This window comes from Canis lupus, chromosome 21, assembly GCF_011100685.1.
Source record: "Canis lupus familiaris isolate Mischka breed German Shepherd chromosome 21, alternate assembly UU_Cfam_GSD_1.0, whole genome shotgun sequence".
Classification (NCBI taxonomy): Eukaryota; Metazoa; Chordata; class Mammalia; order Carnivora; family Canidae; genus Canis; species Canis lupus.
The window spans coordinates 30,541,382-30,594,133 of record NC_049242.1 but is presented as its reverse complement, the minus strand read 5'-3'; the positions used below and the strand labels follow the sequence as shown (position 1 = coordinate 30,594,133).

At 37.8% G+C, this 52,752-nt stretch overlaps 1 protein-coding gene and 1 pseudogene across 1 annotated transcript; one reads left to right on the top strand and one right to left on the bottom strand.

Annotated features, from left to right (window-relative positions):
* Positions 1-3,974: 3,974 nt before the first annotated feature.
* On the bottom strand, positions 3,975-4,898 carry OR2D37 (olfactory receptor family 2 subfamily D member 37). The gene has a single exon (NM_001389097.1). It carries the CDS (start codon positions 4,896-4,898, stop codon positions 3,975-3,977), a length of 924 nt encoding a protein of 307 aa, NP_001376026.1.
* Positions 4,899-23,760: 18,862 nt separating this feature from the next.
* On the top strand, positions 23,761-51,721 carry LOC100688016 (annotated as a pseudogene).
* The last annotated feature ends 1,031 nt before the right edge of the window (positions 51,722-52,752 follow it).

The following is a 52,752-nucleotide window of genomic DNA, read 5'->3' as shown; positions in this document are numbered from 1 at the left end:
GGCAGATAGTATGCATTTGAGACAATTTGTAGCAAGGAAAACATAATTATAAACAATGAGATCCCTCAGAAGTTGAACCTGAGCAAAGATGTGAGTGAAAAAGAGTTTATTTACGAAGTGATTTCAAGAAAAATTAGTAGGATGGTGAAGTGGAACAGAAAAGCAAAAGAGCAAATAAAGTTTCTGTCATCAAGTTACTGTGGGCAACAGGATCTTAATTCTCCTTGGGAACTCTGAGAATGAGAGTATAACAAGTGTCTCAGAGGCATATCACTCCTAAGGTGTGAGGGATCTGGGTGATTTGTACACCAACTCTCATCAATCATCAATTAAGGCCTGTTTGCTGCAGGGAACATTAATTCCCTGGGCCATTCCGGCCCTCTATGCATGAATTGACATACCAGCCAAAGAAAGTCCCAATGCAAAAGATGCAGATAATGGCTCTTGGAAGTCAAGCTGCTCTGAAATGATAAGGGTCAAAGGATATGTAGAGGGCATTGCCCTAATTGCTATATCATAAGACAATAATATTTAAGATAAATGAGTATTCAGAGGTATAGTCTTAAGTTTACTAGAATGTAAAAATGATGAAGAGATTTTAAAAATGAGATACCACCTCACACCAGTGAGAATGGGGAAAATTAACAAGGCAGGAAACAACAAATGTTGGAGAGGATGTGGAGAAAGGGGAACCCTCTTGCACTGTTGGTCGGAATGTCAACTGGTGCAGCCACTCTGGAAAACTGTGTGGAGGTTCCTCAAAGAGTTAAAAATAGATCTGCCCTACAACCCAGCAATTGCACTGCTGGGGATTTACCCCAAAGATACAGATGCAGTGAAACACTGGGACACCTGCATCCTGATGTTTATAGCAGCAATGTCCACAATAGCCAAACTGTGGAAGGAGACTCGGTGTCCATCGAAAGATGAATGGATAAAGAAGATGTGGTCTATGTATACAATGGAATATTACTCAGCCATTAGAAACGACAAATACCCAACATTTGCTTTGACGTGGATGGAACTGGAGGGTATTATGCTGAGTGAAATAAGCCAATCAGAGAAGGACAAACATTATATGGTCTCATTCATTTGGGGAATATAAAAAATAGTGAAAGGGAATAAAGGGGAAAGGAGAGAAAATGAGTGGGAAATATCAGAGAGGGAGACAGAACATGAGAGACTCCTAACTCTGGGAAATGAACAAGCGGTGGTGGAAAGGGAGGTGGGTGGGGGGTGGGGGTGACTGGGTGATGGGCACTGAGGGGGAACTTGATGGGATGAGCACTGGGTGTTATGCTGTATGTTGGCAAATTGAACTCCAATAAAAAAAAGAAAAATAAAAAATGGTTGAATGATGAGTCTAATGGAGAATAAGTAAATATAACATGGTATATTATTGTTTTTAAATTGTACTACTTGACTGAATTTCCTGGAACTTCAGGTAGATACTGCATCTACACTAATGCAATGGAATAGAAATATTATTTGAAATAAAAAATAAGACCATATTTGCCATGTACGTCCAAATTCTAAACATTAGGGAGGACTTACTTACATGGAGGTGATCAGTAAATGATTTATAGTCATTAAATCTTAAGCCTTTCTAGGGTATGAAAGAGAGTTAGTTGGAAACTGGTGGAGAAGAATATCCTGAAGATATTTTTCAGGGTAGTCGTTTACTCTTCCATCCATGAGAAAATAAGGTGCTTCCCCTCACCTTAAGGGACAAGAACTTCAAAAGTACTACTGGAGAACTTCATGTGTCTCATTTGGAATTTGATGAATGTTAGAACAAGTACTTTCTTCACAAATTAAAAAATCTAAAGGTCAATTACGGATTGGCATAGTTTCCCTAGTTGAAGAGAAGAGACAGCATTCCATGCTCCCAGAACTTAACAAAATAGGATTAAGCATGACTCCACTTAGCCATATATGAATCCTATAGGAGAGAATTAGCTAAGACTCTTGATAAAGGTGACTCAGGCCAATAGAACTTCCTGGTAGGTTTAGGTGACCTCCCAACGGCAGGGAGTTGGGGGGCAGGTAAACTGGTAAGGAGGAGTCCTATGTGACCAGCTAAAAGAGATAGGGCTTTTAAAGAGGTGATTAAGTTAAATTTGCTCATGGTGGGCCCTAGTCTAATCTGAGTGGCATCTTTATTAGAAAAGGAAATTTAGACACACAAAGAGACTTTTGGGGTACATGCACATGGAAGAAAGGCCCTGTGAGGACACAGAGAGAAGGCAGCCATATGCAAACCAAGTAGAGAGGACTCAAGAGAAACCAAACTTATTAATATCTTGATCTTGGCCTTATGCCTTTTACTTTCTCTTTTCTCTCTTTCCCTTCTTTACATCTACCCCCCATTTGCCAATCTCACCCCAATTAAGTGATTAATTTTTCCTATCCAAAAATATTTCGGTGGTTGTTCATACCAATCACTTTCAGTACCAAATCGTATAATAATGTTTTGGAGTTCTTATTCCTATCAACAAACCCAAAAGTTTCTATAATTGATTTAAATATTATGCTATTGTCCTCCAAGCTTCTTGGGCTGACAGCCTTCTATAGGTCCATATCCACTAAGAAGAAGATTTGTAGCAATTTTATTCAGATTCCTTTCACTAGGGGTTGGTGAAATACATAAGGAAAAAGAAACACCATTCAAAGCAATGAGATGTTAAAGTTCCTCATGTACATGAAGCAATATAAATTTGTATAATCTTATCACCACTGCATGCCCTCTTGAGAAAGAAAGAGAGAGAGAGAGAGAGAGAGAATTCTGAGAGGATAAAATTGAAATGTTGGCCAGTCTTATTCCTGGAGGAGGAAATACATGTGATTTATTTGTTTTTTAATACCTCTTGAATTATTCCATACATAATCCGAAAAGGAAACATTTAATTTTATTTTCTGAGGTTGAATTTATCTATCCTCTCCACTTCCTCTAAAACAAAGAATGATAAATTTGAAAGCACTCTCAAACTGATTGGTATGAGAGATTGCAGACAGCTACAGAGATGAGGAGGGTATGGAAAACAATTAATTGACATATGAAATTGGCCTAAGATAAAGTAGTACTTAGCAAAGGGCGGAGAAGCAACCAGATTCAATACTATTGGTAAAGAATTCTACATGGTCAAGCTTACTTGTCACAGACAACAGACACTTATCCACACAGACAATTGTACATACTTGCCTACTCTTTCACACCTGCACATGCTATGCATAAAATCATCCACCAAAAAATGGAGGACAGAGAAAAGAGAAAGAAGAAATGAATGCTTTAGAAAGAGTAATGATGCAGTACAGTTAAATTCATTGGAGCAAGGACTTGAGAGTTACAGAAACACTATAGTGTTCCATCACTTAATTAGAAATAAGGCAACTGGAGGTAGTCCATCTATGGGTAGAATTCCACAGATCCCATAAGATACCTTATGTCTGATTTGAATGCTGGCCTTTTAACAGTTACCGTTGATTGAGTCAGGATGTGGAAACAGAACCTCAGCAAGCCCATAGGTGACAACTTGGACTTCCCAGCTCATTTAGTGGGTAAAGGATGCTAGAAATAGGTTCAGGGAGATCAATCAGTTTTTTTTTTCTTGGTCCAACATTTTAAGGGTGAGTGTACTCTGCTAGGAAAATATTTCCCCCAGGGACTAAATGGCAGAAAGAGACCATTGGACAATGAAAGAGTGCAACCTCCCCTTAGGACAGAGCATGGCTGTCTCTTGTCCCAGAGGTAATGAAACCTTTTAAGGAAGGCACAAAGTTTTACTCATATTGTGATGTTCTGGAGACAGTGCTTGCACAGAATAGGCATTTAATGAATATTTGTGGAGAAGAAAATCAACTGAGGCATATAAAGTGAGAGCAAGAAAGGATAAAGATAGTAGAGATATTGTTGTCAATCACAATCTTCCAAGTACTTAAGGAAAATGTCAAAAATCACTGTCTCTGAAGGTAGACTATCTTCTAAACAGGTTCCTGAGAGCCCCCTTCACATCCTTGTTCCTCAAGCTGTAAATGATGGGGTTCAACATGGAAGTCATAACTGAATAGAACACAGAGATGACCTGATCCTTTTCATTCATTGTCTTGGAATTCGGTCTCATATAGGCAAATATCCCAGACCCATAGTAGAGAACCACAACAGTGAGATGGGAGCCACAAGTAGAGAAGACCTTGAGCCTCCCTTCTACAGACTGCATCTGAATCACTGTGGAGATAATATGCCAGTAGGAGACAAGGATGAGGGAGAGAGGTGCTAAGAGGATAATGACACCCATTGAAAAGAGGGCCATCTCAGCCTTGTAGGTGTCTGCTGAAGCCAGCTTCAGGAGTGCAGGAGGTTCACAAAAATAATGACTAATTACATTCTGTCCCTGGTAAGGGAGACACAGTGTAAATGCACTGTCCACTGAACATACAAATGCCCCACTGACCCAAGACACTATAGCAAACTGGACACAAACTTTTTGGGTCATGACAGTGGAATAATGCAGGGGCTTGCAGACAGCCACATAGCGGTCATAAGACATCACTGCCAGAAGTGCACACTCTGTACACCCTGCAAGAAGGAAGACAATGATCTGTAGTGAGCATCCAGCAAAGGAAATGCTTTTCCTTTTTACAAGGAAGTGGACCAACATCTGAGGCACAATGCTTGTAGAGAAACAGAGGTCAGCAAAGGACAAGTTTTTGAGGAAGAAGTACATGGGAGTGTGAAGTCGAGAGTCAGTCTGAATAAGGATTATTATGAGCAGGTTTCCAAACATAGAGAGGAGGTAAATGATCAGGAAAACACAGAACAGCAAGATCTGGATCTTTGGATCCTGTGAAAGACCCAGCAAGATAAATTCAGCCACAGTAGTTTGGTTTCCTTCTCCCATTGATGTTTATTCCTGTTTACCTGTTATCAGAAAGAAAACACATGCATTCTGAATGTTCAATTTTCACAAACTTTATAAACGAGTGCAATAATAAACAGTGCACCTTGTTAGACTAACAGCTCTCAGATGCTTCCCAGTAGGTGTGCCAGTTAGTATTAAGGTGCATATCGTTATTACATAGTTTTTAAGCGCACTTTTTCCTTGCTTGATCCATTCAGTAAGGCTGAGTATCATACTCGATATGGCTTCTCAACCAATTTGATGTCAATGTATTTACATATTGCTAAATTACTATTAAGTTTTCAAAGGAATTGTCTTTGGTTCAATTTAATTTTTTTCTTCTCAATAAATATTTTCTATTTACCTGGATTAGCAGTCTGAGAATGAAGTGAGCTTGTTTAATCAATAAAAAACACTTTTGCTTTTGTAATTCAAAATCAAAACATAGAGATCAATGACAAATTTGTTTATAATAGAGTAGGAGGTTCAAATATGGCTAGAGGATCAACAGATAAGTTGTACCTACTAGTTCTTGGTTTTTTCAATAGTATTTTTAAAGAGGCTTCTTAAGTATCAATCCAAACAGGATAAACAAAGAGAATAAAAATTTATATCCATGGATCATAATCCTGTCCCTGGTACAAATATGTCACATGACAAAGAGGAAAAGGTACATGAAAAAATTTGACATTCATAAATGTAACATAACATTGAGTGTCCAGTGCCCTGTTCAACATCAACAACAACAACAACAACAAAAAGCCAGTACTAAGCAGGAGCTTGAACTTCTGAACTGGATATTAGTGAATTTTACAGCTCCATAACACCCAATCTCAGCTTATCTCTGACCTCCATGTCAGCTGAAGTGGACAATTCTGACTTGCTTGGCACTGCTGACATTCTACTTTAAGGACCTCCTGCCTGTCTTTTGGCATTCTCCCCAAGATGTTGGAAGTATGACCAAGTCAATGCCCAGGGGCAATCTTTCACCAGAGGGCAATGGAAACTAATGAATAAAGGCACCAAATATTTCTGGGAGGCACTCTGTATGCTTCTTACACGTTGAGCTCTAGGGAGTTAAGTCCCCATTGTCTATACCATGTTTGTTACTATTGATTATTACTATTACTATTACTATTACTATTACTATTATATCCCCTAAGCAGCTTTTTCAGAATTGTTTTCTTAATCATCAATCCTCATGAAATTTTAACAGCACAGGTATATTGTGCATCTATTTATATACTGCAACTCTCTAGAGGGCTGCAAACCATTGGTATATTTAAGATTTCTCTCTTCTAAGAACTTTGGCATCTGTTTTGTCCCCATAGAGAATGCCTGGCCTAGAGTAACAACTTCATCAATCCAACTTCATTGGTGTTTAATTGTATCTTGTCTTACTGCTTCCTTACACCACTTCTGGAATCACTTGTCAAATAAGCTATCTGCGCCAAAGTTCTTTTCTTAGGCTGTGCTTTCAGGAACCTATACTAAGAAAAGTCTCCTGAGATGGAGACTTGATAAAGGCAAAATGAAGAAGGCTGCCTTCTTCAACCAGGGAGTCTCAGCTGTGCCTGATGATAATGACTAACACTTACTGAGTGCTTACTACATGTCTGGCACAGTTCTAAATGCTTTATCTGTGTTAGCTTATTTAATCGTCATAATATTCCTATGAGGAAATATTTTCTTTTTTTTAATTTTTTTTGTATTGGAGTTCAATTTGCCAACATACACCATAACATCCAGTGTTCATCCTGTCAAGCGCTCCCTCAGTGCCCATCACCCAGTCACCCCAATCCCTGCCCACCTCCCCTTCCACTACCCCTTGCTCATTTCCCAGAGCTAGGTGTCTCTCATGTTTTGTCACCCTCACTGATGTTTTCACTCATTTTCTCTCCTTTGAGGAAGTATTTTCAATCTCTATTTTACAGCTGGGGGAATTAAGGGTAGACATGCTCAGTAACTACTAGTCACTCAGATATCAATTGTCAGAATTGGAATCTAAAGCCCTAGAGTTTTGTTCTAGCATCTGAGCTTTTACATCTTCAATCTTATTTCAGTCATAATTCCAGCTATAGCACTGAAAAATCCGATCATGTAGATGAACTTGGCACAGAGAAATCTTGGCACAGAGAAATCTTGGTGCAATGCTCAAGAGACAAAGGAAATTATCCTCAATTCCAAACATGTTCATAAATGGCATGGTCCTAAAATAAGCTGAAGTGAAGGTTTTCACACCACTTTTAGTTAGAAAATAAACTGAAAAGAACTAAGCCTTGTAGTAAGGCCCCAGCTACACTTTTTAAGTTTAAGGAGGATATTTGTAATAAAAGAGAGTATTCAAAATTCAAGTAGAACAACCAACCAGATTTAAGGGGCATGTAGCAGATCTGCTAGCAGGGCAAACATGGTACAAAAGTCAATTTGATTCTGGTGCTACTGCTGACTATATGTTGCCCTAAATTTATCATTAGCACTCAGATTACTAGATTATATGTATAATGTAGAATATTTAGTAAGAGATAAAGGAACCTAGGTATCATGTATAAGATCTTGTACATTGGGTAGCAGAGCATACTATGACTACTACTACTACCACCACCATTAATGTAATCATAATAATAACAACACAGACTAAAAAGCTTACATACATGCCACTTAACATGCTTCAGGCACCCTTATAAGCATTTAATATTTATTAACTTACTTACCCCTCAGAAGAGACTTAAAGAGGTAGACTACTACTAGTCCCATTTTATAAATATGGGTTCTAAGGTTAAGTGAATATATATAAAAAACTTTCAAGGCTACAGAGCTAGTAAATTATTGAATCACGATTCAGTCCCAGGTAATCTAATTCTAGAACCCAAATCTGATATTGTCCTTCTGAATAGGAGTACAGATTCTATTTTTAGAGAGACAGTCTGGAACCAGACTCTGTCTGAGTCCACAGAACAAGGCATAAATGGAATGCACCACTGAATTAAGATTTGGGAAAATGTAAGGCAGAGGCTAATCGTATTACACAGAAAAGAAACAAATATGCTACCTTTCCGTAGTGTGGAATCAAGTGGACAGGAGGCTAAGCAGCATGAGTGCAAATATCTGCAATATCTTAGAATTCCTGAAAGTTGGTTTGCTGCTCTTCTTCTTTATATATTATTCTTTACGGATCTGATTTAAGTCCTTTGGCTCAACTATCACTTATATCTAGACTGCCTCAAAGGTTATCTGACAACTGACCACTATTTCTAAGCTTGAATTCTACATTTTCAATTTTCTTCTGGATATTTTTTCAAGTTTTTATATAAATCCTAGTTAGTTAACATATATGGTAAAATTGGTTTCAGGTATAGAATTTAGTGATTCGTCACTTATATATAACACATACTGCACATCACAAGTGCCTTCCTTAATGCCCATCGTCCATTTAGCCCATTCCCTGCCCACCTGTCTCCATCGACCCTCAGTTTGTTCTCTATATTTAAGAGTGTTTTATGATTTACTTCTCTCTCTCTTTTTATTTCCCCTTCTCCTATGTTCCTCTGTTTTGTTTCTTAAATTCCACATATGAGTCATATGTTATTTGTCTTTCTCAAACCGACTTATTTCACTTAACATAGTCTAGCTCCATGCACATCACTGCAATATTTGCAATAGAATGTTTTGCTTCTGCCTCAAAATCAACATATTTGGAATTTAATTTTACTCCATAAATAATTATTAACTTAAGGGACCCCATTCCTGGAAATACCACTGCCATTTTTACCTACGCATCATGACCAAAAAAATATAAAATCAGCTTTGACTTCTTTTATCCTCTTGTTCCCTCAAGTTGATCAATCATCAAGTTCATCTTTTTAGTCATCTCTCAAATCTCTAACTTTTCATTGCCATTGTCATTCTGGCTAGTCTAGTATGTCATTCAATTCTGCTTGTATCACTTCAATACCCTTCTAACTTGTTTTCACACCCTAGAATCAAATACATCTTGTACTCCACTGATGACTCCTCCAAAGTAAATGGTTTCCTATATCCAATTAAATAAACTCCAAATACTCTAGATGAATATTTATTTAAAGCCTACCTTATGTTTGTCCCAATATCCTTCCTGTTTTCCTTAGAAGTGTCTTTGCTTCAATGATATCAAATTGCTAATTAATTACTGATATTAGATTCTAAGAGCTTGGTAAAGTAGAAAAAAACATAACAAGAACAGCTCATATATCTGTTAATAGAGAGTGGTTTAAAAATTATAAGAGAATATATGTACTCATTTAGAAAAAATGTTGAATTTCTAGAGGCAAAAAACAATTTTTTAAAGATTTTATTTATTTATTTATGAGAGACACAGAGAGAAGGCAGAGACATAGGCAGAGGGAAAAAGCAGACTCCTCACAGGGAGCCCAATGTGGGACTCGATCCTAGAACCCCAGGATCTCGCCCTGAGCTGAAGGCAGATGCTCAACCACTAAGCCACCCAGGCATCCCACAAAAAAACAATATTTAAAAAGTTCTGAGTTACCAATTTTTTTAAAAGCAATAATATAAAGAGACTGAAAACCATAGGAAATACTATACTGGCTTTTAAATATTCATAATTGATAAGGCTCTGGCACATATAGTTTTACAGATGTATTCTATATAAACATCAAGGAATAGATAACTATTTTATTATTTATTTATTTGAGAGAAAAAAAGAGCACAAACTGGGGAGGGGAAGGGCAGAGGGAGAGGAGAAGCAGATTCCCTGCTGAGCAGTGAGTCCACCACATGGGGCTGGATCCCAGGACCCTGAGGTCAAGACCTGAGTGGAAGGCAGACATTTAACTAAGTCACCCAGGTGCTTATAGATAATTCTTAATATTTAAATTATATAGGGGATAAAAAAAATAGGATGTTGACAGTTTCAAGTAACAAAATCCATCTCAAACTTTTTGAAATCTATTGCTTTTGTAACTGATAAGGGCTAGATTCAGAATATTATTTATCCAGTGGTTTAATATGACAAGAAGCCTGAGTTTTCTTTCTTTCATTTTTTTTAATTTTTTTTTTATTTATTTATGATAGTCACAGAGAGAGAGAGAGAGGCAGAGACACAGGCAGAGGGAGAAGCAGGCTCCATGCACCAGGAGCCCGATGTGAATTCTGTTATTCTAAGTGTCACCCTTATCTTGAGAAAGACTCCACTTATGATCTTTTTTTCTTTTTTAAATTTTTATTTATTTATGATAGTCACAGAGAGAGAGAGAGAGAGAGAGAGAGGCAGAAACACAGGCAGAGAGAGAGAAGCAGGCTCCATGCACCGGGAGCCCGACCTGGGATCCGATCCCGGGTCTCCAGGATCGCGCCCTGGGCCAAACCGCTGCGCCACCCAGGGTTCCCCACTTATGATCTTAAGATGATTACAAAAAGCTTCCAGTGTTACTGCCTTGCTCAAATTAAAAAAAAAAAAAAAAAAGGAAAGTCAAAACATATTTAACCAAGACTGCTGCCAAAAGTTGATATTCAGCCAGATTAGGACTTTTCATTTTAGGGAGGCCTGGGTGGCTCTGTGGTTAAGCATCTGCCTCCAGCTCAGGTAGTGATCCTGGAGTCCCGGGATTGAGTCCCACATTGGGCTTTCTGCATGAAGCCTGCTTCTCCCTCTGCCTGTGTCTCAGCAGCCCCCCTCTGTGTCTGTGTCTCTCATGAATGAATAAATAAATAAATAAATAAATAAATAAATAAATAAATAAATATATTTTTTAAAAAAAAAAAGGACCTCTCATTTTAGCAGTGGAGGTGAGGTAAGGAGAAATTAATTCAGTCTAGGTCAAGTTCTGGCAACTAGCATAGAGTTATGTGTACCAACTACCAGATTCTCTTTAATGTTTTCTTCCCTTTTATCTTTGTATATGCTTTAAAGAAAATAAACTATCTCATAAAGTAGTTACCTTAAAGGTGTGTAGGGATGAGAAAAGACAAGGAATGACTTTCAAGGATGCTGATAATTTTCTTTCTTAAGATGGATGCTGATCACATGGCTATGCTTATGATATGAAAATTCACTGGGCCATACACATATAAGTTGTGTACTTCTCTGCAGATCTGTTATGCTTTAATATATAAGTTTATTTTTAAAAATAACATTTGGGAAGTATAATTATGTTGTCTTAGAAAAGAGCACTCTTTTAAGATAATTGAACCACAATATATTACCTAAATGAATTAACTGTGGTTTAAGATTTTATATTATTTCTTTAAAATTTCTGGATTCAAAATCTTAAAAAGAATAGAAAGAGGAAGAGGAGAATGAAGAGAAGAAGAAGAAAAAGAGAAGGAGAAAGTGGAGGAGAAGGAGAAGAAGAAAGAGGAGGGGGGAGGAAGGGAAGAAGAAAAGAACAGAGGAGGAGAGAAAAGATCTTCATGAAAATTATAAAATGTTACCAACACAATTCAACATAGTGTATTTTTCTAACATTTCCCATAATTTAGTAGCCTCAGTAAATAGACTTAGAATATAATCCCCAGATACATGAGGCAAAGTAGTTATACTAATAGCTAAACTTAAAAAAAAAATCCTAACTTAGCAATAAGAGTGAGTTCTTTCTTTCCTCCACCCCATCTACTTGACTCAGTTAATTCTATATTTTACTGCTACTTTCAAAACCCCACTTTTGATATCAAATTATTATTAGAATGTGTTATTTGTAAGTAAAAATAAACCCAGCATGCTTACAAAAAAGAGTTTCTACAAAATACTTATAAAAACAATGACAATGTATAGATTTTATTTACCTAAAATCACGTGAGGTTCTATCCAGACACTCAAGATGTTTCTTTACAGCTTTCCACATAGTCCTTATCATTGTCACACCCATCCTCAGTTATGAGGGCTACATGCTCTCTTAAAAAAAAAAAAGATTTTACTTATTTATATGAGAGACAGAGACAGAGACAGAGATAGTGACAGAGAGCACCAGCAATGAGAAGAGGGAGATGCAGTCTCCTCACTGAGGAAGAAGCTGGATGCAGGGCTCTATCCCAGGACCCTGGGATCATGACCTGAGCTGAAGGCAGATAATTAACCAACTGAGCCACCAAGGTGCCCTGGATACATGCTTTCTCGCCCACATCTAAAAATAAAAATAAAGTTTCTTTGCAATAGGCATTCCCACCAAAGGTACTAAGATAAAATCTAATATAGCATAGAATCATATTCTCTACAAAAATATGGATCCACAAAACATCGGCAAATTCTGAGCATAGGAAAAATGATATTAAAAACATAACTATCAAATATCTAATTCAGCTCTATATTTTCTATTTTATTTTATAATACATGTCAAATTCAAATGCAAAAGTCTGGTAAAGAGAACATATACAGTGACAAAAATTTCACCTTCAATTATGGATGCAAAAATTGCAAATATAATAACAAATGACAAATAGAAGTATATTAATGAGAAATATATGATACCTATGTAGTTTTACCAAGGAACATAGGTATTTTTGAACTTTAAGGGATAAGAGGCAAATAATAACATCAATTGAGGAATATAAAAACACAAATATAGATTTCCAATTCTTTTTTATTATAAATTTATTTTGATTGGTGTTCAATTTGTCAACATAGAATAACACCCAGTGCTCATCCCGTCAAGTGCCCACCTCAGTGCCTGTCACCCAGTCAACCCCACCCCCTGCCCACCTCCCCTTCCACCACCCCTAGTTGGTTTTCCAATTCTAATAATTGTTGGATACCTATTTTAGACCAACATTTCCACTGAAAACAATTATAAATCCATGAGACAAAAATCTTGGGCAAGAAGAAGCACAGTATGGTGGAGCTGACAGTCAGCATTATTTTTTCCCATGAAGCATTTGTGGATTCTAAAGAAGTAGCTAAGAGTCTGATAAACTCAACAGAAACTGGGGCCTGAAGAGCTGAAAAGTTGAGGAAAATTTTTCAGCAGTCTTAAAATAGTGGGGGTGAGGGAAGTAAAAATCAGAGCTTAAGGCTTACCAAATGTGAACCAATAAATACTCCCACATTTTACTTGGGATACATGAAGAGCTATACCTTTAGAATGGAGAGTGAAATGGAAATAAATGAACCATCTAATTTAATCAACGCAATCTGATTTGCATAAGACGTCTTCTCTTTTCCTAGATCCCTGACAAAAGCAAAATAAACTGTCTCTTGGAGAAAGTAACATATTCAGAATCTCAAATTAGCTTTTTAAATTCCATGCACAATGTGCTAGACTAAGCAAAATAAAATATGAAAACTGGAACTACTTCTTAAAAGAAAAGATGAAGATAAAGGGAGAGGGAGAAGTGAAGAAGAAAGGAAGAAAGTGAAGGATACGGAGAGAATGAGGGAGATAAATAACATGAGCCAACATGGGAAATCCAAATATTTGTGTTATCAGATATAATCTTTCAAATACTGTCAGTTAAAAAAATATTTATATTAGATAAGAGGTTAAATAATTTAATCAGAGAATTAAAAACATTTTGAAAAAATAAAGAATTTTTAAATCTAAAAAATAAAATTACTAAAATGAGAAGACAAAAGATGGTTTAACAGCATATTAGATGTGGACAAGATAGGACCAGTGAACAGGAAGGTGAACAGAAGAAAATATCCAGATCGAAGGATAGAAAGACAAAAGATAAGAAATAAAAATGAGACATGTGGAATATGTGGGAAAAAAGTCCACCAAGTATAAGTGAAGTCTCAGAGGGAGAGAAAAGAGAAAATAGGTTGAAAGGAATATTTAAGAGGTAATAGTTGAGAATTTTTCAAAATTGATTAAAAAACATCAAGTTATATGTTTAAGAAATGTGACAATGTGAAGCTAAATGATGGCTGTGTAAATTTCAATCTCATATCTTTTGATGGAAATAAATAAAAACAATAAAAATAATTAAACTATATAAAAATCACAAACTTATAACTAGAAGACAGACAATGCCTAAGCTTTAAATTACCTGAATTAGGGAGGAAAAAATCCCACTAGATCCCAGAAAACTATTTCTCATATTCCTAATATAAATATTTTCAGAAAGCTATAACAGTTCAATGAAAATTGAGTGGAAAAAAGAAAAGAGATGCTAATAGAAAAATCAAGACTGATCTATAATCCTCACGTGAAAGAGAAAGTCCTTTTTCAATAGAAACACCCCCCCACACACACACACACACACACACACACACACAAACCTGAAAGATCAGAGCACTTACCACAGGAAAGAGTTTAAAAATGCGTGTGATTCAAAGTAACAGTCTTGGAAAGGCATGATTTCTAGGAGAGAAGCAACCTTGGGAATCAGGAAAAGGATAAAGAAGTAAAAGCAGAAAATTTAGGGTATCTGTAAGACAAAAGAGGACTAAAAATCAAATGGCATACAATCTCTCTCCACTTCACCCAAACAAAAACAAAACCATCCATTACAGAAATTTTACTTAATTATCCTTGCATATTTTTTAAAAGGAAACCATCCCAAATCTATAAAGACTGAATTTATAGAAAATAATTACAAATACTGTTATTGTTGAAAAATATTAATGAGTGAAAACAATACCACATTAAGAAAATAATACATCATTACAAAGTGGGTTGTATTTCATGAATGCAAGGATGGTTCTATATCAAGAATCGCATTAAAATCATAAGTCATATTAATGGATAAGAGTACATAATAAATAACTATGTTGGTATTTCAATTCAGTTGAGAAAGGAAAGATTATTAAATAAATATCTGTATTTTACTGTTCTTTCATAAAAATAAAATTTACATCACTACCTCATAATATAGATAAAATATATTACAGATGGAGTAATTGTCAAAAAAAACAAAGACAAAATATAAAACTTTAAGAGTAAATAAAAGAATTCTGTTTTGGTCTTGGAATAAGAAGAAACTATGACACCAAATCCACTAGCCATAAAGAAAATAGGTATTATTCATTGCTCTATTCATTCAACAAATAATCATCAAGTCATATTCTAGAATCAAATTCCTCAGGAAATCCACATTACTTTAATTTTTTTAACTTTCTATTTAAATTCCAATTAGTTAATATACAGTGTAATATTAGTTTCAGGTGTAAATTTACCATTTCAAAACTTCCATACAACACCTGGTGCTCATCACAAGTGCACTCCTTAATCCCTATCACCTATTTAATCCACCCCCATCCATATCCCCTTTAGGAACCATCAGTTTGTTCCCTGTAGTTGAGTCTGTTTCTTAGTTTGCCTCTCTCTCTCTTTCTTTTCTTTCCCTATACTCATTTGTTTTGTTTCTTACATGCCACATGTGAGTGAGATCATCTGGTATTTGTCTTTCTCTGACTGACTTCTATAGCCCCATCCATGTTGTTGCAAATGGCAATATTTAACTCTTTTTGATAGCTGAGTAATATCCCATGGTGTGTGTGTGTGTGTGTGTGTGTGTGTATAATCTTCTTATATATATCTTCTTTACCCATTCATCTGTCGATGGACACTTGGGCTGTTTTATAGTCTGGCTGTTGTAGATAATGCTGCTATAAATATTTGAGTACATGTATCCCTTTGAATTATTATTTTTGTATTCTTTGGGTAAATACCTAGTAATGGCACTGCTAGGTCATAGGGTAGTTCTATTTTTAACTTTTGAGGAACTTGCATTCTGTTTTCCAGAGTAGCTGCACCAGTTTGGATTCTCACCAACAGTGCAGGAGGGTTCTCCTTTCCCCACATCCTCACCAACATCTGTTGTTTCTTGTGTTGTTGATTTTAGTCATTCTGACTGGTGTGAGCTAATATCTCATTGTAGTGTTGATTTGTATTTCCCTGATGATGAGTGATGTTGGGCATCTTTTCATGTGTCTGTTGGACATCTGTATGCCTCTACCGGAAAAATGTCTATTCATGTCTTCTGCCCACTTTTCAACTGGATTATTTGGATGTTAAGTTTCATAAGTTCTTTATAGATTTTTGGATACTAACCCTTTATCAGATATGTAATTTGCAAATATCTTCTCCTATTACATAGGTTGCCTTTTAGTTTTGTTGATTGTTTTCCTTGCTGTGTAGAAGCTTTTTATTTTTATGAAGTCACACTAGTTTATTTTTGCTTTTGCTTCTCTTGTCTCAGGAGACATATCTACTAAGACGTTGCTATGGCTGATGTCAAAAAGTTTACTGATGGTGTTCTCCTCTAAGTTTCTCATGGTTTCAGTTCTTAATTTAGGTCATCAATTCATTTCAAATGTATTTTTTGTATGGTGAAAGAAAATGGTCCAGTTTTCATTCTTCTGCATGTTGCCGTCCACTTTTTCCAACATTTGTAGAGAGACTGTCTTTTTCCCCATTGGATATTCTTTTCTGCTTTGTTGAAGATTAAATGACCACATAGTTGAAGAATAAGTCCACTTTACTTTTATTTTTTCATTTTTTTAGTTTAAATTCAATTAGACAACATATAGTACATCCTTAGTTTCTGATGTAGTCTTCAATAAGTCCACATTACTTTTAAAGAATTAATAGCAAAAGCAGGAAGCTTATTTGTTGTCATTCAGAGATATCAATACAAGTTGGCATTCTTTTGTTATATTTATCTTTTTTCCTCCATTTATTTTACTTCAAATATATTATCCTCTATATTAAAATATATGCATGTGCATGTGCGCATGCACGCACACACACACACAGACTTTCTTTAGTGCTGCTACCCTTTCTAGCCACTGACTACATTTTTTTCATTACATGTCAAATGTTCCAATCACTCTGTCTTCTTTCATTATCAAATATATTCATGCTGAAATTTTTCATCCATTTTTCCCTTTTTACCACTTTACCATTTTTACCATGACTCTACTGAAACTGCCTTTTCTAAATCTTCCTAACTTGCTACTCATCAAATATGACACTTTTCTTGACTACATTCTAATTAGTTGGTAAGTTAGTTGGTTAGGATTACTGGCAGTTTGACACTCCTCAAAACTCTTTTCTGTTTGGTTTTTTATTTGGTTCTACTCTTTTTTTTTTTAATTTAAATTCAGTTAACCAAAATACAGTACATACTTAGTTTCATATGTAGTATTCAATAATTTATCAGTTATGTATAACATCCAGTGCTCATCACATTATGTGCCCAACTTAGTGCCCATCACCAAATTACCCCAACCCTCACCCACCTCCCCTCCAGCAACCTTTAGTTTGTTTCCTGTAGTTAAGAGTCTTTCATGGTTTTCCTCCCTCTCTGGTGATTTCTCATTCAGTTTTCCCTCCCTTCCCCTATGATATTCTGCACAGTTTCTTATATTCCACAAATGAGTGAAACCTTATGATAATTGTCTTTCTCCAATTGAACTATTTCACTCAGCATAATACCCTCCAGTTCTATCCACATTGATGCAAATGATAAGTATTTGTCCTTTCTGATGACTAAGTAATATTCCATTTATATTTGTATATATATACATATCTCACATCTTTATCCATTCCTCTGTCAATAGCCATTTTGGCTCTATCCACAATTTGGCTATGGTGGACATTGCTGCCATGAACATTGGGGTGCAGGTGCCCCTTTTGGATCACTACATTTGTCTCTTTGGGGTAAATACCTAATAGTGCAATTGCTGGATTACAGGGTAGCTCTATTTATAACTGCTTGAGGAAACTCCATACTGTTCTCCAGAGTGGCTGCACTAGCTTGCATTCCCACCAAGTGTAAGAGGGTTCCCCTTTCTCCACATCCTTGTCAACATTTCTTGTTTCCTGTCATGTTAATTTTAGCCATTCTGATTGCTGTGAGGTGGTATCTCACTGTAATTTTGATTTGTAGTTCCCTGATGCCAAGTAATGGGGAGCATTTTTTCATGTGTCTTTTGGTCGTGTGTGTCTACTTTGGAGAAATGTCTGTTCGTGTCTTCTGCCCTTTTCTTAACTAGAATATTTGTTTTTGGGTGTTGAGTTTGATCACTTCTTTATACATCTTGGATACTAGCCCTTTATCTGATATGTCATTTGCAAATATCTTCTTCCCATTCTGTAGGTTGAATTTTGGTTTTGTAGACTGTTTCCTTTGCTTTGCAATAGCTTTTAATCTTGATGAAGTCCCAATAGTTTATTTTTGCTTTTGTTTCCCTTGCCTTTGAAAATGTGTCTAGCAAGAAGTTGCAGCAGCTGAGGTCAGAGAGGTTGCTACTTATGTTCTCCTTTAGGATTTTGATGGATTCTCATCTCATGTTTAGGTCCTTCATCCATTTTGAGTTTATCTTTGTGTACAGTTTAAAGGTCCAGTTTCATTCTTCTGCATATCGCTGTCTAATTTTCCCAGCACCATTTGTTAAAGAGACTGTCTTTTTTCCATTGATAGTCTTTCCTGCTTTGCCGAAGATTAGTTGGCCACAGAGTTGAGGGTTCATTTCTAGGTTCTCTATTCTGTTTCATTTATCTATTTGTTTTTTGTGTCAGTACCATATTATCTTCATGATTACAGGTTTGTAATAGAGCATGAAGTCTGGAATTGTGATGCCACCAGCTTTGGTTTTCTTTTTCAGCGTTCCTCTGGCTATTCAGGGTCTTTTCTGGTTCCATACAAATTTTAGGATTATTTATTCCAGCTCTGTGAAAAATGCAAGTTGGAAGAAATGGATGCATTCCTGGAAACATATAAACTACTAAAGCTGAAACAGGAAGAAATAGAAAACCTGAACGGACTGTCAACCAGCAAGGAAATTGAAGCAGTCATCAAAAACCTCCCAAAAAAAACAAGAGTCCATGGCCAGATGGCTTCCCAGGGAGTTCTACCAAACATTTTAAGAAGAAATAATATCTATTATTCTGAAGCTATTTCTTTTTTAAGATTTATTTATTTATTTATTCATGAGAGACACAGAGAGAGTCAGAGACAGGCAGAGGGAGAAGCAGGCTTCCTGCAGAGAGCCCTATGTAAGACTCAATTCCAAGGTCCAGGATGACACCCTGAGCTGAAGGCAGATGCTCAATCACTGAGCCACTCAGGCCCTGAAGCTGTTTCAAAAACTAGAAATGGAAAGGAAATTTCCAAACTTGTTCTATGGGGCCAGCATTATCTTGATCCCCAAACCCGACAAAGACAAAGACCCGATCAAAAAGGAGAATTATAAACGAATATCCCTGATGAATATGGATCCCAAAGTTCTCATCAGGATACTAGCCAATAGTATCCAGCAGTACATTAAAAGAATTATGTACCAAAACCAAGTGGGATCTAATCCTGGGCTGCAAGGGTGGTTCAACATTCACAAATCATTCAGTGTGATTTGCATATAGCATTAATAAAAGAAAGAACAAGAACCATATGATCCTCCAGATTGATGCAGAGAAAGCATTTGACAAAATACAGCATCCTTTCCTTTTTTTTACAGCATCCTTTCTTGATTAAAACTCTCCACAGTATAGGGATAGAGGGAACATACCTCAATACCATAAAAGTCATCTACAAAAAGCCACAGTGAATATCATTCTCAATGGGAAAGAACTGACAGATTTTTCCCCTAAGTCAGGAATACAACAGGGATGTCCACTCTCACCATTGCTGTTCAACATAGCACTAGAAGTCCTAGCCTCAGCAACCAGACAACAAAAAGAAATAAAAGATATTCAAATTAACAAAGAAGTCAAACTCTAACTCTTCACTGAGACATACTTTATGTGGAAAGCCCAAAGGACTCCACCCCAAAATTGCTAGAACTCATATAGGAATTCAGAAATGTAGCAGGATATAAAATCAATGCATAGAAATCAGTTGCATTTCTATACACTAACAAGAAGACAGGAGAAAGAGAAATTAAGGAATCGATCCCATTTACAATTGCACCACAAACCATAAGATACCTAGGAATCAACCTAACCAAAGAGGAAAAGGATCTGTACTCTAAAAACTACAGAACACTTATGAAAGAATTTGAGGAAGACAAAAAGAAATGGAAAAACATTCCATACTTATGGATTGGAAGAATAAATATGGTGAAGAATCTCTATGCTATCCAGAGCAATCTCCACATTCAATGAAATTCCTATCAAAATACCATCGACATTCTGACAGAGCCAGAACAAATAATCCTAAAATTTGTATGGAAACAATTTGGTTCTTTCAAATCTAACTTCCTGAACTTGAAGTCATTTAATATTTGATTTTGCCTCATATATATTCCAGCCACTAAGATTAACTAGAGAATAATTACAACAAATACAAAAGTTTCTTCTGCAAACACTGGCCTCCTCTCTTTATTTTTTCCTTGTGTCTTTCCGATATCCCTTCTCTAGCTGAGGAAACATTATTCTTTTCTAGTCCCTACCCTAACCCAACCCAGTTCCATCTCATCACTCTCAGGATTTTGTCTTTCTGATCATACCAGAGAAATTAAAAGCCTCAACATAAATAAGTTCAACCACGCACCTCTCCAAACACACATGCCTACAAACCTGAAGTAATCCATCCTTTCTTCATAGGGAAGAATTGTCTTAAAAAAAAAAAAAAAAGAGTTGTCTTCACTATTATAAGGGTATTCCCTTGTGCTCAACTCCACATACTACTTCTCTGGTTATTTCTCTAACAATTATAACTTCTTTTTCCCCTTTATCTTTCCTATCTGCTACATTGCTTTTCCTGCTAATAAAGAATAAATATATTTGTCATATTCCCCTTCACTCTAAGCATCTCCATATAATGTGTTTTTCATCTTTTCAATGAATCTACTCTGTACCATTCAAAGGGAGCTTTTTTTTTTTTTTGAAGAATATTTTCCTACCTGTTAGGATAGGAATTCTTTTTTTTTTAAGATTTTATTTATTTATTCATAGAGACAGAGAGAGAGAGGCAGAGACACAGGCAGAGGGAGAAGCAGGCTCCATGCAGAGAGCCTGACGTGGGACTCGATCCAAGGTCTCCAGGATCACGCCCTGGGCTGCAGGCGGCGCTAAACCACTGCGCCAACAGGGCTGCCCTCAAAGGGCGCTTTCGATGACCAAACATATTAATTGAGCTTTTGTTTAGCTTACTTGACCCCTCAGTCATAATTAAAACTATAGATGCTCTTTTTCTCTCTTTTTTTTAATTATTTTTATTTTTTATTTTTTTATAGATTCTCTTAAAGATGTTTTCTCCCTTGCCTTCTCTTACTCCTTCCCCGCCCCCCCACATCTCTTCCTTTATCTTCTTTTTCCTTCTGCTCATCATTTAATTGACATTTTCCTCTTTTCACTTTCTGAGTCTCCACATTCTCTCTGAATGACCTTATCTCTTCTGACTTCAACTATCTTTCAATTGTTGATGAATTCTAAATCTCTGTAAGCAACTGAGGCTTTTTTTTTCAAAGTTCTGATTCACATATCAAACATCTTAGTGGACCTCGCTGACAATGCCCTTATGTATATAATAGAAATGATGGTAATGATGATGATGATGATGATGATGATAGCATAAGTTTTGAGGACAGACATCTTGTTTTGAATCTGAGCTCTATGAATTAATATATAGATCATCTTGAGTAAGAAATTAAATGTATAAGCCTTAGTTTCCACATCTATCAGATGAGGATATAAGTATCCAGTTTATCCATTTGCTGTGAGAATTAAATGTAAATAATTTCTATAAACACAGTAATTATTTTCTACATGATACATTTTAGTTATCTATAATAATAACAAATATGTATAACTTAATGCACACATATGGACCACTCTACACACATTTTATCTTTTTTTTTACGTTTTATCATTTAAATTTCAATTCAGCACAACCAAAATTGAAACTATTATACTCCTCTGTTTTTTCCATAATTTATTTTCCTCATAATACACCCTTTCTTTCTTATGCTGACACAAATACTAAGACAACTAAGTTTGGAAAGGGGAGCTACTTTCTCTTCCTTCCTTTCCTTTCTACCTATTGGACAGTTTATATAGTCATGAGATTGTATCTCAGATCTCAAATCTCTCTTCTCCTCTCCATTCTCAGTTATCACCAACCTATTTTCTGACCCTATACTTTCTATTTCTTATACCTCTATGATCTCTCTGCCTGCTATATGGTTCTTTCAAAAAATAGAATAATAGAATAATCCTTAGGAAATGATAATTGTATCATTTCCAACTCCCATTAAACCAATTCAATGACTATTCATTGTTTATAAACTGAAGTCCAAACACATGAACAAATTCTACAGCAACTCTGCCTGACTGCAAATGTCCGCAAGGCCATCTTTCCCCACTTCCTAACTCTTAACTCATGCTCCTTCCATACCCTAAGGTACATGAACCTGTGCCTTTGGCCTTTGTCATTTCCTCTGTGGAAGTTCACTTCTGCTTTATCAGCTAGATAAACTCCTAGTCACCCTTAGTACTTTACTCAATGTCACTTCTTCACCTGAGTTTTCAAGAAGTCCACTAAGCTGAGTTGTTATTTTCCATCTCTCTGATTATCTAGGTTTTACACCTACTACTATTAACACATATTTTCTATCATATAAGTATATTTATTTTCAATACTGTTTTTTTCTATTTTATGAATTCTTAAAAGACAAAGATCATCAGTGATTTTTATCCCCATCTCTTTGACACAGGTAAGTTTTTCATTCTTTAAAAAAAATTTTATTTATTTATTCATGAGAGACAGGCAGAGAGAAGCAGAGACATAGGCAGAGGGAGAAGCAGGCTCCCTATGGGGAGTCTGATGCAGGACTTGATCCCAGGACCCCAGGATCACAACCTGAGCCAAAGGCAGACACTCAACCACTAGGTCACCCAGGTGCCCCAAGTTTTTCCATAAATACCTATTTAACAAATCAATAAGTGTATATCCTATGCACATTTTATCACACAAATTTATATATTTTTAAGTTATATTCCCAAACACAAACACTTATACAATCAGGAATAGCAAAGCATGAGTTAATAATAAAAATGATATCTATTAGCATGGATACCCACAGATGACCAGCAGGAAAAATAAGGCATGTTCACCTGGGCTTGGGAGTAGGTAAAATTGCAGAAATAATGGGCTCTTTACCTCCCTACCTTAAGCTCCAGAAGAAGCAAAGATAATAAATTGGCCAAATACTAAAAATAATAAATAAATAAATAAACCAAATACTTTACCTTCTGCTTGAGATAAGAGACAAGGATGAATACTGTGACAGAGATGAAAAAGCAAGGTATTGGGTGTTACAGTAACAGAAATCCTCAAAAGCTGTCATATTCATCTCAATTTCTAGATTTAGAAATTTTCAAAATCAAAATACCAGGTTTCCATGTAGCCTTCTGCCTGTAGCAATGGGAAAAGTTCAAGGTGATGAGAACAGAGTCAGCAAAAGGCAGAGAAATGTCTGCCAGGGTCCAGCTGTTAGAAACTGAAGTCAATGCGAAGGCTATTACCCTAGAGATTTTAGGGTAAAAATTCTAATTTTATCTCTGTGTACAGAATCTGATCCCTGCAGACATTTTGGAGCAGAATTTCTGTACCACATTCTTGCAAGGAGAGTTAAAGATAAATGCCTCTCCCACCACACACACCAAAAAAAGGAAAGATGGTATTGAATAGGAAAGACCAATTAATTCTTCACAACATTGTGAAAGTTCCTGAAGAGATGTAGTCCCGTGGACAATTTCCTATTCTTACCTGCTGGGCTGAGATAAACATAAAACAGCAAAGTCACTGGTAAAGGGGTCAAGGGCTGAGTATAGTATGGTGAAATCTGCAGCCTGAAGATCCAAATCCTACTTGGCAGTTTTCAATGAATTTTTATTCCTAGAAACTCAAAATATTTCTCTATCCTAAACCTTGCCAACCATTTGTCAAAAACACAAACCTAAAGTCTCTAAGGGCCTGAACAATGGATTTTCCTAAGAGAAAGTTATTAATAATGAAAGTCCTGAGAGTTGAGGTAAGCAATGCATTCCCAAGAGTCTGACTTCATAAAATTCTCTGAAGCTTTTTGTATTATACTTCTAGACACAGATTACAATCTCTGGGTCTCCCTTGATTCAACCTCTATTAAAAAGAGATAATTTTAAATAGGTTTATGGAATCCAATGTACATTTGTTATACAAGCTGGCAATTCAATTTCCAGGTTCCTAGGAGAAATGAAAAATTTTATCTGTAAAATATTTATAATTGTTCTTATCAGCTTTACTCAAACTAGTCAAAAACTTTGAAAAAAAATCAAGTGTGTATCAACAGATAAATGTACAAAAAAAAACTGTGGTGTAGCCTATGGTCCATCCGTTTAATAGAATACTACTCAAGATATTTTCAAATGAACTGCTGATAAATGGCACCATTATGGTTGAATCCCAAAAACACTGTGCTGAACAAAAGAACTAGACAAAAAAAAAAGAGTTCATACTGTATGATTCCATTTTTATGAAATTCTAGAGCCAGGAGTTACTTGGGGATTGGTGTGGTAGTTTTATCAATTAGGACAGTAATTATCTGGGGACCAGTGTATAGGAATTGACAGAAAAGGGACACAAAAAGTTTTCTGATGCAAAAGAAATATTGTATGTCTTGACTGTAGATCTAGTTACATAAGGGCAGGTGTTTGTCAAAAATAATTTAACTAAAAAAAACAAAAAAATAATTTAACTGTGTTTCTTAAATTGATGTGTTTTATTATATTGAAGTTATAAATCCATAAATGTAAATTTACACAGGCACTGTGGAAAACAGTATAAAGGTTCTTCAAAAGCTTACAAACACAATTACCATATAATCCAATAATTCCACTACTGGGTATTGACCCAAAGAAAATGAGAACACTAACTTGAAAAGATACATGCACCCCTATGTTTATTTCAGCATTATTTACAATAGCCAAGATATGGAAGCAACTGAAGTGTCTATCAGTAGAAAAATGGATAATAAAGATATATATATATATATATATATATATATATATATATATACACACACACACACACAATGAGATGTTACTTAGCCTTTTTATTTTCTTCTTGTTGTAATTCCATAATTTCCGATATCTAAATTTCTCTTTGTAGGGTGGGGAGTGAAGTTTTGTATGCAGGAGGATTTACTTTTTAATTATAATTTTTATTTTAAAAATAATTAAAACACATTACAAAGATGAAAAAAAGAACAATAATCCCCAAACAAATAATTATGTGTATTTTTTTAAGAAAAAGATGAGGGGATCCCTGGGTGGCGCAGCGGTTTGGCGCCTGCCTTTGGCCCAGGGCGCGATCCTGGAGACCCAGGATCGAATCCCACGTCGGGCTCCCGGTGCATGGAGCCTGCTTCTCCCTCTGCCTGTGTCTCTGCCTCTCTCTCTCTCTATCTGTGTGTGACTATCATAAATAAATAAAAATTTAAAAAAAAAAAAAGAAAAAGATGAGATTGTGCCATTTGTGACAACACGGAAGGACCTAGAAGCTATTATGCTAAGTGAAATAAGCATAATTTCTGTTAGAGAAAGAAAAATGATATTAATCATATGTAGAATCTAAAAAACAAACAAAAAACAAAAACACACAAAAAATCAAATAAAAAGTAGAATCAGACCTATAAATACAAATAACAAACTGATGGTTGCATAAGGCAGGGGGTAGGAGGATGAACAAAATGGACGGAAGAGAGTGGGAAACACATGTTTTTTCAGTTTTGGAATTAATATGTCATAGGAATAAAAGACATAGGAAATATATAGTCAATGATATTGTAGCATAGTATGGTGACAGATGGTAATTGCACTTGTGATGAGCATATCATAACATACAAAGAAGCTGAATAACTGAAACTGAAACTAATGTAACATTGTCAATTATACTCAAATTAAAAAACTTGCTGTATATCTATAAATTTTATTTTTAAAAAATCTAATCTGTATGCCAAAGATAGGGAGAATTCAGAAATGAGTTATGAAAATAGCAAATCATATGAAATTCATTCAGTGAATCATTCATAACAAAGTTATTGAACCAAATGTGCTGAGGTCAGAGGGTACAGATTTCCATAATATGTTATAAATATGAGCATTTTTAGAAATATAAACCATTAGCATATTATAGAACCTTTACAAGTATTTATAATGTAATGGTAAGCAACCTTAAAAATATTCGCACAACACAGAGACATTGGTAACTTAGGTGCAAAGTACAAAAAACAAAAATCCAAATTTGATGACTTTTGCTTTGTTGATAAGTGGATGCCACTAAAATGGGATAAGAGATTTTTAAGTAGTTGTAATAATAAATAAATAGCTGTAACATTGGTTTTTGCCCTTCACCTTCTTACACGGAAACATTCTATACCCTTCTATGCTCTGATAGTCTAGGAGGCTGGTCACTAAGGAATATATCACGGGGTCCCTTTGCTAGCTAGCTACTAATTGGATATAGACAGTGGGAAGTACTAGCAGAGGACAAGATAGCAGGAGAAACAGAGGTTGAGTATTTCTTCCCTACTTGCTTTCTGTTTTGGGCTCAGTTTCCTGAGAATATCATGTCCCAACTCCTGTAGAAAGCTCCTCCACCAGCCTGAATCTCTCTCTAGAACATAATAGTAATGATTTCCTCCTTTCTCCCTTCAAGTTAAGGGTAGAGATGGCTTCCAGCTGTTGCATCTCTGGGTATCTCAATTTCCCTTGGTAGTTCCCTTAATTCTGTCCTTACCTCTACAAACAATCATTTCATTAAAAGTTTCTTGAAGCATCTAAGTTTCCTGCTAGGTTATTGACTTATACAATTATGTTTTGGCACTAAGGAAAAATGAAACTTGTCCTCTAAATAAAGTCATAGTAAAAAAAGAAATAATTTTTGAAAATGGATGCTTAAAAATGTTTCTATGTGATTTTGTAGCTAAAATCACACAAAGGATGATCTCTAATCATCATGGAAGTAAACTAGAAATCAATATCAGAAAATGTCTGAAAAATCTTCATTTATTTTCAAAGTAAATAACATAATTCTAAATAACCCACATATCCACAGGGAAATATAAGGCATTGAAGTGAAATAAAAATAAAAACACAATATATGAAATTTTCTGGGATGCTACCAAAGCAGTATTTAGGTATAAATTTATAACACCAAATGCCACTACTAGAAAAGAGGTAAATCTCAAATCAGTAATCTCAGCTCCCAATTTGAAAAAAAAAGAAAAACTAGAAAAGGAACAAATTATTTACAAATAAAAGTAAGAAAAGAAATAATGAAGATGAATTACATCTTCCAAACATCTATCCAAAAAGATCAAAGAAAAGCAAATGACATGAATTACAAATATCAGGAAGGAGAGAGGTAATATCACTTCAGATTCTACAGATATAAATTCTAATAAATCTTATGGAAAACATCTCAATAAACTCAACAATTAAGATTATTTGAACAAACTCATTGAAAGACCCAAACTACCACATAAAATGGATAGCTTAAATAGCTCTATACTGCTGGTTTTGAATATGGAAGAAAGGACCAAAGAATGTATGTGGCCTCTGAAAGCTAGAAAAGGCAAGGAAACATATTCTCCTCTGGAGCCTACAGAAGGAACCAATCATTCTGATATGTTGATTTTTTTTTCCAGAAAAGAAAATGATTTAATCAAATATAGTTTTATACATGAACATTAAGGTTGTATGCCATCCCCAATTCCTTTCCTTGAAAATTCTGTTTATCCTAGAGTGTGAAAAAGGTCAGGTTTTTCAGAAGCTGAGTGTCATTGCTATTGCTCAGGTGCCAGAGGAGTAGAATTTTGAGATGGACATTGTTAAGTAATGATCATCTCAATAATGTGCATGGAAGTTTGCCCTTGGCTAGGACACAGTAAATAAAGTCCTTCATAGAAATTCATTATCCTTCCTTTTTATTTATTTTTTATTTTTTTACTTTTTTTGTGCCCCCCTCAGTGCCCGTCACCCAGTTACCCCTACCGCCCACCTCCCCTTCCACCATCCCTTGTTCGTTTCCCAGAGTTAGGAGTCTCTCATGTTCTGTCTCCCTCCCTGATATTTCCCACCCATTTTTTCTCCTTTTCCCTTTATTCCCTTTCACTAATTTTTATATTCCCCAAATGAATGAGACCATATAATGTTTGTCCTTCTCCGATTGACTTATTTCACTCAGCATAATACCCTCCAGTTCCATCCACGTCGAAGCAAATGGTGGGTATTTGTCGTTTCTAATGGCTGAGTAATATTCCATTGTATACATAAACCACATCTTCTTTATCCATTCATCTTTCAATAGCCAAACTGTGGAAGGAGCCTCAGTGTCTATCCTTCCTTTTTAAATTTTTAAAATTTAGTTTCAATTAAATAACATATAATGTAATATTAGTTTCAGAGATAGAGGTCAGTGATATCCAGTGCTCATTACATCATGTGCCCTCCTTAATGTTCATCACCAAGTTACTCCATCCCCTGCAACCCCCTCTCTTTCAGCAACCCTCAGTTTCTTTCCTATGATTAAGAGTCTCTTATGGTTTATCTCCCTCCCTGATTTGTCTTGTTTTATTTTTTTCCTCTCCTCCTCTGTGATCCTGTTTTGTTTCTTAAATTCCACATATGAGTGAGATCATATGATAATTGTCTTTCTCGGACTGACTTATTTCGCTTAGCATAATGCCATCTAGTTTCATCCATATTGTTGCAAATTGCAAGATTTCATTTTTTGATGGCTGAGTGTGTGTGTGTGTGTATCCATTCATCTGTTGATAGACATTCATCTGTTGATGGATATCTGAGCTCTTTCCATAGTTTGGCTATTGTGGACATTGCTGCTATAAATATTGTAATGCAGATGCCCCTTCAGATCACATTTGTGTTTTGGGGATAAATACCTAGTAGTGCAATTGCTGGGTCATAGTGTAGCTCTGTTTTCAACTTTTTTAAGAACCTCCATACTGTTTTCCAGAAAACATCAGTTTGCATTCCCACCAACAATGTAAAAGGGTTCTGCTTTCTCCACATCCTTGACAACATCTATTGTTTCCTGAGTTTTAATCTTAGCCATTCTGACTGGTGTGAGGTGGTGTCTCATTGTGGTTTTGATTTGTATTTCCCTGATGCTGAATGATATTGAGCATCTTTTCATGTGTCTGTTGGCCATTTGTATGTCTTCTTTGGAGAAATGTATGTTCATGTCTTCTACCCATTTCTTGACTGGATTGTTTGTGTTTTGGGTGTTGAGTTTGATAATTTCTTTATAGATCTTAGATACTAGCCCTTTACATGATAGGACATTTGCAAATATCTTCTCCCATTTCAAGGTTGACTTTTGGTTTTGTTTACTGTTTCCTTTGCTGTGCAAAATTTTATCTTGATGAAATCCCAGTAGTTCATTTTTGCCTTTGTTTCCCTTGCATTTGAAGATGTGTCTAGCAAGAAGTTGCTGTGGCCCAGGTCATAGAGGTTGCTGCCTGTGTTCTCCTGTAAGATTTTGATGGATTCCTGTCTCACATTTAGGTCTTTTATCCATTTTGAGTCTTTTTTTGTGTATGGTGTAAGGAAATGGTCTAGTTTCATTCTCCTGCTTGTGGCTGTCCAATTTTCCCAGCACCATTTGTTGAAGTGACAAAAATGTCTTTTTTTTAAGATTTTGTTTGTTTATTCATGAGACAGAGAGAGAGAGAGAGAGGCAGAGACACAGGCAGGGAGAAGCAGGCTCCATGCAGGGAGCCTGATGTGGGACTCGATCCCAGGTCTCCAGGATGGTGCCCTGGGCTGAAGATGGCGCTAAACCGCTGAGCCACCCATGCTGCCCAAAAATGTCTTTTTTCTATTGAATATTCTTTCCTGTTTTGTTGAATATACATATTGACTTTTCTTTATAAATTTATTTTTTATTGGTGTTCAATTTGCCAACATATAGAATAACACCCAGTGCTCATCCCATCAAGTGCCCCCCTCAGTGCCCATCACCCAGTTACCCCCACCCCCCACCCACCTCCCCTTCCACCACCCCTAGTTCGTTTCTTAGAGTTAGGAGTCTCTCATGTTCTGTCTCCCTTTCTGATATTTCCCACTCATTTTTTCTCCTTTCCCCTTTATTCCCTTTCACTATTTTTTACATTCCACAAATGAATGAGACCATATGTTTGTCCTTCTCCGATTGACTTATTTCACTCAGCATAATACCGTCCAGATTTCTTATCTACAAAACGGAGAGGTGGGCTAGACAATTCCTAAGATAATTTTCCATGAAAGAGAGAATTTCCTAAAGATTGTGTAAAGACTCATCTACCAACTTACTGGAGCCTGGATAGATTTTTGGCTGTCAATGTCACTGGAACTGGGCAAAACTGGCTAGCTACTGTTCTCATTATGTTCCACTATGTATTCTACTTGTATCTTTATTCTAAAATACATAGGCCAATCAGGTCTGTGCCCATGTCTTCCACCACACACTTTAGGAATGGGATTTTGTCTTATTAGTCTTTGAATTCCAACATACAGTGCCTGGCATTTGCCAGATGCTTTAAAATAACTTATTTATATGTTGAATGAATGAATGAATTAATGGATGATAATAACTTCTGTATCCTCTGAGCTCCTATGCCGCACTATAAAATAATCACATAAGCTTAATCACATTTGTGCTATGGCTGTGTCTGCCATTTTTCATAAATCTCTTAAGGAGATTTCTCTTTTATTCACCATCATCTGCCACAGTACCATAGAATATATTCAATAAATGCTTATTTAAAAAACAAAAGTGATTATTCCTCCTTGGAATATTTTGCCCAGTTCCAGTGACAGAACTCACCCAGAGTTCCCTGGCACCTGGGAAGCTAGAATAGTGGTAGGACACATGGGAGTAAAAGAAGAATCTATTTGTTACCAGTATGAAAGCACTGTATTTCAATATTTAATAGCTGATAAGGACATCCCACAGCTTAACAGCTGAATATTAGCTCCACATAAATAGGGCACTGAGCCCACTAATCCTATCTCTTAACATATTTTCCCTGAGTTACTACATTTTTTATGGTTTTGGCTGGAACCCATATGCTGATGATTTCTTAATCTAAATCTTCAGCCCACAGAGGTTTCTGGAACTCAGGACTGTGTAACCACCTTAATAGTAGGCACTTCCACCAAGATGCTGATGTATTAGTTAAGGGTTCATGACATTAGGGGAGACACATAAATGACTGAGCAACCCAGGTGCCCTTATCGTAATTTTTAATAACAGCAATAGAAAACTAATACAATCTCCTTCAACAATAATTTCTTCCTCCCTATAAAATGCCTTGACGTTACCAATATCTAAAATAAATACATAAACAAGAATTCATTAAGTATAGTCCATTCCTGGGATATCCCCTTTCCTCAACTTATATTAAGAGCAAAAAAAATTGAGATTTCACAGACTCCATCTTCTCATCTCAAATTTTCTTTTTACTCACTTTTCCTGGACTTTGGCCCCATCCATGGAAATGGCTATTATCAAAGTTATCTATGACTTTCATTTTAGAATACATAATGATCAATTCTCTACCATTATCCTCCTGACTCCTCAGAAGCATTTAATATGGTTGACCTTTTTGACATACTTCCTCCCCCAGGCTTCGGGGATCCCAAATATGTCTCATTTCCCACTTCTTCCTCCCTGGATGCTTCTTCTTAGTCTCCACTACTTCTCTTGTAGATGTTAGAAAGTTGCCTACTTCCAGCGTTCTTCTTTCTCCTCCATCTATACTTTCTCCTTAACGAAACTTACCTTTAAATTTATGATGGATGCCTTTAACATTATTTATGGATGCCTTTAAATATTATTTATGGATGACTCCTTCATCAATATCTCCCAATTGGACACATCCCTTAAAAGTTATGGCCTACTTTAGTCTAATTTCCAGCTCCACTTACCTAATTGGTATTGCAAATTAAATATAACTCCCAATCTGCTCATGTAATAACCTTTGACCATCTCAAAGAATAACACCATCATCAACCTATTTGCTCAGGTCAAAATCCTAGAAATCATCTGTATTAATTTTCAATCTCTTCATAGCAAACTACCAAAAACTGTAACAACTTAAATAGCTATTTAAAAAAAAAGATTTATTTATTTGAGAGAGAGTGAGACCGGACGGTGGGGGGTTGGGGGGACTCAAGAAGACTCCCAGCTGAGCAAGAAACAAGATGGGGGGTTTGATCACAACCCCAAGATCATAACCTGAGCTGAAATCAAGGGTCAGCTTAATTGTCTGTGCCACCCAGGTATCCCTTAAATAGCTTTTCATAGATGTGAGACTGAAATCCCCATTTTCTTGCTGGCTATCAGCCCAGAATCACTGTTAGCTGCTAGGCACATAATCCACACAGGAAGTTTGCCACATGCTTTTTTCCAGATCAGCAGGAGCACACCTGCTGCTGCTTCTTGTGTCTTTTAAAAGCTGACGTGGTTGAGTTGGGCCCATCCAAGATAATCTTCCTTTTGCCATATAAAGTAATATAATCAAAAAGTGATATCCCACCTTATCTATAGGTTTTTCCCATAGTCTCTTAAGTGTTACCACTTCCTTCTTCTTCATAACCCCTATTCTATATTCTCAACCAGGAGACAGTCATCTCTCTTTTTTTTTAAGATTTATTTATTTATTTATTTATTTATTTATTTATTTATTTATTTATGATAGACATAGAGAGAGAGAGAGGCAGAGACACAGGCAGAGACCGAAGCAGGCTCCATGCCAGGAGCCCCACGCGGCACTCGATCCCAGGACCCCAGGATCGCGCCCTGGGCCAAAGGCAGGCGTGAAACCGCTGAGCCACCCAGGGATCCCCCGAGACAGTCATATTTCTAAAATTCAACCAGATGTCATTCCCACGCTTATAAAATATTAAAATGCGGGGCAGGGAAAGATGGCAGAGGAGTAAGGTCCCCAAGTCACCTGTCGCACAGACTTACCTAGATGACTTTCAAATCATCCTGAAAACCTACAAATTTGACCTGAGATTTAAAGAGAGAACAGCTGGAATGCTACAGAGAGAAGAATTTGTGCTTCTAACAAAAACAACTCATTTTTAGCCACTCTGCACTGACCAAAATAACTAGAAAGAAGAACTCACCACAAAAGAAGAATCAGAAACAGTAGTCTCTGCCACAGACTTACAGAATTTGGATTACATTTCGATGTCAGAAAGCCAATTCAGAAGCACAATTATTATGCTACTGGTGGCTCTAGAAAAAAGCATAAAGGATTCAAGAGACTTCATGACTGCAGAATTTAGATCTAATCAGGCCAAAATTAAAAATCAATTAAATGAGATGCAATCCAAACCGGAGGTCCTAAAGACAAGGGTTAATGAGATAGAAGAACGAGTGAGTGACATAGAAGACAAGTTGATGGCAAGGAAGGAAGCTGAGGAAAAAAGAGAAGAACAAAAGACCATGAAGAAAGGTTAAGGGAAGTAAATGACAGCCTCAGAAGGAAAAATCTACATTTAATTGGGGTTCCAGAGGGCACCGAGAGGGACAGAAGACCAGAAAGTGTATTTGAACAAATCATAGCTGAGAACTTCCCTAATTTAGGGAAACAGGCATTCAGATCCAGGAGATAGAGAGGCCCCCCCTAAAATCAATAAAAACCATCTAACACTCCAACATTTAATAGTGAAACTTGCAAATTCCAAGTTAAAGAGAAGATCCTTAAAGCAGCAAGAGACAAGAGATCGCTAAACTTTATGGGGAGAAGTATTAGATTAACAGCAGACCTCTCTACAGAGACCTGGCAGGCCAGAAAGGGCTGGTAGGATATATTCAGGGTCCTAAATGAGAACATGCAGCCAAGAATACTCTATCCAGCAAGGCTTTCATTCAGAATAGAAGGAGAGATAAAGAGCTTCCAAGATAGGCAGAAACTGGAAGAATATGTAGCCACCAAACCAGCTCTGCAAGAAATATTAAGGGGGACTCTGTAAAGAAAGAGAATGCCCACAGAAATAATCCACAAAAACAGGGACTGAATCATTTAGAGACACTATATTCATACCTTTCAATAGTAAGAATGTGAATGGGCTTAATGATCCCATCAAAAGACGCAGGATTTCAGACTGGATAAAAAAGCAGGACTCATCTATTTGCTGTCTATAAGAGACTCATTTTAGACCTAAGGACACCTCCAGCCTGAAATGAAAGGTTGGAGAACCATTTACCATTCAAACGGTCCTCAAAAGAAAGCAGGGGTAGCCATCCTTATATCAGATAAATTCAAGTTTATCCCAAAGACTGTAGTAAGAGATGAAGAGGGACACTCTACCATACTTAAAGGACCTATCCAACAAGAGTACCTAACAATCATGAATATTTATGCCACTAATGAGGGAGCTGCCAAGTATATCAATCAATTAATAACCAAAATTGAGACATACTTAGATAATAATACACTTATACTGGGAAACTTCAACAGGATTCTTTCTGCAGATGACAGATCTTCTAATCACAACATCTCCAAAGAAACAAGAGCTTTAAAGGATATACTATACCAGATAGATTTCACAGATATTTACAGAACTTTACATCCAAATGTAACTGAATGCACATTCTTATCAAATGCACATGGAACTTTCTCCAGAACAGACCTCACACTGGGTCATAAATCAGGTCTTAACCAATACCAAAAGACTGGGATTGTCCCCTGCATATTTTCAGACCACAATGCTTTGAAACTTGAACTCAATCACAAGAAATTTGGAAGAAATTCAAACACATGGAAGTTAAAGACCATCCTGCTAAAAGATGAAAGGATCAACCAGGAAATTAGAGAAGAATTAAAAAGATTTATGTAACCTAATGAGAATGGAGATATAACCATTAAAAATCTTTGGGATACAGCCAAAGCAGTCCTGAGAGGGAAATACATCGCAATACAAGCATCCCTCAAAAAATTAGAAAAAACTCAAATACACAAGCTAACCTTGCACCTAAAGGAACTGGAGAAAGAACAGCAAATAACACCTACAGCAAGCAGAAGAAGAGACTTAATAAAGGTTCCCGAAGGGGATCCCTGGGTGGCTCACTGGTTTAGCACCTCCTTAGGCCCAGGGCGCGATCCTGGAGTCCCGGGATCCAGTCCCACGTCTGGCTCCAGGCATGGAGCCTGCTTCTCCCTCTGCCTGTGTCTCTGCCTCTTTCTCTCTCTCTCTATGTCTGTCATAAATAAATAAATAAATAAATCTTTTAAAAAAAATAAAGTTTCCTGAAGAACTCAATGAAATAAAGACCAGAAGAACTGTGGAACAGATGAACAAAATCCGGAGTTGAATCTTGGAAATAATAATATAGATAAACCATTAGCCAGCCTTATTAAAAACAAAAGAGAAAAGACTCAAATTAATAAAATCACAAATGAAAAAGGAGAGATCACAACAAATACTAAGGAAATACAAACGATTTTAAAAACATATTATGAGCAACTATACACCAATAAATTAGGCAATCTAGAAGAAATGGACACATTTCTGGAAAACCACAAACTACCAAAACTGAAACAGGATGAAATAGAAAACATGAACAGGCCAATAACCAGGGAGGAAATTGAAGCAGTCATCAAAAACCTCCCAAAACACAAAAGTCCAGGGCCAGATGGCTTCCCAAGGGAATTCTATCAAACGTTTAAAGAAGAAACAATACCTATTCTACTAAAGCTATTTGGAAAGATAGAAAGGGATGGAATACTTCCAAACTCGTTCTATGAGGCCTGCATCACCTCAATTCCAAACCAGACAAAAACCCCACCAAAAAGGAGAATTATAGACCAATATCCTTGATGAACACAAATGCAAAAATTCTCAACAAGATACTAGCTAATAGGATCCAACAGTACATTAAAAAATTTATTCACCATGACCAAGTGGGATTTATCCCCAGGATGCAAGGCTAGTTCAACACTCGTAAAGCAATTAACATGATAGATTATATCAACAAGAAAAAAAAAAAACAAGAACCATTGATCCTCTCAATAGATGCAGAGAAAGCATTTCACAAAATACAGCATCCATTCCTGATCAAAACTCTTCAGAGTGTAGGGATAGAAGGAACATTCCTTAGCATCTTAAAAGCCATCTACGAAAAGACCACAGCAAATATCATTTTCAATGGGGGAAAAACTGGGAGCCTTTCCCCTAAGATCAAGAACAAGACACGGATGTCCACTCTCACCACTGCTATTCAACATAGTACTAGAAGTCTTAGCCTCAGCAATCAGGCAACAAAAGGAAATAAAAGGCATTTTATTTTATAGCATTATTAGCCATTACTATAACAGGGGAATCTACACATTTAATGCAATCCATATCAAAATACCATGGACTTTCTTCAGAGAGTTGGAACAACTGTTGGAACAAATGTGTGGAATCAGAAAGTCCCTGAATAGCCAGGTAATATTGAAAAAGAAAACCAGAGCCGGGAGCATCACAATGCCAGATTTCAGGTTGTACTACAAAGCTGTGGCCATCAAGACAGTGTGGTACTGGCACAAAAACAGACACATGGATCAATGGAACAGATTAAAGAATCCAGAAATGGGCCCTCAACTCTATGGTCAACTAATATTCGACAAAGTGGGAAAGATTATACACCAGAAAAAGGACAGTCTCTTCAATAAATGGTGTTGGGAAAATTGGACAGCAATGTGCAGGAGAATGAAACTAGACCATTCTCTTACAACATACACAAAGATAAACTCAAAGTGGATGAAAGATCTAAACGTGAGACAAGAATCCATCAAAATCCTAGAGGAGAACACAGGCAACAGAATCTTCTTTTTGAATTTGGCCACAGAATCTTCTTGCAAGATACATCTATGAAGGCAAGGGAAACAAAAGCAAAAATGAATTATTGGGACTTAAGATAAAAGGCTTCTGCACAGCAAAAGAAACAGTCTACTAAAAAAAAAAAGAAAAAAGAAACAGTCTAAAAAACTAAGAGATAACCTACAGAATGGGAGAAGATATTTGCAAATGATGTATCAGATAAAGGGCTAGTATCCAAGATCTACAAAGAACTTATTAAACTCAACACCAAAGAAACAAACAATCCAATCATGAAATGGGCAAAAGACATGAAGAGAAATCTCACAGAGGAAGACATAGACATGGCCAACAAGCACATGAGAAAATGCTCTGCGTCACTGGCCATCAGGGAAATACAAATCAAAACCACAATGAGATACCACCTCACACCAGTGAGAATGGGGAAAATTAACAAGGCAGGAAACCACAAATGTTGGAGAGGATGTGGAGAAAGGGGAACGGTCTTGCACTGTTGGTGGGAATGGGAACTGGTGCAGCCACTATGGAAAACTGTGTGGAGGTTCCTCAAAGAGTTAAAATAGATCTGCCCTATGACCCAGAAATTGCACTGCTGGGGATTTACCCCAAAGATACAGATGCAGTGAAACACCTGCACCCCGGTGTTTCTAGCAGCAATGTCCACAATAGCCAAACTGTGGAAGGAGCCACAGTGTCCATCGAAAGATGAATGGATAAAGAAGATGTGGTCTATGTATACAATGAAATATTCCTCAGCCATTAGAAACTACAAATACCCACCATTTGCTTCGACATGGATGGAACTGGAGGGTATTATGCTGAGTGAAGTAAGTCAATCGGAAAAAGACAAACATTATATGGTCTCATTCATTTGGGGAATATAAAAATTAGTGAAAGGGAATAAAGGAAAAGGAGAGAAAATGAGTGAAAATATCAGTGAGGGTGACAAAACTTGAGAGACACCTAACTCTGGGAGATGAACAAGGGGTAGTGGAAGGGGAGGTGGGCGGGGGGGTTGGAGTGACTGGGAAATGGGCACTGAGGGGTACACTTGGCGGGATGAGCACTGGCTGTTATGCTTTATGTTGGCATATTGAACTCCAATTTTTAAAAATTAAATAAATAAATAAATCCCCAGAAGACAGAGATCAAAGGACAGTAAAAATACATCCTATATTTGATTTAATGATGCTTTGAATTAAAGTAAAAGGAACATAAGCCAAAAATAAATAAAAATTAAAACAGCCATGAGAGGGCAGCCAAGGTGGCTCAGCGGTTTAACACCCCTTTCAGCCCAGGGTGTGATCCTGGAGACCCGGGATCAAGTCCCATGTTGGGCTCCCTGCATGGGGCTTGATTCTCCCTCTGCCTGTGTCTCTGCGCCTCTCTCTCTCTCTCTCTCTCTCTCTCTGTGTCTCTCATAAATAAGTAAAATCTTTAAAAAAAGAAAAACAGTCATGAGAGTGGACATCCCTGTTTGGTTCCTGATCATAGAAGAAAAGCTGTTTTTCCCCACTGAGGATGATATTAGCTGTGGGTTTTTCATATAAGGCCTTTATTATGTTGAGATATGTTCCCTCCATCCTCTTTTGTTAAGGTTTTTACCACAAATGGATATAAACTTTGTCAAATGGTTTTTCTTTTTCTAAATTTAATTTTATTTTTTAAAAATATTTTTATTTATTCATGAGAGACACAGAGAGAGAGACAAAGACATAGGCAGAGGGAGAAGCAGGCTCCCTGTGAGGAGCCTCATGTGGCACTTTGTCCCAGGACCCTGGGGTCACACCCTGAGCAAAAGGCAGAGCTCAACCACTGAGCCACCCAGGTGCCCCTGTCAAATGCTTTTTCCGCATGTACTGAGAGGATCATATATGTCTTTCTTTTATTAATGTGGTGTATCATGTTGATTGCAAATATTGAACCACCCTAGCAGCCCATGAATAAACCCCACTTGATCATGGTGAATGATTTTTTTAATGTAGTGTTGGATTCGTTTTGCTAGTATTTTGTTGACAATTTTTGTATCACATCCATTAGATGCATTTTGCCTGTGGTCCTCTATTTTAGTGGAGTCCTTGTCTGGTTTTAGAATCTGGGTAATGCTGGTCTCGTACAATGAGTTTGGAAGTTTCCCTTCCATTTTCATTTTTTGGAACAGTTTGAGAAGAATAGATATTAACTCTTCTGTAAATGTTAAGTAGAATTCGCCTGTGAAGTCATCTGGCCCTCGACTTTTGTTTTTTGGGATATTGTTGATTACTGATTCAAATTCCTGCTGGTTAAGTTTTAACTAGGCATGTTCTGGTCTGAGAATGAGGGTCTCAGTGTTAATGAGACCTGATGCTACTTCCCCTAGAACTGAAGCCTTGCAGAACTCTATGGTTCTTAGATGTGGTGTGTGCAGGGATTTCTGCTGGCCTTCTGGGGAAGGGGCCCACTGCACTGGTCCTTAGGCACACTTGCCCAAGAAAAGCACTACCAGCAGAATACAGAGTGGCAGTACTTTGTGTGGCAGTTTATGCAGCCAGTGTTGGTGCTGTGCTGTTTACTGAAGTTTGTTTTGGCTGAGGGGTGGAGGAGGGAAATGGTGCCAGCCAGCTCCTCTCCCCAGAGATGGGACTCCATGCCATCTGCTCTCAGGGAAGCACTCCCAGAAGAGTGAATAATTTTCCCTCATGTGTGCCAGGTGTTTTTCAGATCACTGTTTTCACACTGTCTCTGTTTTGCTTGACTGCCAAGAGCAGCACAGTACACTTTGGGCTCTATCCCAGTCAAGCCCGCTGACTTTTAAAACTCTAAACTTCAAGAATGTGCTGTGGCAGGAGCCTACACTGGTCTGAGGGAGGGTCTCAGTGCACTAGTACATTTGCAGGTTTGATCTAGAAGGGCAGTCCCACGTGAGTGCAGGGGTGTGGGATCTGGAGCAAAGCCAGCTGAGGAGCTAGTGTCCCCATTAACAGCCCTCAGCAGGTATCTCTGTACCTATGCTAAAGGGCAAAGAAGGGGAATGGTGGCCCCTGGCTCTTGTTTCCCCTGAGAGACATCCCTGCAAATGCCACCTCTTACAGATGCACTCGAAGAAGAGCCAACAGTCTCTCTCATGCCATCTGCCCTGGGGTTGTTTGCCTGCTTTTTCTCCAGGAGTAGGGCAGTGCCCTCAGGTCTCTATCCCAGCCAAGCATACCTCCTCTGAAATTCCCGTCCTTGAGCCCTGCTGGTTGCCAAAACTCACAAAAATCAATCCCTCTCATTTTCCCAACTAATGTCCTTGCGTAAGTATTCTTGTTCATATCCCCATGTAGCCCACTCTCTCTCACCTCTCTCTGCAATCAGGGCTCCCTCCCCTCTGCAGCACCCACAATCCATTTCTCCCCCAAACCAAATCCCCTATTTCCTAACTTCCTTAATGTTGCCTTTTCTCCTCCCTTTAGTTGGGCAGTTTGTGCTTGTCAGTCCTCAGGTTGATTTCTTGGGTATTCAGAACAATTTGATAGCTTTCTAGCTGTGTTTGAGGGAACATGCAGCCATTTTAGCTCCTCTGAAACTATTTCTTTTTCTACTGTTTCACTGTTAGTGTAAAGGAATGCCACTGACTTCTGTAAATTGATTTTGTAACCTGCCACTTTACTAAAATCATTCAGTAGTTCCAATAGCTTTCTGATCAACATTGAGATTTCTATATACAACTTCAAATTATCAGCAAACAGTAACTACTTCACTTCTTTCCGCCTGATTTGGATGTCTTTTATTTCTTTGTCTTGCTCTAGCTAGGACTTCCAGTACTATATTGAGTAGGAGTACTAAGAGTAGGCAACCTTGTCTTGCTCCTTTTTTTTTAATAAATTAATTTTTTATTGGTGTTCAACTTACCAACATACAGAATGACACCCAGTGCTCATCCCGTCAAGTGTCCCCCTCAGTGCCCGTCACCCACTCACCCCCACCCCCCCGCCCTCCTCCCTCCTCCCCTTCCACCAACCCCTAGTTCGTTTCCCAGAGTTAGCAGTCTTTATGTTCTGTCTCCCTTTCTGATATTTCCCACACATTTCTTCTCCCATCCCTTATATTCCCTTTCACTATTATTTATATTCCCCAAATGAATGAGAACGTACAATGTTTGTCCGTCTCCAATTAACTTACTTCACTCATAATAATACCCTCCAGTTCCATCCACGTTGAAGCAAATGGTGGGTATTTGTCATTTCTAATGGCTGAGTAATATTCCATTGTATACATAAACCACACTATCTTCCATTCACCTTTCGATGGACACTGACGCTCCTTCCACAGTTTGGCTATTGTGGACATTGCTGCTAGAAACATCAGGGTGCAAGTGTCCCGGCGTTTCACTGTATCTGAATCATTGGGGTAAATCCCCAACAGTGCAATTGCTGGGTCGTAGGGAAGGTCTATTTTTAACTCTTTGAAGAACCTCCACACAGTATTCCAGAGTGGCTGCACCAGTTCACATTCCCACCAACAGAGTAAGAGGGTTCCCTTTTCTCCGCATCCTCTCCAACATTTGTGATTTCCTGCCTTGTTAATGTTCCCCATTCTCACTGGTGTGAGGTGGTATCTCATTGTGGTTTTGATTTGTATTTCCCTGATGGCAAGTGATGCAGAGCATTTTCTCATGTGCATGTTGGCCATGTCTATATCTTCCTCTGTGAGATTTCTCTTCATGTCTTTGGCCCATTTCATAATTGAATTGTTTGTTTCTTTGGTGTTGAGTTTAAGAAGTTCTTTAGAGATCTTGCATGTTCCCTTTATCTAATACGTCATTTGCAAATATCTTCTCCCATTCTGTAGGTTGTCTTTTAGTTTTGTTGACTGTATCCTTTGCTGTGCAAAAGCTTCTTATCTTGATGAAGCCCCAATAGTTCATTTTTGCTTTTGTTTCTTCTCCCTTCGTGGATGTATCTTGCAAGAAGTTACTGTGGCCGAGTTCAAAAAGGGTGTTGCCTGTGTTCTCTAGGTTATTGATGGAATCTTGTCTCACATTTAGATCTTTCATCCATTTTGAGTTTATCTTTGTGTATGGTGCAAGAGAGTGGTCTAGTTTCATTCTTCTGCATGTGGATGTCCAATTTTCCCAGCACCATTTATTGAAGAGACTGTCTTTCTTCCAATGGATAGTCTTTCCTCCTTTATCAAATATTAGTTGACCATAAAGTTGAGGATCCACTTCTGGGTTCTCTATTCTGTTCCATTGATCTATGTGTCTGTTTTTGTGCCAGTACCACACTGCCTTGATGACCACAGCTTTGTAGTACAACCTGAAATCTGGCATTGTGATGCCCCCAGATATGGTTTTCTTTTTTAAAATTCCCCTGGCTATTCGGGGTCTTTTCTGATTCCACACAAATCTTAAAATAGTTTGTTCTAACTCTCTGAAGAAAGTCCATGGTATTTTGATAGGGATTGCATTAAACGTGTAAATTGCCCTGGGTAACATTGACATTTTCACAATATTAATTCTGCCAATCCATGATCATGGAATATTTTTCCATCACTTTGTGTCTTCCTCAATTTCTTTCAGAAGTGTTCTATAGTTTTGAGGGTATAGATCCTTTACCTCTTCGGTTAGGTTTATTCCTAGGTATCTTAGGCTTTGGGGTGCAATTGTAAATGGGATTGACTCCTTAATTTCTCTTTCTTCAGTCTCATTGTTAGTGTATAGAAATGCCACTGATTTCTGGGCATTGATTTTGTATCATGCCATGGTACCAAATTGCTGTATGAGTTCTAGCAATCTTGGGGTGGAGGCTTTTGGGTTTTCTATGTAGAGTATCACGTCATTGGCGAAGAGGGAGAGTTTGACTTCTTCTTTGCCAATTTGAATGCCTTTAATGTCTTTTTGTTGTCTGATTGCTGAGGCTAGGACTTCCAGTACTATGTCGAATAGCAGTGGTGAGAGTGGACATCCCTTTCTTGTTCCTGATCTTAGGGGGAAGTCTCTCAGTATTTCCCCATTGAGAATGATATTTGCTGTGGGCTTTTCATAGATGGCTTTTAAGATGTTGAGGAATGTTCCCTCTATCCCTACACTCTGAAGAGTTTTGATCAGGAATGGATGCTGTATTTTGTCAAATGCTTTCTCTGCATCTAATGAGAGGATCATATGGTTCTTGGTTTTTCTCTTGCTGATATGATGAATCACATGATTGTTTTACGAGTGTTAAACCAGCCTTGCCTCCCGGGGATAAATCCTAGTTGGTCATGGTGAATAATTTTCTTAATGTATTGTTGGATCCTATTGGCTAGTATCTTGTTGAGAATGTTTGCATCCATGTTCATCAGGGATATGGGTCTATAATTCTGCTTTTTGGTGGGGTCTTTGTCTGGTTTTGGAATTAGGGTGATGCTGGCCTCATCGAACGAATTTGGAAGTACTCCATCTCTCTATCTTTCCAAACAGCTTTAGGAGAATAGGTATGGTTTCTTCTTTAAACGTTTGATAGAATTCCCCTGGGAAGCCATCTGGCCCTGGATTCTGGTGCCTTGGGAGGTTTTTGATGACTGCTTCAATTTCATCCCTGCTTATTGGCCTGTTCAGGTTTTCTATTTCTTCCTGTTCCAGTTTCGGTAGTTTGTGGCTTTCCAGGAATGCATCCATTTCTTCTAGATTGCCTAACTTATTGGTGTATAGTTGTTCATAATATGTTTTTAAAATCGTTTGTATTTCCTTAGTGTTGGTAGTGATCTCTCCTTTCTCATTCATGATTTTATTAATTTGAGTCTTCTCTCTCTTCTTTTTAATAAGGCTGGCTAGGGGATCCCTGGGTGGCGCAGCGGTTTGGCGCCTGCCTTTGGCTCAGGGCGCGATCCTGGAGACCGGGGATCGAATCCCACGTCGGGCTCCCGGTGCATGGAGCCTGCTTCTCTCTCTGCCTGTGTCTCTGCCTCTCTCTCTCTCTCTGTGACTATCGTAAATAAATAAATAAATAAAATTAAAAAAATAATAATAATAAGGCTGGCTAATGGTTTATCTATCTTATTAATTCTTTCAAAGAACCAACTCCTGGTTTTGATGATCTGTTCCACAATTCTTCTGGTCTCGATTTCATTGAGTTCTGCTCGAATCTTAATTAACTCTCTTCTTCTGCTGGGTGTAGGATCTATTTGCTGTTTTTTCTCTGCTCCTTTATGTGTAAGGTTAGCTTTTGTATTTGAGTTCTTTCCAGTTTTTGAATGGATGCTTGTATTGCGATGTATTTCCCCCTTAGGACTGCTTTTGCTGCATCCCAAATATTTTGAATGGTTGTATCTTCATTCTCATTAGTTTCCATGAATCTTTTTAATTCTTCCTTAATTTCCTGGTTGACCCTTTCATCTTTTAGCAGGATGGTCCTTAACCTCCACGTGTTTGAGGTCCTTCCAAACTTCTTGTTGTGATTTAGTTCTAATTTCAAGGCATTATGGTCTGAGAATATGCAGGGGACGATCCCAATCTTTTGGTATCGGTTTAGACCCAATTTGTTACCCAGTATGTGGTCTATTTTGGAGAAAGTTCCATGTGCACTTGAGAAGAATGTGTATTCAGTTGAGTTTGGATGTAAAGTTCTGTAGATATCTGTGAAATCCATCTGGTCCAGTGTATCATTTAAAGCTCTCGTTTCTTTGGAGATGTTGTACTTAGAAGACCTATCGAGTATAGTAAGAGCTACATTGAAGTCACCAAGTATAAGTGTATTATTATCTAAGTACTTCTTCACTTTGGTTATTAGTTGGTTTAAATATTTGGCAGCTCCCACATTCAGGGTATATATATTGAGGATTGCTAAGTCCTCTTGTTGGATAGATCCTTTAAGTATGATATAGTGTCTCTCTTCTCTCACTACAATCTTTGGGGTAAATTTTAGTTTATCTAATAGAAGGATGGCTACCCCTGCTTTCTTTTGAGGACCATTCGAATGGTAAATGGTTCTCCAACCTTTTATTTTCAGGCTGTAGGTGTCCTTCTGTCTAAAATGAGTCTCTTGTAGACAGCAAATAGATGGGTCCTGCTTTTTTATCCAGTCTGAAACCCTGTTCCTTTTAATGGGGTCATTAAGCCCGTTCATGTTCAGAGTTACTATTGAAAGATATGAGTTTAGTGTCATCATGATTCCTATTCAGTCCTTGTTTTTGTGGATTGTTCCTCTGGACTTCTTCTTAAAGGGGAATTTTAAGAGTCCCCCCTTAAAATTTCTTGCAGAGCTGGTTTGGAGGTCACATATTCTTTCAGTTCCTGCCTGTCTTGGAAGCTCTTTATCTCTCCTTCCTTTTAGAATGAGAGCCTTGCTGGATAAAGTATTCTTGGTTGCATGTTCTTCTCATTTAGGACCCTGAATATATCCTGCCAGCCCTTCCTGGCCTGCCAGGTCTCTGTGGAGAGGTCTGCTGTTACCCTAATACTCTTCCCCATAAGTCAGGGATTTCTTGTCTCTTGCTGCTTTAAGGATCTTCTCTTTATCTTTGGAATTTGCAAGCTTAACTATTAAATGTCGAGGTGTTGAACAGTTTTTATTGATTTTAGGGGGGGGATCTCTCTATTTCCTGGATCTGAATGCCTGTTTCCCTTCCCAGATCAGTAAAGTTTTCAGCTATGATTTGTTCAATTACATATTCTGGCCCTCTGGCCCTTTCGGCGCCCTCGGGAACCCCAATTAAACGTACGTTTTTCTTCCTCAGGCTGTCGTTTATTTCCCTTAATCTATCTTCATGGTCTTCTGTTTGTCTCTTTTTTCCTCAGTTTCCCTCTTTGCCATCAACTTGTCTTCCATGTCACTCACTGGTTCTTCCACCTCGTTAACCCTCGTTGTTAGGACTTCTAGTTTGGATTGCATCTCAATTGATTTTTAATTTCTGCCTGATTGGCTCTAAATTCTGCAGTCATGAAGTCTCTTGATTCCTTTATGCTTTTTTCTAGAGCCACCAGTAGCTGTATAATAGTGCTTCTGAATTGGCTTTCTGACATTGAATTGTATTCCAGATTTTGTAACTCTGTGGGAGAGAGGATTGTTTCTGATTCTTTCTTTTGAGGAGAGGTTTTCCTTGTAGTCATTTTGCTCAGTGCAGAGTGGCCAAAAACAAGTTGTACTGGGAAAAGGAGAAAAAGATAGGAGAGAAAGAAGGAAAAAAAAGAGAGAAAGAAAAAAGAAAAAAGGAAGAAAAAAAGAGAAGAGAAATAGAAAGAAAAAAGGGTGGGGGAAGCAAACAGAAATCAAAAAGAAAAAAAAAAACCACGTGGGGAGAATCTTCTGATTCTGTATAGTTTAAGTCCCTTGACTTCCCCTGGAACTTGTCCCTCTAGTTGGTCTTCTGGAGAGGGGCCTGTTGTGCTGATTTTCAGGTGTTAGCACTTGGGGGAGCTGCTCTGCCCCCTGCCTGGTGCAGGGCTCAGTGGGGGTTGTTTACCCTGTGAGGCCGCAGGAGGAACAACCCCAGTGGTGGGGCCAGCTCTGGAGCCCTGGATTCAGCCCCCGCAGTAACTAAGCAGCTCTCCGTCTGCAGGGCCTGGAGGCTCCGGGCGGGGCCGCTGATCTGCTCAGCTCGGGGCAGGAGCGTCCTTGCTGTCCTGGGCTCTCCCAGCCTCTGCCTGTCCCGGGGGGAGGCCAGATCCTGGGCTGTGTCCCGGCGCCCAGTGCTCCGGGGCCTGCGCTGTTGGATTCGCGCTCCCACCCCGCAGCCCCCTCCATGCAGAGCCGCCAATCGAGCCCCTCGGAGCTGCTCCCAGGACAATGCGTGCGCGCGCTGCAGCCCTTAGGGAGCTCCGCGCACTCTCCCCGTGCACAGTTGCTCTGTTAGTGTCCCGGGGAGCCCGAGGGCATCCCCGCCCTCCTGGGTCCTGCTCCAACTCCCTGCGAGCCCCTTTCCGCCCGGGAAGGTCGGTGCAGCTCCTGCTTCTCCGGGACGGGGCTCTCCTGTCCCGGGGACACTCGCCCCGGCCTCAGCCCGGCTCCTCGCGGGGCCCCTCCCCCTTGGAGGCCTTTTGTTTCTTTATTTCTTTTTCCCCGTCTTCCTACCTTGATAGAAGCGCAAACTCTTCTCACTGTAGCATTCCAGCTGGTCTCTCTTTAAATCTCAGGCTGAATTCGTAGATTTTTCAGGATGATTTGAAGGTTATCTAGGTAATTTGGTGGGGACAGGTGATTTGGGGACCCTACTCTTCCGCCATCTTGCCCCTCCTCCGGAGATCTCGTTTCTCATTGTGGTGTTCATAGCAACTTCTGATGACAATAAAGAAAACCGAAAATTGTCCATGGCCTGTGTCAGCTGTCAAACCTTTGATCTGTTTGCTTGATGACAAAGAAAAAACTGGTCAATAATTCTAATCAAAGAGTAAGAATTGGGATCAGGAGCAGAAATGAGGCAGAATTAACAGAGGAGATCAAAAGTACAATCAGATATTTGCTAAAGGTCTCTGACACTGCTTTTAGCTTAGAGGACTGTGCCCAGATTGCTCGCAAGCAAGGATTCCTTATTGATGAAGACCAGAGAAACTGCAAGGAAGCCAAAGAAAAGGTAGAGAGCCTCATGGCTCTACTGAGAGACATGCAGATATCTCAGATGAAGGAAAACTTACTACCCTTCAGGGACAACTGTGGCATTTTTGGTGTAAAAAGGCCAAAGAACTCTATCATCTGAGAGAAAAGGGAAATCCAAGCACTGAACAATGCAAGAGTGAAAATGAGGCAGATAAACAAATAATACGGGGTCAACAATTGGCCAGAGCCTTTCCTCTCAATGAGTTAATGTAATCTGTCCTTGAAATTATCCAAAAGTATTCAGAAACCCATACCAAACTCTACTTCTTACAATGGCTGAGTGTGTTTTTGGACAACCTGACTACAGAACACCTGGAAAAACTGAATGAAAAGAAAAAGGCTTTGTGGTCACAAGTACAAACAGAAAAGCAAAAGGAAACAAAGCAGTCACATAGCTGGCCCATAGCTGGGGAACTGGAGTTCATTTCTCTATGGCTGTGTTTAGAATGAGCTTCACACAAACATCTTTATAAAAGTGAAATTTTGAGCAGTAAGTGTGACCATTGTGACCTTACCCTGAATGAAAAGTGGATGCCCTCTGTGTTCCTGGGACTCATCCTACAGAACATTGCTTTCCCTCTTCTGAGGCTGCATTCAGTAACATAAATCAAAATGTTTGTGGAAGAATTTGGCCCTCTGAGAAGAAGAAAAAGTACAAAGGGGTGCCAAAAGTGGGGGAAAGAGGGTAGAAAGATGAGTTTAAAGAGTTTTGCCTTGGGCTGGATCTATTGCCGTCTGTCACAACGCTGTTTGCATAAAGGTCCTCTTAGCTTTAGAGAGACTAAGAAATATCTAATAATACTGAAAAGTAGATCATATGAATCAATCTCAGAATGCCAACCTTTACTTATTTTTAATTATGTTCATTCACACGTCTGAAAGTGATTATACAGGAAGAAAAAATTGTTAAATTTACATAATAACTAACCTGGGGTGGGGGCTGGGTACATTAATTGTATGGTTAAGCTATTTGCCTCTCATAATTAGTTTGATGGCTATATGTTGGCATACTGAACTTAAATAAAAACAAATGTAAAAAAATTTTAAAAATAAAAAATAAAAAGGCAGCAAAGAACACCTGCCTGAAATACTGGCAAAATGAGATAGAAGTTATTTCTACAGAGATTAAGTCACTGCACCTTGGAAATCGAGCAACTTCTCAGAGAGATAGGTCAGATCTATGAAGCTCTAGAAGAAGTTTCCTCCACAAAAGATACCCTTTTCCTCTGTCTTCCCCAGATTGCTGCAGATCTAATGATATCTGGTGTTCCCATTGAGCTGATGGATAGGGATGCTTCGTATGTGCCTCTAAAGTGGGTAGCAGCTATTTTTGATAAGGTCTCTGAGAAAGTTGGAGACGAACAGCTCTTTGTTCTCTCTATACTTGGCTTGCAGAGCTCAGGGAAGTCCACCCTACTGAATGCCCTTTTTGGGCCACAGTTCACTGTCAGTGCTGGGAGGTATGGTATACCCAGGGGACCTACATGCAGTTCATGAAGGTGGACAAGACATTCACAAAGGAACTTGGCTTTGACTTTGTATTTGTTGTGGATACAGAAGGACTCCAGGCCCCAGAACTCAGCAACAAATTCCAGAATCATGATGAGTTGGCAACCTTTGTCATTGGACTTGGAAACTTGACTCTGATCAATATTTTTGGGGAAAATCCATCAGCAATGCAAAATATTCTACAAATAGTTGTCCAAGCCTTTCTGAGGATAAAACAAGTAAAAATCTCCCTAAGTTGCCTTTTTGTCCATCAGAATGTGGGGGAAGTTACAGCTAAAGACCAAACTATGGAAGGACGAAGGCAGCTAGAGCAGAGACTAGATGAAATGGCAGCAACAACAGCTAAACAAGAACAGTGCTCAGATGTAACCTGCTTCAGTAATGTCATTAAGTTTGATGTCAATACTCATGTCTATTACTTTGCTCACCTCTGGGATGGCAATCTTCCAATGGCCCCCCCCCAATCCTCGCTACAGTCACAATGTCCAAGAACTGAAAAGTAGAATTCTCCTGACAGCCAAACAGGAACTAGGAGAGGCATCATGAAGGTATCAGATATAAAATTCCGAGTTTAAGATTTGTGGAGAGCTCTGGTGAGTGAGAACTTTATTTTCAGCTTCAGGAACACCCAAGAGGTCATGGCCATGAGCAAACTGGAAGCCATGTATAATTACTGGACCTGAGAACTGAGGAGTCACCTGCTGGGCTTGCAGAACCAGATGATCAACCAGATTCAGAATGGAAAAATTCAGATGTTCAGAAGAAGCACTTTTGAGGCTCCAGTCACAGAAAAATATGAAGCCATTAAGCAAGAACTTGAAAAATACTTTAATGAAGATCCAGATAGTGAAATACTAGTTCAGTGGAAAGAAAACTTTGAAAACAAGCTAATAAACCTTAAAGACACACTTATTTTAGACAGTGAAAAAAAGCCAAAGAACTTACTAGTTTTAAGAAAAGTCAAGAAAAACTGGACAATGAAAAGTCACATTATAAAAACGAAATATTAGAAAAAAGCCGAAATGGGCTTTAACTGTAAAAGGCAAAGAATTGAGTGAGAGAGAGCTACATGAGAAGTTCAATCAACTTTGAGGAAAATGGGACTATGCTGTATCCTCAAATCTTCCTCTAGTCACAGAGCCTGACATTTGTGTAGATGCTGAAAACATCCTTTTGGAGTATTTCAAGAAGGAGAGAAACATTGTGGACATACTAAATTAAAAAAAAAAAAACAGAGAAAAGTTTCAAATCAAATATGACAAACGCAAAATTGACCAGATTTTCATCTTTTCACGGCAATTAGAGGAGCATGAAAAAATTCCATCGATATGACTACTAACAGGATTTTTTTAAGATTTGATGAAACTATTAAGAACATTCAGAAGCAATCCAAGTGATTTCAGATTACAATCCAAGTAATTTACATGAAATTCTGAGAATAATAGATGAAGAAGTGAAATCTGCAGACAATATGAAATTGACTTATCTTTGTGTTTATTCCAAAAAGCATCCAAGATTTTTAGGGAGATGCACAGGGCATTCAAAGAAGCAAATGATCCTGTAACCTATCTGAAAAGCAAGAAGGAGGAGGATTTCTTCATGAGTTTTAAGATCTCTGTCAGGGAGCAACCTCAATCAAAACATTTGTTGATTTTCTGTGGAACAAACTCACTCCTGTTGTTTCCACCACCATATGGAGAAAAATGGCCCCTAAAATTGCCAGGGACATGCGAGCTACCTGCACGGCATTCAATGGAAACAGGGCTAACCTAGAGAAACACATTCTCATCTCTCTGGCAGAAGAATAAAATTTTGATAATTACTGGGATTACTTCCATAATTCAGAATCATTTTTTAGGGATTACATTAAAAACCATATTCAAACATATTGTTCAGACAAAGGAAGTGAAAAAATAAGGGCTTTTTTAAAATTTTTTTTTTATTTATGATAGTCACAGAGAGAGAGAGAGAGAGAGGCAGAGACACAGGCAGAGGGAGAAGCAGGCTCCATGCACCGGGAGCCTGACGTGGGATTCGATCCCGGGTCTCCAGGATCGCGCCCTGGGCCAAAGGCAGGTGCCAAACCACTGCGCCACCCAGGGATTCCAATAAGGGCTTTTTTAAAATTAAGTTAGATGATATCAAGAATGCCATCCTCTCAGCTATTCATGAATCCACAGTAGGAGCTAAAGATAAAAGCAGCACTGTGTCTGGGTGGTTGGATTTGTTCTGTGATCACCTGGGGAGTAACCTGATCTTCCCTCAAAAAGACCTGGTAAGCACTGAACACCAAGAGATAAAAAGATACTGAGTTTCTCAAAGAAGCTATGACTGAAGCTTTGGATCCCACAATGAAAAGAGTAGAAGAGAACTATTTGAATATGCCTGTAAAAGAAATGGTTCCAAAAATTGAGGAAATGCTCTCTGAACAACTAACTCTGTGGCTGCTGGAAACAGTGTCCCTGCTGTCAAGCAATCTGTACTAACACAATCCCTACACATGAAGGAGACTACAGTGTTCCCTTCCACCGTCCTTTTGCTGTCAATGGAGGTCACTTTTATAAAAGACGACTTTGTCATCGGTTGTTATACTAATTTGGTAGCAAGTGATCATTTATTGGTTTTGAGAGATGATTGGCAAATCCCATTTAAGAACTATCGACAGGCAGGAGGGGAGTATGCCATATGGAGCATCACCCCAGACTCATCCACACAGCCATACTGGAAATGGTATGTCTCTCACTTCAGATCAAAGCTAGAAGAAAAATATCAGAGAAAATTTACAAATAAAGGTAAAATCCCTGATGCATGGGCCCAAATCAAAAAGCAGGATGTGCTCGATGACTTGAAACAGCAGTAAAACTCAATGACCACAAAAGAGTCCCTACTTGGGGACTTGGACTATCCTAAAATACCTCCTCATAATAAAAATCCTCATTGTTTCTTTTCTTCAAATGAAAAATCTAAAAATAAATCAATTAACATTTCAAGAATTGAAGATTTCCTGTGAAAAGACTTCATTCTTTGCCTCAGTTCTTTCTGGTTTAAAAACAAATTACTGAAACATATGAACATATGATACAATCAAATAAAATCCATTTAAAATGTCTACTGCATATCTTAAGTTATTAATCAGAATGCTTAGATTTTGAAATATATATATATAAAGTCTCAGAGATAGTCATTTTCATACAAGGAAATCAAAAACATTGCATATGCTACAAGTTACTATAGAATAAATATACGGATATTTCATCCAATATACAGATCTTAACTGGAAGCTACCAATAATCTTTTCTTTAACCTCTGAAATTCTCACCAAAAAAAAAAAGTTAGGAAAGTTACTAATCCTCAAATGGAAAAGCATTTGTGGAAAGTTCTTGGTCCCTGAGCACAGCATATTTAGGCATATTCTGTTCTGGAGAAGACTTCACCAGGATAAAGTCGACATCAATTCAAGAAATGCTATCAAGCAAATATGGAAAATAGAAATAAAATAACTGTTTTTCTCATTTAATTATGACCCTCTTCCCTGGCATCTTGCCAATGCATGTTTAAAAAAAAGAAACTTCAAAAAAATAAAAAAATAAAAAAAAGAAACTTCACAAGACCTCAGGTATTTAAAGCTCAGTGTTATATACAAGTCTGAGAAAGACTGGCTTTTGGAACATGATATATGACCAAGTGAAAAGCCATTTTAATCAAAGCTGTGGATAAGATCAAATCTGATTAAGCCACTGATGATTTAAAAAAAAAAACCTATACCTTCAAGAATAAAATATCAAAAAGTATTCAATGTTAAGGTTCTAATATTTTAATAAGAAATGTTTTAATAAAAAAAGAAATGTTTTAATACAGGGACACCTGGGTGGCTCAGCAACTGAGCATCTGCCTTCAGCCTAGGGCATGATCATGGGGTCTGGGGATCAAGTCCTTCATCAGGTTCCCTATGAGGAGCCTGCTTCTCCCTCTACCTATGTCTCTGCCTCTCTCCATGTCTCTCATGAATAAATAAATAAAATCTTTTAAAAAAAGAAATGTTTTAATACATTCAAA

Coding starts and splice junctions, on each gene's coding strand:
- OR2D37 (NM_001389097.1), bottom strand. CDS start 4,898: ATGGGAGAAGGAAACCAAACTACTGTGGCTGAATTTATCTTGCTGGGT.